Genomic DNA, 72089 nt, shown 5'->3' with positions numbered 1-72089 from the left:
TTACTGAGATTCTTGGACTATGGGTTTGTAATTTTAATAAACTTTGAAAAAATGTCAGCTCTCACTTTATTAATTTTTGTTGTTGTTGTTCCTCTTTCCCCACATCTGATAATTCCTATCTTTTGGAGACTCCAATTGCATCTATCTGAGGCCACTTGAAGTTGTCCCACAACCCACTCATACTGCCTTCATTATATTTAATTTGTGTGTTTTATTTTGTACACTGGTTCAATAATCTTTTTCTGTTGTATCTCATCTGCTATTAATCCCATCACATGTACTATTTATCTCACATGTTGTTTTCATCTCTAAAAGTTTAATTTGGTTCATATATATATATATATATATATTTCATGACTCTACTTAACTTTTTGAACACATAGAATGATGTTAAAATAACTGTTTCCATGTGCTTGTATGCTAATTCTAATATCTGTTTTATGTTAGGTTCACTTTTGAGTGATAAAATTTTGTCCTTATTGTGGGTAATTTTCTTCCTTATGCCTTATAATCTTTGATTGAATATAAAATGTTGTGAGTTTTACCTAGGTGAGCATTGAGTTTTTTTATGATAAATATATTTCTGAGCTTTGTTCTGGGATGCAGCTAGCTTTTGAGATAATGTTTTTAACACTTGCTAAGGAATGACTGGAGCAGTGCTAAGATACTACATATTTGAGGCAAGATTCTTCTGTGTACTCTACCAAATGCCCAATGACTCATGAGGTTTTCTAGGTCTAGTGGGAAAAGGTACAATTTTTGGCACCTTGTGAGCACCAAGCACTCTTCCCTTTAATCCTTTCGCATGGGGTCAGCCTTGGTTTCCTCACAGGCATGCACTGATTAATTGTGTGTTGAATACTCAAAGTGTCACTTCTGTGGACCTCTGGTGTTCTCTGTCTGTACCACTCTAACTTCTTTGATGTTCTGACCTTTAAATTATAACTGCCCAGAAAATTCCAATTTCCCTTGACTCTCAGGTCCATCTTTCCATCCTGGATCAAGATAAAGTACTCCTCCCTGCACCATGGACTGGAATCAAACACCACATGTTTTCACATATAAGTGGGAACTGAACAATGAGAACACATGGACGCGGGGAGGGGAACATCACACGCTGGGGTCTATCAGGGTAGGGCGGGGGATAGAGGGGAGAGCATCAGGAAAAATAGCTGATCCATGCTGGGCTTAATACCTAGGTGAGGGGTTGATAGGTGCAGCAAACCACCATCCACCATGGCACACACTTACCTATGTAACAAACCTGCACATCCTGCACATGCACCCTGGAACTTAAAAATAAGAAGAAGAAAAAAAAAAGATAGTAAAGAGGGAAGTTGTATGGCTGATTTAAAACAATAATAAGGAGGGAAGTTGTATGGCTGATTTTGTTTGATTCACATCTCTTAGGTCCTTCTTGCCCATATTCAGTGTCTCACAAACTGTTTTCTCATATATTTTGTCTTTGTTGTTATTCTGGGCAGCAGTGTAATTTATGTCCCTGTGACTCTCTCTCTTTCATAGTCAAAAGTTCATTCCTCCTAGTTTTAATCTCAATAGCTAAAGACTATTGACATCCATCTGCCCTTATAGCTTTTCAATAGGATGAAAGCAGAAGTAATATGTGCACTGCTGGGCTCTTACCCTTAAAAGGATGTACCTGGACTTCCTGGCCCCTTTCCCCAGTTTACTGATTGTGAAATGATGAGAACAGGAGGTTGAGAAGGGAACTACTCTACTAGCTTGCACTGCTTATCTTAAGACTGTCATCTGAGGAAAACTTTGTATTTTAATAAAGCACTGAATTCTTGCTGATTTGTGTGACTGAAGGTAAAGTGATAAGAATGCTTATAATGCAAATCTAAAATTGTGCTTCTCAAATTTGGCTGCACTTTGGATTCAACTGAGGAGTTTAAGAATCTATATTGAATCCACCTGGGTCTATATTTTGATTGAATTTCTATAGGGTAGGACCTCAGCATCATGATATCTAAAAACTACACAGGTGATTCAATCATGCAACAAAATTTGATAACTGCTTCTATAAAAATATTAAATTTAAGGAAAACATAAGAAGGTATGTTCACAAAGGAGACTGAGAAGAAATAGGAAGTGTGATAGGAGAAAATCAAGAAGAGTATAATGTTATGAACAATTTATGCACGTTATAGGCCCTAAAAACTAAATGCCTGTATAGCATTTCTGGATTTCATATGTATTCAGAATAACTGGGTTTGAGAATGTGTTTATTTGAGTAACCTAAAGCAACTTACTAGGTCAGAACCTCAATATCAATATCACCAACTATAAAATATAGATAATAATCCATTCCATTTCACTTCATCACTATAAGTATAATGAAATATGTGGCAGTACCTTACAAAAATAATTTCATACCATTCCGAAGTGAGATGTTTAAAGTTAAGTTATATTCCTTGCCTGACTTCCTACATCTTTAACTTTCATAGGAAGAAAATGGCCTACATTTAAGAAAAGTGACTCAGGAAACAAAAATTTAGGATGAATACAAATGACATAAAATTGTTTGAGTTTTCTGTCCTTCCCAGTCGTGTAACTTTGTAATCACTATCAATGTTACAAATGTTCTGTTAATCGTGTTTCTGATTAAACTGGCAGTAGAAAGGAAAGACAGTCTTGGCAGGAGCCTACATCCCTCTTTGGTTGTTGAACTTGCAACTAGGAACTCATAAAATTGTATGGGATAATGGTAAAAGGAACCATCATGGTTCACGTCTAGAAGAAGTTCAGACTGGATATTGATAAAAGTATATAATTTTCATTCCTTACAGAGACATTTTGCCAGCTTCAGCCTTGGAATGGAAGCACCAGGAGACACACTTACTGAATCTCTCTAAAGTTTAGATTGACAAAAAAGAAAAATACACCATGGGGAATAGCCCTGCCTAGAGAAAAGATTAAAAGGGTGACTTAACAAGTTATTTGCAACTCTAATTTCTTTGACTCCACTGGAATTAGAAGTAGTGAAGTGATTTTGGCGGTTCTGATTAGAACACTTACTGAGAGCAAGCAATTACATCCCAAGTGAATCAATAAATGGCTAACAGTTTAAAGGCAGTAAAGTAGGGGCTTGCATTGTCACTTAAATATTAGATACCATGGAAGAGAAGGCCATGCAACTACATAGGCTTTTTGGAGCATGCATCTAGATTCTCATGCCTTGACCTTCCAAACTGAACTTAAATCTTGAACTGAACTTAGAAGAACTCATACCAAGTTAAACCAAAGAATTCCATCATGGCTTATTCGGGAAAACATATCACACTTTTATAGGCTGATGAAAAAAGCTTCAGTTTAAAGAAAGTCTGGTTGCATACAGGACAGGAAATCTGCAAATGAGTTATAAAAGTAGCAAATGTATTTAGAGACTTTAAAAGATATGATTTAATTTTACATCAATTTAATATATAATAATCTTATGAGGTAGTTTATTATTGGAATGAATATTCTAATAGGGTTATTTCTTTGTTCACCACTCCATCAATAATGTGTTAGCAGGTGTATTTAGCAATAAATACTTTTTTGTGTGCTATGTGAGTGTAAATTAACTCTAGTTCTAACTTTCAAGAAACTCAAAGGCATAACTCAAAGTTATACTTTTCAAGAAGTTCAAAGAAAAAAATATATACATAATATTAAAATACAGATAGTAAGTGCTGTACAACACACAAATAGCTCATTAAAATTATATGGGTGAAAGATAATATTTTCAAACCATATACCTGGCAAATAATTCATATCTAGAGTATATACAGAATTCTCAGACTCAGCAGTAAAATTCAAACACTCAAATTAGAGAACAAGCAGAAGTCATGAACAGATATTTCAATGAAGAAGATATACTTACGGAAATGCAAATTAAAACCACTACATGGGAACACTACATACCTACCAGCATGGCTAATCCAAAATCTATAAGTAACTCAAACAAAATGGTAAGAAAACAAATAATCCATTTTAAAAAATGACAAAGAGCCTAAATAGACATCTCTCATGAGAAGACATACATATAGCTAACAAGCTTATTAAAAAATGCTCAACATCATTAATCACCAGAGAAATGCTAATTAAAGCCACAATGGATATTATCTCATACCTGTTAGAATGGTGATTATAAAAAGAAAATGACAGATAACAAGTGTTGGTAAGGATGTGGAGAAAAGGGAACCCTTGTACCCTGAAGGTGGGAATGTAAATTAGTAAACCTATTATGGAAAATTGGATGGAGGCTCCACAAAATGTTAAAAATAGAGCTACCATGTAAATCCAGCATTGGGCGTAAAGCGAAAGGAGATCAAATCAGTATGTGGAAGAGATATCTGTACTCCTGTGTATATTGTAGCATTGTTCACAACAGCCAAGATGTGGAATCTAAGTGTTCATCAATGGATGAATGAATAAAGCAAATGTGGTACAAATACACAATGGAATACTTTTCAGTCTTTTTTTTTTTTTTTCTCCGAGATGGAGTCTCACTCTGTCGCCCAGGCTGGAGAGCAGTGGCCAGATCTCAGCTCACTGCAAGCTCCGCCTCCCGGGTTTACGCCATTCTCCTGCCTCAGCCTCCCGAGTAGCTGGGACTACAGGCGCCCGCCACCTCGCCCGGCTATTTTTTTGTATTTTTTAGTATAGACGGGGTTTCACCGTGTTCGCCAGGGTGTTCGCCAGGATGGTCTCGATCTCCTGACCTCTTGATCCGCCCGTCTCGGCCTCCCAAAGTGCTGGGATTACAGGCTTCAGCCACCGCACCTGACTACTTTTCAGTCTTAAAAACAAAGAAATCCTGTTGTTTGTGTCAACATAGAAAGATAAATAACACATGATCTTACTTATATGTAGAATCTTAAAAAGTCAAACTCATAGATGCTAAGAGTAGAATATTGGTTACTAGGGGCAGAGGGTGAGAAGTAATGTTGCCAAAGGATGTTTCTATCTATGTAAATTCACTAAATAAAATTATAGAGATGGTGAACAGATTAGTGGTTGTCTGAAGTTAGGCATTGGTTGGTCAAACTGGGTGTGTAGATATAACAAGGTTGCATGAGGAAACCTTATGGTTAGTATGAAACAGTTCTGTATCTTCTTTGTGGTTATAGTTATATACACTAGCACATGTGATAAATTGCACAGAACTTAAAACATACCCATGCGTATACACATAAACAACCAAAGAAATGAGTGAGTACAAAACTGGTGGAATCTAAGAAAACCCTGTGGATTACACCAACTTCCTAGTTTTAATATTGTACTATAGTTTTCCAAGATGTTATCGCTGAATAGCAATGGGGAAAATTGGATGTCAGAAAACTGGAACTGTCCTCTACAGGTTTGTTTTTGTTGTTTTTTAGTTCCCGAGAACCTCTAACTATTTCAAAAGTAAAGGAACTAATCAATTAACTATATGGTTACTCAAAGTGAGGAAAGTGAGGTAAATTCATGGAAACAAAAGGGAAAGAGACTTTAAGAACAAGAAAGTTTGGCTTGTACAACTTGTTTAGAGGGCTCTACGTTCAAGATAGAAGGAACATAAAGAATGCATGTAGATACAAGTGTTTAAAATACAGAGGTTACATAGAGCAATTCTGTTGGAACCAGTTTAAGGTTAATGAAGTAGCAAGACATAAGTTTGGAACTTAGGTCAGACTTAGACATTGTAGATTGCTGATATCAGTAAGTAGGAGTCTGATATTAATAAGTACGCAGGTGATAGTGATGGAAAGTTTGTGAGATGGTAAGGGAAATGATTGAAGCTGTGATGAATTCACTCAAGATGAAGTAAACATAGAATTGTGTAAAGCCTATTTCAACAGCATAGATGAGAAATAATGATATTATACTGAATACAGAAATTTTGATGAAAATGAAATCTATCATGTATAAGAATTGATTGGTTATAGGGCACATTAAAAAGAGATTAAATTTGTGATTCTCAAGATGTGTCTATAAGCAGATGAAGCTATTGATGAGCCCAAAAGCTTCTTAGCACTAAAAATACAGTTTGCATTTGCTTTCCTAGAAATAGTTTTGCCAGGTCCATATTATTTTACTTTTTCTAGGGGTGGGCATTTACCGAACCAACATATGTAGATATAAATCATTATGATCTTGAAGGAAACAAAGTACCATCTTTTTATGTAAAAAAAGACAAAAAGGGAAATAAAAAATAAGTATATTTCTTTTAGCCTATGGTCCGTGACTATGTCACAGAAGAGTGTCTATTTACTCACCTTATATACAACTGTATTCTATTAGAAAGTGTATTAACTTTTCTTTGTTAATTTTCTGAAGATTTAACATATATTTTTTATATATATATGATGTTTAAGTATTAATTTGACTGTCTTTGAAATCAGTTTTAATATCAGCAAAATGGCCCAGCATGACAGCTCACGCCTGTAATTCCAGCACTTTGAGAGGCTAAGGCAGATCAGGAGTTTGAGACCATCCTGGCCAAAAAGTGAAACCCTATCTCTACTGAAAATACAAAAATTAGCTGGGTGTGGTGGGGTGTGTCTGTAATCCCAGCTACTCGGGATGCTGAGGTAGGAGAATCGCTTTAACACAGGAGGCGGAGGTTGCAGTGAGCTAAGATCAGCCACTGCCCTCCAGCCTGGACAACAGAGCAAGACTCCATCTCAGACAAAACAAAACAAAACAAACAAACAAACAAAAACAGCAAAACGGTGCATTCTAGAATTCCATTATGTTCCTTTGTTGAGGATGGAGGGAAAAGAGTAAGGCAGTTTTGAGAAGCAAATTTGTATGCCTTATTCATTTAAAGCTCTTCAGGTAAAGCAGATTACTTTCAAATGCTATTTAAAATATGGCTAGTAAACAGTTTTGAAGAACATTATATTAAAACTTTTCCCCATAGCTCGTATACAAGGCCCATACTCACACCCCGACCATTTCTTTCTTCTTCTTATCATGGATCAATATTGGATATAATCACTATGTTATATATATATATTCCACCTTTATTATTTTTAGAATAATCCATTAATTTTCCCAAAACTTTAGGGTCTACACACAGGCTTTTGCAGACCACTGATTAAAATCTATACACTATTTCTTAAAGCAACTACTTGAAAAGTAATTGCAAAAATCAAAGAAAAACATAATCCTTTGCCCCAACTGAAAGTACAGTTAAAATAAATAAAAATGCTTTCATGGAATCAATACTGTATATTAAGTATGTAGATAAAAGTCTGCCATATTTTTTCCATGAAAAGTTGGCCAGTTCTCATACATTAAAGCTACAGGTAAACAACTATGCCTCAGAAAAGTCACAAATACAATTATAGTTATTCCCTAGTTTATGACATATCATCACGTTCAGTGCATACGTTTTTCCTCTTTTTAAATTATTTCTTTTTATTCCCTACCACACTACCACAGTTTGTCTGTCCACCACCCTAGAAAGGGAAGAAAAAGAGGATCCCTTTCCCTGGTACTGACAGATTAATGAACATGCTTACACATGTTTCCTTGTAAGCCTATACCTGCACCTCAAAAATAATTGCTAGGTCAAGTCATGTGTATATGTAATTTAACAAAGAGCTTCCAGTTCCTCTTCGAAGCAAGTATACCAGTCTACCATGCAACTATCAGGACACTGTGTTGTACATCCACATGTCTCTTTTAATATGGACATTATCCACCATTTATTTATTTATTTATTTATTTATTTATTTATTTATTTGAGGTGGAGTCTCGCTCTGTTGCTTAGGCTGGAGTGCAGTGGCACTATCTCAGCTCACTGCAAGCTCCACTGCCCGGGTTCATGCCATTCTCCTGCCTCATCCTCCCAAGTAGCTGGGACTACAGGTGCCCACCACCACGCCTAGCCAAGTTTTTGTATTTTTAGTAGAGATAGGGTTTCACCCTATTAGCCAGGATGGTCTCTATCTCCTGACCTCGTGATCCTCCCGCCTCGGCCTCCTAAAGTGCAGCATTTCCTTTTTATGTCTGCTATAATGTGATAACTCATTGTTACTTGATTATTATGTCTCTATCCCATAATGAATTTGACTTTCTCTTTACATTTTCTTCTGCTTTTAGGTTTATGCCTGTGCATATTTATCGACATATTCCATTCCACTTTGCCAGTTTGTGTATTTTTCTTACACAAACTGATCTGTAGGAGTCCCTGCTCTCTTTTTATTTTCTCACCTCAACCCTCTAGGAACACATTTCACAAACAATAGTAAAAACTGTACACAACTGTACTGTACTACAGTTTGTGAAATGTGTCTCTAGAGGTTTGACAAGAGAAACAAAAAGAGAGCAAGAACTAATAAATAACTTATATTAATATCAATTTAGGTCTCTATTAAAACTTTTATTTCTGGTACCCAGAACTCAAATTCTATATTTTAATAGTTCATTAGGTGTATCTTATGAAAACTAAATTATGAGATCTAATGAAATTTGTTTTATTTCCCAAATAATAACTTATTGCTATGTGACAGTGGAAGAAAAATTCTAAGAAACAATGCAAGATGTTAAGCCATATAAAGATAAAGCTAGTTTGCAATCTAACATGATAAATAAATTAACATTTCCATAAAATTGAGCTACTATTCTTTTCTCTTCACATATTGTAATAGATATACAATGTAATAATACTTATAAATTTCACCAAAAATTTTTAAAACATTGAATATGTAAAATGAAGTTAAGATTCACTTATTAATAGTTTGCATTTAGACATTGTATTTATGTATTATTTATTGTCAATATATCTGGAATTTATACTTATAGAAACATAAAATTATAAATTGCACATCTATTTGGCACTGAATAGAAAGGTAATAGAGGTTTTAGGCTATAAATAACAGCTTCCATTTGATAAAGAAGATCCCTATAAACAAAGGATATTTTTGGCACATTGCACAGTTGATTTGAAACAACAAACCCTAATATATACAAGGATTTTGAACTTATGACTCAGATATTAAACATTTTTATACAGACTAATTAATGAGGGTGTTACAGACATTATTTGGACTCAACGATGTAATCTATACTTACAAGAACTTTGACTTTCTTCTCTTTGATTCTATAAGGAAAATAACTTCAAGGCTTTGGTTGCTGTAACTTTAGTAAGCTCAATTGCTATAGAAAATTGTATTTTTTTTAAACCTTGAGAACATAGCTAAAGATATTTCCTTATAACAAAAATTTATTTTACAAAGAATGCTAAAATTTTTCTAAAATATTATACTTAAAACATAGTGTAGGTTCTTGATGTTCCCCAATATACTCTCTACTAAGTATTGATCTTAAACTCTTAAATGTCTATATAACTTGCCTTTAACATGTAAATTCACAATCAACCTGTGATTGGTGTACTAGACTTTCCCACATCCAGAAGTGTGAGAAGTCAATTTCTATTGTTTACAAATTTTCCAGTCTGTGGTATTTTCTTACAGCAGCACCTACGCACCAAGATGTCACGTATCTCATGATTACTTCCATCAAAACTGTGATATTACTTTTTTTAATACCTAAAGAATAAAAGATATAAATGCCATCTATGTGGAAACTGAAACCCTTTAAAAGTTGTCAACTTCTCTTCTGCTTGTTTTTATTGTCTAATTGGTAATGCACTACAGAACCCTACACAGACCAAGTTAAACTTTATAATATTTTCCATCATGATGTTTATTATTAAATAAATGAACTTTGTGGGAGGGAGTAGTTATAAGATATTGGTTACCAATGTAACATTTACAAACAAGTTTAGAATGTTACCAAAAGAAATACATTCATGTTCAGGTGCAGTGGCTTACGCCTGTAATCCCAGCACTTTGGGAAGCCAAGGTGGGTGGATTACGAGGTCAGGAGTTCAAGCCCAGCCTGGCCAAGATTGTGAAACCCTGTCTCTATTAAAAATACAAAAATTAGCCGGGCACAGTGGCAGGTGCCTATAGTCCCAGCTACTTGGGAGGCTGAGGCAAGAGAATCACTTGAACTGGGAGGATGGAGGTGGCAGTGAGCCAAGATCTGGCCACTGCACTCCAGCCTAGGCAACAGAGTGAGATTCCCTCTCAAAAAATAAATAAATAAATAAATAAAAGGAAATACATTCATAAACATTTTATTGCATGCAAATTTAACAATATGCTTTTGAAGGCCTGGATTTCAATTGAGAATACATGTTGCTTCATCTATTTACTGGAAACAGTGATATATCAGACACATACTAAAAACCAGTTTATAGAATGCAATCTAGCCTTAAGAAGTTTTATATATGAAAATGTAAGGTTTGGTAGTAGAATTGAATGTAAAACAGCTGAGAAAATTAATTTAGAACATATGGATTGAACATAATTAAGAAGAAGAAAATAACAACAGACCTGGAAATGCAAGATATACAGAATAGCCTTGGATAAATGTGTGGATCTAGAAAAAAATGATGTTTAGGACATTTTTACACAGATTCTTCGATACTGTCTTCCACAAAACACGAAATGTATGGATAATGTCATTAAAATTAATAATCTATGATATTATCATGTAAAAATAACTAAAAGATTGAAATGACTATCCAGATATTTCAAATTTCCTCTACTCAAAAAAATCACATTATTTCTATTAGGAAGATTTTTTTCTGTTTTAGTAGTTGGGGATAATAACGTGAAATAATTATCTGTTGCTCTAAATTTGGTTACTCCTAAAGCAAATACTGAAACAAGGACTGGGTACAAGAAGTTTATCTATAATGTAATTTAAGGGTGTACAGTTAAAGAGTAGTAAATATGAGACAGGTAATGTAGAAAAGCCAGGAACATGTATTAATGAGTGGAACGTCCTTGTGAGAAACAGGGAAGAAACACACTGGGAGCCTAAGTGACTATCTGTAACATACCTCTGAATTGTCCTACAAAAGGATGGATGAGTATGTGGTGAGGTTTGCTCCAGGGACAGTTACTTCTTCACTCTTCTAGGCTTCAATAATCTCACGCAGTACCTGAGAAAGCCCCTGCCCAGATTTCTAGCAGAGAAGCTGAGCCATTCGAGCATTTGAATAGGAAGCCACCAATATACTGAAATGATCTGGCACAACTTCAGGTTATGCAAATGGACCAAAGGAATATCAGACAGGGCATCAACAGGATCTGCTGCAATTGATGATTTTGAATTTGCCTTTTAGATCTATGTAGTGTCACCAAGTGTCAGAAATACTCTATCTTGCTTCTTTATGTAAATAGTTTAATTTAATTATGTCATCTATAAAACCTGTGATAAATTGACTAAGTGTATGGATTTTTTTTTTCATCACTGTGTGGGCAAAAAGTCAAAAATAATCTGACCAGATATTACAACAGACCTGGAAATGCAAGGTATACAGAATAGTCTTGGATAAATTTGTGGATCCAGTAAATGCTGCTCTGTGAGACTGGGGTGCCAGAAACTTTTAAATGTTCTTACAAAAAAGCTAAAGAAAAAGTTGAATACAAGTAAATGTTTGTCCCTAATTCTTTTTGTGTTATAAGTGTCTAGCACATCATTTGCCAGAAATCATCTTTGTGTTAGAAAACCTTGACTCTTTTCACGAAGGAAGTAAAAAACTCAATGTTGAATATCTCAACTGAATTTTTTTAAGTTTAATTTAAAAATTCTTAGGGTTAAGTTTTATTATAATAGAATGGTCAGAATTATATTTAAAAAATAGAAATAGATGTAATATTTTGCACTAGAGTAAGAAGGCATATAGGAGTGAAATGTAAAACAGGTATACCTGTTATTCAGCTTGAACTTCAAAAACACTCATAAATACTTTATACTTAAAATGAGAGAATGTCTGTGTTGAGAAGATTGCCAGGTACCCTTTAAACTATGGAATTACTTGCTTTCTTCAAATTCAATAGGTAAAGCAGAATGCTCATCAAAGCAAGTAAGAAAATTCATGCACAATTTCTCAGTCATTCTAATGAAAATTCTGTGTTTAACTCCCCAAGCTCTCCATAAGTACATCTTTTAAGAAAATGCTTTAATCTATTTAATTGTTTTTGAAGTTTGATATTTCTTCTTTGAAAATGACTTTGCTACTAAGTTGTTTTTATTCATTCTGAAGAAGCAGAGCATAGCCATTCTATTCACATTTTAAGCAAATGTCTTTAAAGAAAAACATCCAGAAAAGCAAATACCATTATAGAATAACAATTAGAATGTTGAAGATCCAATAAAATATAATAAAGATGTTACTTGCAAATGTATGTTTGTGTATCGCTCAATACTAACATATTCATGTCACTACAAGCATCAAAATAGTATATTTTGTTTTCTTTCCTTTTGTAGAATTTTTGTGCTCTGGAGACTTAATGTCGTCTTTCCAAAAAAGGAAAAATTTAGATTTGACACACGTTAGTCTCACTCTTTTTGGCCCCAAAGCAGGAAAAATATTATGGATTTCTGCTTTATCATAAAATTTATAAAATTAAAATCTCTACACAGAATATCTTAAACGTAATTAATGATTTTGGCAAAAAGAGAAAGAAATTATCAAAGACATGCTATAACAAAACTCCCAAAAATAAAATGGCATGGGTTTCCACCATCGGTTACCAGCACAATGGTGGGAATAAAAATTATACCACAACATTAGAAAACTGAATGGCAGAATCTTATTAAGTCCACTCCTAGGTAATCCATCCACTCCTGGGTAACTATGCAATAGAAAGGGAAATATATGTCTGCACAAAGACATGTTTGTAAATGTTCATGGCAACTGTATTCAAAATGACAAATATCCCAAACCACCATGTGATATTGTGAAATATATATTTAGTGTTCTTTCCTGTTTCCTGGCATACAATTCCTAAAATCCTTGGAATCTCCAAGGTGCTGTCTTTTCGTATCCAAATGTTGACTGATAGATTCAGAATGGAGCTTCTCAGGAGAAAGACAAAGGTAGGATTAGAGGGTTACAACTCTCAGACGGGGCCTAAAGCCAAGTTGTTCACCAATGGCAAGTAGTTTAGTTAATCATGTCTACTTAATGAAGTCTCCATAAAAACCCAAGAGAGCAGGGTTCTGAGAAGCTCAGAATAGTTGAGTCAGTGGGAGTTCCTGGAGAGTGATGAGCCTGGTGGTGGGGAGAGGGGAAGATGGAAGCTCTATTCCCCTTCTCGGATGACTTTCCCTATGCATCGCTTCATCTGTTATCTTTTGTAATAAATCAGTAAATGTTAAGTGCAACCCCAAGTTCTGTGAACCACTCCAGCAAATTAGTCAAACCTGAAGAGAGGATCATGGGAATCTGAACATGAAGTTAGTAGTGAGAAGTTCCAGGGGCCTGGATTTGCAACTGGTGGAAAAGAGGAACAATTTGGTAAGACTGAGCCCTCAATGTGTTGTGTCTGGAGTCCAGATCCCAAGAGAATTCTTGGATCTTGGACAAGAAACAATTCAGGGTGAGTCCATAAAGTGAAGGCAAGTTTATTAGGAAAGTAAAGGAATAAAAGAATGGCTACTCCATAGACAGAGATGAACCAAGGACTGCTGGTTGCCCATTTTTATGGTTATTTCTTGATACTATGCTAAACAAGAGGTGGATTATTCATGCCTCTCATTTTTTTTACCAGATAGAGCTAAACATCAACTTCCTGACATTGCCATGGCATTTGTAAACTACCATTGCACTGGTGGGAGTGTAGCAGTGAGGACGACCAGAGGTCAGTCTCATTGCCATCTTGGTTTTGGCTGGCTTCTTTACTGCAACCTGTTTTTATCAGCAAGGTCTTTAGGACCTGTGTCTTGTGCCAACCTCCTATCTCATGTTGTGACTTAGAATGCCTTAACCGCCTGTGAATGCAGCCCTGTAGGTCTCAGCCTCATTTCACCCAGCTCCTATTCAAAATGGAGTTGCTCTGGTTCTAACGCCTCTAACAAATGTGCAGGATCTGACACTATCTCTGGGTAGACAATGTCACAATTGTATTGAAGGACACCTGTTCGTGCCCATTGCAGCACAGACTGCTTGCTTAGTGGTGGAGAGAACCACCACCCACATCTGGTCACAGAAGTCTTCTGTGTTGATTATTGTTGTGGTGGTGTGAGAGCAGAGAAAAAACATAGTCTAAGTGTTTTCTCCAAACACACCCAAAGATACATCAACTAAAATATATAAGCAAATCATGGTATCTTCATAAAATGTAATACTACTCATCAACAACAAGAAATAAAGTACTGACAAAACAACAGTACGGATGAATCTCAAAAGTAGTATGCTAAGTTAAAGAAAAAAGACACTAAAGACTGTGTGCTTATATGAAATTCTAGAGAAGTCTAAACTATGTAACAGGATGATTGAAATATTCTAGCTGTTGATTGCAGGGGTAGTTACATTAATTTACACATTTCCCTAATGTCATCAAGTATTTAATTAAAAGTAGAGAATTTTACTAAATATACATTTCACCTCAAAAAAGTGAATATGCACCAAGACATGTCACTGTGCAATCTTAGAATTCTAGGAACAAAGAGAAAATGCCAAAAAACTTCCGGAACGAAAAACAAAGTAAAAGGGAGCCATACAAGGCATTGCATAAACAAAAATTTAGAATGCTGTGCAGCAATACGTTTTCTACATTGAATTTAGTAACTGAATGATTTATCAATATAAATACAAACTATATGTGCTTCCTGGCTTGCAAAGGGCAAAAACAAACAACAACAACAACAAAGACCAAAAAAAGTTCCCGTTCACTAATTTCCAGAACGATACTGGTGAATGTACTGCAATAAAACAGATTGAGTACACAGGAAAGTACTTAAATGTGTAAAGCAAGGAAAAGCGGACTCAAATATTTAGAGATGGAAAGGGGATTTCCCAAGACGAGAAGGAAGGAATTCCAGTCAGGGAAATTACCACTTAAAGTGTTAGCCTGAGGCACCAGAGCAAGTGGTTTTGAAATACTGCCTAAACAGGAAACAACTGAAATTTTCTAGAAACTCAAGGAAGTTCTTTCCAGTTTCAGCTACAGCTGCAGGAATGCTGGTTTTATGGACACTACTGGTTTTTTCAAACAGACCCAAGCATCTGGCTACAACAACCTTCTCCAGTTAAAATCTTCACCTTTTCATCTGCCTTTTAAATCTTCAGCAGTGTCTCTCACCAGTTAACTCTAATTTAAAACTATAACAGTAAATATATGTTGAGAATTGTAGGTGCTACATTCTCTTCTAAACTGCAGAAGAAAATGTTGAAGGGTTGGTGGTGATGCCAAGTTCATAATGATCCAGCACTGATATCTTCCAGGAACAAATAATTAATATAAAAAAATTATGTTGTATGAAAACAGTTAAAAGATGTTTTAGAAAATTGATCCATTGAGCTTATAGAAAACAAAGCAAATGAAAACATTAATGATTAACTCTTAAAAAAGTAAAATTTTCCAAAGAAATAAGAAATATTAATCGTGTACTACAAGGCTTGGCCTAACTTTTATGTCGATGTATAATAAAAACATCGAATTATGAGAATCAAAAATTTATTTATAACTATATTTGAACAATGGGGAGGAAAATTATTATTTGTATGTTAGTTGGAGTAGGTGCAAGACAATACCCAAGTACTTATCTATTATCATAGATGCTAATAAATGATATGCAGCATTGGAACAAAAATAAATTCCACTGGCACAAGATTACAGCAATTGCCTTGCCACTTATTGATCAACAGTCAAGCCATCTGCAACAGGGTCTGGAACTCAGCCCCAAGAGGAGTCTTATTTACGTGCTTCATCTACTGCCTCTTTTGTCTATTCTTTTTGTGTTACCTTTGCTAATTCTTCATTACTCTAATCTCAAATTATAGCTATGAATTCACATATTAGTTTCTCTGTGATGTTCAAATTACTTATTGTGTTTTGACTCCCTATTAGTCTTAACCCATTCAAACTTTAAAATTACTTTCTTAAAACATCATAAATATACAATATGGAATGTCAGTTTTTAAACCAAAATAAAAGTTAGGTTTCCCCAAATATATGAATGGACCCCTTCTCCCTTTTGGAATTCAGGAAAAGCCAACCAGCATTAGTATCAACATAGACTTTAAATCTGATAAGAAATATTTGCAATCTGTTCTCTCTGAAGCTTGCTACCTGGAGGTCTCATCTGCATGATGAAACCTTGGCCTCCACTACCACTTATTATTACCCAGACATTTATTTCTATTGATAATAACTCTTTTAACCAATTGCCAATCAGACAATTTTTAAATCCACCTATGACGTGGAAGCCCCCTCCCTTTCTATTTGTTCCACCCTTTCAGATACAACCAATGTAAATCTTACATGTATTAATTGATGCATTGTGTCTCCCTAAAATGCATAAAAGCAAGCTGTTCTCTGACCACCTTGGACACATACCATCAAGACCTTCTGAAGCTGTGTGATGGGCACACCCTTAACCTTGGAAAAATAAACTTTTTAAATTGATTGAGACCTGTCTCAGGTAATTTTGGGTTTCCAAATTGGTAACCACAGAATTCTGAGTAGTGGTGTCCCTGACTTTTAACAAATTTCCTACTGGTACTTGGTACCAGCTTGAGTTATCCTTACAGCTCAAACCAATAGGACAATTTGCTGAGGTCTGGGAGCTCCCCCACCTCCAGAGAATTCGTGGTCTTTCCAAATTTGGTTGAGATGAGTGGTTTATTTTGCTGTACAACTCCTTTTCTGAAGTTTTACTTGCTACCAACAAGGAAGGCGAGTTTTTCTGCTTAAATGACAATGGAAAGCAAATAACTCCTTTCTGGAGTTTCAGCTAATTTCCAATAGGGAAGGTGATTTTGAGAGGTTTTCTACTTCTTGCTTCTAAGATGGTAAAGAGCAGTCTTGAGCCGGGGCCCCATTCCTAGGTAAGTAGCTGAATTGGGGATTTTTGTCTTAGAAATTGTCCTCAATGACTAAAAGTTAAAATTGACAACCAACTGGTCTTAATTTAGAGTGCTCATTAATCATATTGTTGGGTTTTTTGTTGTTGTTCCAGTCTTTCTCTCATCAAATTTGACCAACGTTACCTGACTTGATCTAATCCGAGTAAGAATTTTGAATTGTAGGGAACAAGACCTCTGAATTGGCTAAAATTCCTCACAGCTGCAACAACAACAGCAGTGGCAACAACAACAGCAGTGACAACAACGAAGACATGCATTTGGTTTTTGTGTTTGCTTCTTGTCTTAAAAACATTGTTCTGTTTCCTTTTCCTCCACTTTATTCCGCCTTCCCCTTTTGCCATCTTTGGTACCAAGGAAAATCTAGAGAAGGCTTCTAATGACTCAAACCCCTTAAAGAACACAGAACAAAGGCACTGCTCACTCCTTTTGGGGGTGTTCTTTTTAGTTTGTTAAGTTTCAAGAGTCAGGGACAGATTCCTCTTGGGTCTACAGCCCTGCTTTCTTGTATCACATTACCTGACCTCTTTGGTTTTTGGGTACCAGAGATCACCTTGTAATGTAAGATTTGACTTTGGCAAAAGATAGTTAGGGGTGGCTGAGGACAGTCTAGATAAAGTGGTCTTAGCTGTGGGTTCCCCCCTCCCCACTAAGAAGTTGTCATTTAGGATCTTAATTCCAATTTGGAGGTGCATTCTATAGGATTTCCTCCATCACTTTTTCTCTCCAAATTAAGCTTGTTTGGCTTGTATTTGCATTTGCGTGAGAAACTGAACTGTCATTTTTATAGTTAAATGAGAGACTGAGTTTCCTCAGCTCCAAAGAGGCAAGGCATTTTGCACTTCTCAGCCAAAAGGTGTCCCTGGGTGATCAAAGGCCAACTGGAAATGTCTGGGGGTTTGACACCCCATGATATACAGCAGTCCTACAGGGAGCCCTAAACAACATTAGTTTAAAAGGGATCAGTCAAGTAATGCATATAGGAGCTGGGTGCTCAATATTTTGAGGTTTTTTGAAAGTGCAATACCTCTATAGAGAATAACTGAGACGTGTAAGAGGACAGAAGCAACTCAATGGTGACACAATGTGGAGTCCCACCTACAACCAGCACATTTCAATCTACTATACTAAACCCTAGGTCCCAGCTGGAAAAATGAAGCAGAAGCAGAAGCAGAATCAGACACAGGAGAAGAAGCAGAGAAGAAGAAGAAGAAGAAGAAGAAAGAAGAAAGAAGAAGAAGAAGAAGAAGAAGGAGAAGGAGAAGGAGAAGGAGAAGGAGAAGGAGAAGGAGAAGGAGAAGGAGAAGGAGAAGGAGAAGGAGGAAGAAGAAGAAGAAGAAGAAGAAGAAGAAGAAGAAGAAGAAGAAGAAGAAGAAGAAGAAGAAGAAGAAGAAGAAGAAGAAGAGGAGGAGGAGGAGGAGGAAGAGGAAGAGGAAGAGGAAGAGACAAATAGTCTCAGAATGAGAAAAGTCAAAAGAGAATGGCTTCCTTTTGGGTACCCCGTTAGTTTTACGGCACCTATACTTGCAAGTGTTTGTGTAAAATGAGAAATTTCAAAGGCATGTCATGTTTTTCTAGTACTCCAGCTGGTCTATATATTATAATATTTGTGCACATTTAAAACTGATGGACAAATTACATCAAGAAAAAATTCAGAGCCCCAAAGTCTACCTGCAACTATAAAGTTCTTAAGTTCTCTATTGATTTCTTTTCTGCCTGCTTTACATCTGATGTTACTTTTCTATTGAGATAAAAACCAGTTTAGATACAACCTTTTCCCCCCCACCCCCAAACTGGTGTGTTTCTATGAATATCTCATAGCTATGGTTCTGAAGCAAAAGCTATAGGATCTCTGTTTGTATGAGTGTGTATGTGTGTTTTATGTGTACATACACATATTTTGTTATGTGTTTTTGGCCACTAGATACCAAATTGGCTTAAAGTTAAAGAGTACACATAAATAAGAAGCCCAAATGCTTTTCAAGTTCATGTGACTTAAGTAAAATCTTTAATAAATAAGGTGACTTTAAAAATATTGGTTAAGTAGTATTAGAAATGTCTTAAGAATTGTTAGCATTTTTATTTTCATTAATTAATCAAGTTATTTTATACTTACGGGTGCAGAATACTATTATAAGGTTTCAAAATTTGCCAAAACACTTATAAAATTATAATCCCATCCCAAAACAGAATGGTCTTTCCTTGTGTAATGTTTAATAAATAAAACATTTATTTTTTGGTTTAATGAAAACAGATAAATTCTGAGTTATGGGTAAAATACCTGTATTTTTAACCTTAAGGTTTTACTTAGGTGAACAACTGAAATTCGTAGGTTTAAACATGGTTAACAGAAAAATAATTTCAAATGATAATATTCAGAGTTTTATAAATAATCTAGGTAAACTATTAAATAACCAGGAAAAATGCTTGTACTAGAAAAAATGCTTGTAAACAAACTGGTCATATAATTTAGAATCTAAGTTTATATTAAATAATAGATATTTTTCTGCCAGGTTTATATCTGATGTTACTTTTAATTAATATTTTTAATTAGTTAAGTGGGCAATTACCAAATTAAAAATTATAGAAAAAAACATATTTAAAATATATTTTTATTAAAAGGTAAAATTTTGTCTAATCCAAAGGTTAAAGGTTATATATAAAACAAGATGAAATAAACCAAGAAATAAGAGAGATGTAAAGAAAGTTACAGATATGAAGAGATATTTTTGCTATGAAATCTTGAAAGCAATATCATATGAGAAAAAATCTTGCATGACGAATTTTTGTCCTAAAATGAAATGATTCATTGTCTGAAAAAGAGGGCTATTTGAGACAAACCAGAAAGTCCAAAAATGTTGTGAATGGTCTGTGTAAGTCATAATGATACTAATAAAAAAGGAAATTATAAAAATGTTATAAGATTAAGTTGACTATAATTAAAATTATAATTGTTTTTCCAAAAATTGAAATTTGATATAAAAAGGTTAAATATAAAACTAAAAAACCGATTAGAAGATTTTATTAAAAATATTGAGTTACTCTTATGGTGAGAAGTTTTTAATTTTTAAATTCTATAATGTTTCTTTTTGAAATTATTCAGATTAATATCTCAGAAACTGCAACCTGTTGCTTCAGTTCTTTCTCTCTTTTGCAAGGCCTGGGATGGTAACTCTCTCTTTCACCTTTTGTTGGTTCCTGTAACTTTTTAAATTAATTATCTAAAGTAAGGGAGAGAATTTTTGAAAATAAGCAAAAGAAAAATCTTTTGGATCTTCTCTTGTGGCATGTCTGCTATATCTATATGTTTGTATGTGTCATGTGGAAGTGATATTTCACTACGAAACTATATGAAAGTGCTCTAATCAATTCGTTTAAAGAAAAGAAAGTGCCTATCAGACTGATAGAAGCTAGTTCAGATCCCTTTTAGTTCACATGACCTTGGTAATCTTTGGTAAGCTTAATTTGGTAAATTTAATCTCAAAATTATCTCTAGTAGTTTAAAATTTAAAGTTATATTATGCTACATTACATAACTTCAGTTTTTTTCACTGGCACTTTGGATTATTAAGAGTTAAAATAATAGCCAATAAAAGGTGTTTTTGGTGAAGTTTGTAAAAACACAATGATGTGGTTTTTGCTAAGGAAAATGTAATTCTTTTTCCTAGTTTGGAGACTGTTTCAGAGTTGCTTTAAAATAAAGAAAAAGATCGTATAAATAAAACTAAATGAGTAAAGACAAAAATGAAAAGGCAGGTGACAGGAAAACTTGATTATTGAGTGGCCACGTGGTTACCCATCTTAAAGAGCTGCAGCTGGGTTGCATTCAATTACTAAAGGTAAAAGCTACAGTGGAATTTAGAGATGGATCATACTCAGTCTCAGGGAATTAGTTCACCGAACTAATTAATTACAGAAATGCAAATTAATAAGAAAAAAGCAAAATATTCAATCTCTTGGTTATTGTTATCTGTAACAGCTAACTGAAAGTAAAAGAGTGCCGGGTTTGGCCTTAAGGATGGGCCAAGCTTAGATGTGGGTCTGTCTCAGGTCAGGCCACCAGCCTGAAAGCTACACACAAAATGAAAAATTAAGCCAGGGCAATAAAACTTACCTCTTAGACCTGTGGTTACCAAGAAGTTAGTCAATGCAGGAGAATGGCAAGACCAAGCAACTATTAAAAAGAGTGTATAACGTAAAGGAATTGTTCCATTTTGTAGATTGGTATCATCAGTTTCCTGAGAAATCTTTGCTATAGTGAATTGTACAAATAACTACTTTAAGGACAGAATCTTTAATTTAAATGCTACAGAATGAAAGGGCTTGTTTAAGTTTACGCAAGGCCCATAGCTTACTATTAAACATTTGCTGATGAGTACATGTAAAACAAATGCACAGGAGGTTATTCCTGAGAAAACAACCTGCCCAGTGACCAGATAAATGCCACTGTAAGGTCTGTTTACCCTAAGAAGGAAACTGCCTAACTCTCCCTAAAAATGTCAAGTAGAGCACCCCAGATGAAGCAGTTAATATGCTTCATATTTGAAAGCCCGGTGGGACTGGCTTTATGATGACCCATCCTGTTCATTCTCTAACATTAAAAGGCCCCGCATCCATTTTCTGCATTTACCCCAAATTGGGGAAATTTAAGAAATATCAAAAGGCAAAGGTTATAATAAGAAGCTAATATTTCGTGAAGCAAGGCTAAGGCAAATTATGATAAAGATTGACAAAAGAGACTGAGTTCCTTGGCTCAACCCATGGCTGGGGACCCAGATCCTCTTTCAAGGGAAAAGGTAAAATAGACTGTGGGTAGGAAAAAAAAAAAAAAAAAGGTTCTGGGACCAAAGCATAAAAATGTATAAATTACTAGAGTTATAAAATTTGAGATGTTTAAACAGATTTCATAAAAGGTAGTTGTGACTCCTTTACATAAATGGCTATGAAAATAGATATTGTATCTGACGGGGGAAGGTTTCCCTATCTAGTACCATAAAACCGAAGGCATGTAAGTCTATTCTATGAGACGTGTTCATTGGACTGTGGAGAAAAAGTTAAATATTGAATTTGAACTCAATTGAACATAGACACAAACAATGGTCACCAAGTCCCGGAACAGGTTGTGTGAACCCCTTGAGGTGTTTCTCCAGTGCTATCTCAGAGAAATCTCTATTTCGATCTATTCCTATATGTTAGTTATTGAAAAACAATAGACAATCGGGAAAACAAATTGACATTTTTGTGTTTGTTGAGCCCAGTCATAAGGGCCCTCGTGACCGGGCCTCATGCCAAATAACTTGTTACAAAAAGAGCTAGGGTCCCGGACTGCGCTGAAGTCATGAGACTTCTCCTCCTCTGTGGATGGACAAGTAGCTGACTCTGGAGCCCAGGCTGTTGCTATCCATTCTGGTGGTGAATCCTCCATAGTCTAGTGAGTGTAAAAATCTTTTCCCTTCTCCCCTTCCTATTCAATTTGCTTATTATGTCAGTCTGCTTATTATATTATTTGCTTATTATATCATTTGCTTATTACATCTGCATTGCCATTTACATGAGATAAAGTTTGTTTACTCTTAAAGGTATTGTGTGTATGTCTTTTCTTCTCCCCTCATGCGTTTCCCGCACAGAACATGGACATGCTAAACACATAGGAACTAATAAGATTGCCTGAGCCCACAGAATATAGGGCAAAAGCTGGAGTGCTGGTCAGGAAAAATCCTCCACTTCATAGTCCTTTGTGGAACATTTATTGGAGCTTATGACAAAAGACTGTAAGCACTTCCCAATGACAACTACTGGACTAGAGAATTTCCACCTGAGGGGTATTTACCACCTTGCTATGAAATGTTAACTGAAGCTACCCCTATGCTAATGGAAGTAATGGTGCCCCAAAGAGTTCTATAATAAAATAAAAATGGTTTAAATAGAATCTTACTACCTAGAGATGGCAGAAGGAAATTCTCATAAGCAGAGAGCCTCCATTTTCCCTAGAAGTAACTTTATGTAAGGAGCTGCTAGATTCTACAGTACCTAATAAACAGCTCTCATCTAAGAAGAGCTACTTAGCATGTGAATAGCAGTTCCAAGGTGAACAAACAACATCTTGTTTGGAACTGTGCTGCTCCAAGGAAAATTCTAGAAAATCTTTTTCTTTTCTGTTTTTGTACAGTTTAGAGCAATTGGATGAAGCATGTTTTTGTGAGCAAATTTACCTTTCTCTCTGAATTCTCCAAAATTCAGAAACTGTGAGTATTCTGATTTTATGAAAATATAGTTATTTCTATAAGTTTAGTAAGAGTCTTTTCTTTTAAAACAGGACAATTTGAGACACTGGTTATTTTACCAAAGTTTGACTAGAATAACATATTTTTACGTAAAGTTTCAGAAAGCCAACTTAAAAGGAGCCTATATGGCAATCAATTCTTGCTGCAATCTATGCAAATAATCACCCAAAGTACAATAAGCCTAAAACTTATTTTGCACATGAATTAGTCTTACTATAATATCTCTTCAATGGGAAAGGAGGGCTAGAGAGAGGAAGAAATTGTTTCAAAGTAAAACTATAACACTTTTTACTATATTTCAGCCCTGACTTTTGTTTTTGAGTGCAGATTGAATCATGAAAGATGTAAATTTGCCTCATTTGGCATTCCACTGGGCCTGATCTGTTTTTCACTGCAAATGCCCTGCTGTTTAAGGCTACAGAAGCCCCCTCCCTCTAGGCCCAGAGACTATCATGGAAGAGGTTGTCACATAAGATTGTAAGGGCTGGTTTTGAGGTATAGAAGTAGATCAAGGTCAGACACTCCAAATCAAAGATGGGTACAAATACGCCTAAATGGCTAGTAAAACAAAGGACTTTGTTTTCTGAGCTATTATGTGGCACCTTTTCATCCACCTCAACCATAAGGAATCTCCTGCTTCCCACAGAATTAAGAGAAAATAATTACTAGGAGGATGATGATACTTTGTGACCAAGCCTCCTTAGTATAATACTCCCAGTTATGAGTTGTGCAGATAAATATATATATTTAAAATTTATTTTTCAGAACAATGTTATGCTTTATATAGTGAATTGTTATATGTCTGTAACTAAAAACAAGATTGCAGTAGCTCAACACACAGAAGTTAAATATAAGCCTTTGGCTTTTTGATTGTTGGTTCTTTAAAACAACAAAAAAATTAAGAGATAATGAATGCCTTGTTCATGTTCATTCCTATCTGGCCTAGAATATTTAATTGACTATAAGTCTCTTGACTCTAAGTCCCTTTGCCACAGAGTGTCCCACTAAGGGACAGGATGGACCTGGGGCAGACAATCCTGTAGCCCTGGCAATGCTATGAAACAAAATAAACATTTGGTGGACATTGATGCTATCTCCGGCAAACCTTGGCCAGAAGGGGGAGAATGTAAACCAAAATAAAATTCTAAGGTCCCCCAATCATATGAATGGCTTTATTACATGTGAATCCTTATCCTTGGCAAAAGAAACTTTCTAAATTGATTGATACCTGCCTCAAATACTTTTGGGTTCACAGTTTGAATAAAAATTTTTTTAAAAAATTCAAGTGACATAATGTCTTTCTGAAATCCAAATGCTTAAACAAGAATAAACAGAATTTTAAAGGATATTGGTAATTGTATCTCAAAAATATTTGAGAAACATGTTATGTTGGGAAAAAAGAGAACCTTAAAATAATATCTGCTTGTTGTAATACTGTGTTTAATATTTCATAATGAGGCATAAACACTTACCATTACCTTTACTAAGTACAGGGAGTAATAATAATAATAAAAATAAAATTTTCAGGGTCCTTTTATAAAAAATTGACTACTATATCAGATATTATGATATGAAGGCATTCCTTTATAGCTTATAAAAAAGTTTTGAAAAGTATAACCAATATGTAATTAAGGTTTCTTTGAAGTTATCTTATTGCAACAAAATTTTCTATTGCACTCCTTATTTGAAACTTTTACTACTTAAAATATTTTACTACTTAAAGCTTGATATTCTTCCCTGGTGTATTCAAGAACTCATCCAGTTGATTGAATTAGTTAATTGTTTTTCTTCTTCTTCTTTTTTTTTTTTTTGCAATTTAAATGCTTGTCTCACTTTCACGGGTTATTACACTTCATAAGGAAGAGAATAAAAATTAGAAGACAATAAAAACAAATATTTTCAACTTCAGAATTTTATTTATGACTATATCATTTTATACGAATTTGTAACTACTTAAGTTTTTGTAGAATTGTAAACATGAATTGCAATAGCTTGTACATGATTAACACACTAATTGAAATAAGAAAAATGTTGCTAAAATCTGCTTTTAAATTTTTTAAGTAGTGAAGATTCCATGTAAAATATTTGTATATATGTAATAATATTATTTGGAGCAGATAATGTTGGTTTATGCCTCAAAGCATATTTGATGTTTTATCTGATTTATTTGGTTAAGATTAATTAATCATTTAATTAAAAATTTAGAAGCTCTATTTATAAACTTGCTGTGCAAGTATATTAAGATGGTTTACATACAGGTAATAAAACAGAATTAAGCCGCTAAAACCGTCTAATACTACAGTTGGTTAAAGAGGTCAAAAAAGATAAATGTGCTTTTTTAAAAAATTCATTTATTTATTTGAGATAAGGTCCCACTCTGTCACCTAGGCTAGACTGCAGGAGTGTGAACATAGCTCACTGCAATCTAGAACTTCTGGGCTCAACTGATTCTCCCACCTCAGTCTTCTAAGTGGCTGGGACTATAAGTACATGTCACCATGCCTGCTAATTTTTAATTTTTTTGTATAGATGGTGTCTTGCTTTCTTGTCAGGGCTGGTCTTGAACTCCTAGGCTTAAGTGATCCTTCAGCCTTGGCCTCCCAAAGTGCTGGAATTAGAGATGTGAGCCACTATGCCCATCTAGCTTGGTCAATTTAATATCAATTAATGACAAACAAAACAAAGCACACAGCACAACTCAACTCATTTTTCTATTTGTCTGGTGCTCATTCTTCTATGCAATAAAGGACCAGTGGGTATAATGTGCTAATATGGAAAATAAAATAATTTTAAAAAATAATTAATATCTTCGAAGCCAAGAAAAGACAAAAAAAGAAGAAAAGAACCTTGAGAACAAAAGAAAATGAAGAGCAAAATGATAGATTCAACCTCAACATTATAGAAAAGTAAGTTAATTGTAAATGTGCTACAAGCTCCAAATAAAAGAGAGCCATTGATAGAATTAATACAGAACCAAAGTCAATCTATATGCTGACTTCAAGAAAGCAATTTTACTTGTAAACAGGTCAAAAGTTAAAAGATAGTTTCATTGTGTTTTGTTTTTCAAGTTAAGAAGTAGAAAAGACCATACCTTGACATTGTTATCTATAAAAATATTATGTGCCTATATTAATATTAAAAAGAGACTTCAAAACAATTTATATCCCTGGGACAAAGAGGGATGTTTTTTAATGATAAAGAGACTAGTTCACCAAGATGACATAATAATCTCAAATGTATACATGCTTAATAACAGAACTTTGAAATATATGAAGCAAAAATCAAAATAATTGAAAGCAGAAATAGATAAAGTCACACTATAAGATTGAGATTTCAACACACATATGCTATTCATTTATATAACATTTATAGGGAAAACAAATATGAATATAGAAGGTTTACATTGTTAACCAGTTTTTTCTAAATTACATTTATAGAACATTCTACTTCAAAACAGAAGAGCACGCATTCTTTCCAGATGAAAATGGAATATTCATTAAGATGTGTGTATGATTTAATTGGTTTAAAAGGAATAAAATAATCTGGCTTTGTTATTCCTATGGAATATAGTCAGAAATAAGAAAAACAGACATCTATAAAATTCCTAACATTAGAAACTTGAAACCACATTTTTAGGAGTGACTTCCACTTTTGGGAAGATGGAGGAGAAATACTTTTTCCTATTCCTCTCACTAATCATAGCTAAAACCTTGTACATTATATATAAAATAAGTGTAAAAAGATCTATATAGGTATAAAGAAGACAGCAGACCAGCAAGGGACCTCAGGAATAAAAAACAACACAATGATTGATTCCTGGGTTTGGTTTTTGTTTCATGTATACTAGACTTGGAGCTGAAAAAGCTGTCTGCTTGAAAATGCCAATGGGCACAGACAAAATTCTCCAGAAAATGACTGTTTTCTCTAGTCAAAGGATTAGGAGAAAAGCAGCCTAGCTAGAGAGAAAACTTTTACCTAATAACCACTCTACTCCAGGCAAACACCAAGAAACAAATCAAGAAAACAACATCAACAAAAATGGTGGCCCCATTCCAAATTGAGTCAGCAAAGACTGAATTAGAAATCTTGATTTTCACAATCACAAATCTGTTAAAAAATAACTGCTGTCTTGATGGTAGAGAAAGTCAAATAGGAAACCAATACATCACCATCAGCCTGTAACAAGTACTCTGTCCAGCAATGTCAGTGAAAACCACATGAAGAACATGGACTTTCACCCCACTCATCAGCAATGTAGTGCCCCTCCTCCTCGATGCCTAGGTGGCATCAGAGAAAGCTTACTGGAGAATCAGGGATTTCACCATTACCCAGTGATAACAAACCCACTCTCACCATCATGTCAGTAGATTTCATGTGAGACACCAACACATCAGCACTCACCTAGTGCATCAAAAGACCACTCCCCTTGGGTTTCAATGAAGGATGAGTAAGGAACCCGGACTTGTATTTATAACCAGCTGCTTTTCTTTTTCGGCTGGAGCAGTGTCACAGAAAGCCAGTTAAAACAGAAAGTTTAAAGAAAATTTAGTGTCTCACAAAATAACACAAAAATGTCTAGTCTTCAATAATAAATCACTTATCATACCAAGAAGTAGGAAGATACCAGACTTGATTTAAAAGGTGAGCAATAGATGCCAACAATGAGATGACAGAGATGTTCATATCATCTAAAAATATTTTAAACAGTTATAATAATTATGCTTCAGTAAGCAATTGCAAACAAATGTCCTTAAAAAACAAAAGGATATGTCAACAAAGAGTTGAAACATCTTAGCAGAGAAATAGAACATATCAACAGGAGCCAAATTGAATTTTAGAATTAAAACATTCAATTACCAAAATATAAAGTTCAGTGAATGGGTAGAATAGAGGGGAGAAAAAAAAAAAAAAAAGAATGAGAGGCTGCAGGCAGAAATTAAACAATCTGCAAAACTGAGAAAATTACACACAAATTCTCCAGCAACGTGTGAAAATATAGCCATGTATCACTTAACAAAGAGGATATATTCTGAGAAATACATCCTCGGGTGATTTTGTCATTGTGCAAACATCATAGAGTATATTTACACACATCTCAGTGGTATAACCTACTATACTACAAAGCCTATTGCTCCTGGGCTAAACTGGTACAACACGTAATACTGTAGGCAACTGTAACAAAACGGTAAGTCTTTGTTTATCTAAACTTATCTAAACATAGAAATGGTACAGTTAAATCATGCTATTATGATCTTATGGGACTGCCATAACATATATGACCCATCATTGACCAAAATATCATTACGTAGCAAACTATCATATAGTGAAATATCTACATTTTCTGTCATCAAAGCACTGGAATAAGACAAAAGACTGGGGTAAAAAATTACCTGAAGTAATAATAGGGGAATGCTTTCCCAAATTTGGCAAAAAACATAAAAGATACAAATTCAAGAAGTTGAATGAACACCAAACAAAATAAGACTAAATAAATCGATGTCACTAAGATATATCTTCATTATACTTTTGAAAGTATAGGAAAAAAAAAAAAAACCTATTATAATGACAGAAATTTTTCTTCACAAACAATGGAGGCCAGGAAAGCTCAGAATCCTATAAACAGTGAAAATAGCCTTCAAGAATGAAAGGAAAATCAAGATGATCTCACAGGAGTGAGAATTAAGATAATTTGTTGCCAGTAAATCTATTGTAAGGGTGAGTAGGGGCAGAATAAGTGGGAATTCTTAATTGGTATAAAAAATATAGTTAGAAGGAATAAGATCTAGTGTTTAGTAGCACAACAGAATGACTATAGTTAATAAGAACTTACAGTATATTTCAAAATAACTAAACAAGTGAAACTGTTAATATTAACATATATCTAGTAAGAGTAAGAAACTGAAATGTTTCTAACAACAAAAAAAAGTCCTTTAAGTAATGGATATCCCAATTACCATGATTTGATTATTACACATTGTATGCTTGGATCAAAATTTCACTTTTACCCCATAAATATGTACAGCTGTTACGTATCTATAAAAATTGAAAATTAAAAAATAAATAAAAGGGAAAAAATTCTTTAAAAATAAAGCAAAAAATGAAGAAATAAATGAAAAAAAATCAGCTAATATGAAACACTCTTCTTCTCTTGAGTTATCTAAATTATTATTGACATTGAGTCAAAAATTATATCACTGATTTATTTTGTTCTTATTATATGTAGAGGAAGTATTTAAGACAGTTATAGCAGGGAGCAGTAACAATGTAAACAGAGGTAAGATTTCTATATTTCACTTGAACTGATAAAAATGATAACACTAGTATACCATGATAAATTATGTGTGTGTGTGTATATATATATATATATAAATAAATATAAATACTTGGCACAACCACCAACAAAGCTTATAAAAAAAAAGGAAATAGATACATACATAAAAACACACACAGAGAGAAATGCAAGTCAAAAACAAACTACTCATTATAAAAGCAGAAAAAATAAAAAAAAATTAAAAAAGAGATAAACTAAAATAAAAATAAAATGATAGGCTTTAAACCTAACATCAATATTTATATTAAATGGAAATAATCTGAATTGTCCAATAAAAATATTGGCAGAGTGGATTAAATAACATGACTATTATTTTTGGTCAACAAGAAATTCACTTCAAGTATAATGTTATAGGCAAGTTGACAGTAAAAGGATGGATAAAGACAAATCATGAAAATGTGAATCATATTAACTTGAAAACAGCCTGAATAAAAGATTAGATAAAGTAGACTTCAGAGCAAAGACAATTACTAGAGACAGAGAGGGACATTATATAATTATAGAAAGGGCAATCTACCAAAAAGACATAGCAATTTTAAAGCTCATGCACTGAACACCAGAGCCATAAAATATGTGAAGTGAAAACTGAAAAAACTGAAGAAGAAATAGACAAGTCCACAATAAAGATCAGAGACTTCAACACCCTTCTCTGAAGAATTAGTAGAGCAACTAAACAGAATTTCAGTAAAACTCAGCAACACCATCAACCACCAAGATATAATCAACATTTCTAGAACATGCCAAGCAACAACAGGAGAATACACATTAATTTTAAATGCCCACAGAACATAACCAAAGAAAGAAATGTTCTGGAACATTAAAAAAAAATTCAAAAATGTAAAACCCTAGAAACCATACAGAGTATGTTCTCTAATCACAAAGGTATCAAACTAAAAATCAATAACAAAAAGATAACAGAAAAATATTCAAACCCTTGAAAATTATCTAGACACTTGTGAATAATCTATGGGTCAAAAGAGTCTCAAAGGAATTTGTGAAAATATATTGAAATAAAAAAATGGAATAGACAACCTACCAAAATTTGTAGGAGACAGCTAAATCGGTTTTTAGAAAGAAATGTAAAGCTATAAATAAAGACTTTCAAAAAAATTAAAAGAATCAAATAAATCATCTACTCTCCCACTTAAAGAACATATATAAAAAGCTGTAAAATGAATGCAAAGTAAGCATAAGAAAGAAAATAATAAGACTATAAGTGAATAAAATAAAAAATAAAAACATAAATATTGGAAAACAATCGAGTTTATTCTTTGGCAAAATTAATAATATTAACATGTATCTAGTAAGAGTAAGGAAAAAAGAATAACCAAATTATTAGTATAAATATCAGGAATAAAAATAGGATACAATTATAAATCCTATAGATTAAAAAAGGCAAAAAAGAATACTATATACAACTCTAAAACACATATATTTGACAACTTAGACAACCTGGACCAAGTCTTGAAAATATTTTCACAACTCATCCAAGATGAAATAGGTAATTCGAATAATCTTATAGCTATTAAGCAAGTGGATTTTTAAATTATAAACCTCCTGAAAAAGAAAGTTATATGCCCAAATGGTTTTCATCAAGAATTATATCAAACTTTTGAAGTATTAATATGAGTTTACAAACTCTTTCAGATAAGTAAAGAGGAAGCAACAATCTTTAATTTATTTTATAAGACTACTATTGTGCTGATATCTGATATCAAAAAAAGAAAGCACAAAAATTATGGAGTCTATCACTTGTGAATATAAACACAAAATCATTTTTTAAATGTTAGCAAGTCTAATTTAGTAATAGCAGTCATACACCATGACCAATAAAGGTTACACTAGGAACATATGACTAGTTCAAGGGTCACAAATTAATTAATTCCACTACACATTATTTTAGCCTAGAAGATGAAAATCACTTGATTATTACAATCTATGCAGAAAAAAATGTGAAACATATCAACATCATTTATTATAAAATCTCTCAGGAAAACAGGAATAGAGAGGTATCCTCCTTCAGCTTGGTAAAGATAATCTACAAAAAACCCTACATCTAACATTATACTTAATGGTAAAAGACTAATCGATAAGTCAATACTTGCAGCATAATCAGAAAAGAACAAAGTTGACTGAAGACATAGGAGCCATGGTCTCTGCATAGTTTTGGGGTCCTCTTTAACTCTGTAATATAAAAACACTGTAAGTCACTGCCTATATTTTGAGTACATAAGAGGGATTAAGCAGGACTCGTAGGGACTGAACATTTTACTTAAAGAGACTCTTAAGTGTCATCCAAAAGAGACTGTTTTCATTAATTGTGGTAGGGAGTTGTATTAGTGTCCTATTACTGCTGTTACAGTTACCTAAAATATAGTAGCTTAAAATTGCATAATTTGGGGAGGAGAGAAGTCCAGGATGAGTCTGGCTGGGCTAAAGAGTCTGAAGGCTCTAGAGGAGAATCTCTCTCTGTGTTTCAAGCTTCCTGATGCCACCTTCATTTGTTTGCTCCTGGCTCTTTGTTCCATTTTCAAAGCCAACAGTGTAACATCTTGAAGTCTCTCTCTCTCTCTCTCAGAGGTTGGCTCTCCTGCCTCTGTCTTATAAGCATCCTTGTGATTACATTAGTTCCATTAAATAATACAGGATAATCCCTCCATCTCAAGATGTTTAATTTAATCATACCTGCATCTGTAAAGTCCCTCTTGACATATTCACAGGTTCTCAGCATGAAACATGAGCAACTTTGAGGGAAGAACCTTATAAGGGTTCCCACAAGTGTTGAAGTTGGAACAAATTAAATATATACAAAATACAATTTCTTATTAAAAATAGGCAAAAATGAGACAAATCTTATAAAATAGAGAAACTACATGTTGGTCTATTCTCATGCTCCTAATAAAGATGTACCCAAGACTGGGTAATTTATAAAGAAAAAGATGCTTAATGGACTCACAGTACCATATGACTGGGGAGGCCTCACAATTATGAAAGAAGCAAATGAGGAGCAGTAATGTCTTACATGGCAACAGGCAGAAGAGAAGTGCAGTGCAAAAGAGGGAAAATTCTCCTTATAAAACTATCAGATCTCATGAGAACTAACTCACTATCATGAGAACAGCATAGGAAAGACCTACCCCCATGACTCAATTCCCTCCAACCAGATTCCTCCCAATTCAAGATGAGACTTTTGGGTGGGGACAGAGCCAAACCATATCATTCTACCCCTGGCCTCTCCCAAATCTCATTTCCTCACATTTCAAAACCAAATAAGCCTTCTAAACAGTCCAAAGTCTTAACTTACTTCAGTATTAACTCAAAAGTCCACAGTCAAAATTCTCATCTGAGACAAAGCAAATCCCTTCCACCTATGAGCATATAAAATCAAAAGCAAGTTATTTCCCAGATACGATGGGGGTACAGGCATTGGGTAAATATCCGATGAAAGAAACAAAGGGGCTATAGGCCCCATGCAAGTCTGAAATTCAATAGGGCAGTCATTAAACTTTAAAGTTCCAAAATAATCTCCTTTTTACTCCATGTCTCACATTCGGTTCATGCTAAAGCAAAAGGTGTGCTCCCACAGCATGGGAAGTTCCGGTCCTGTGGCTTTTCCAGGCACGTGGAGCAAGCTGTGAATGGATCTACCATCTGGGGTCTAGGGGACAGTGGCCCTCTTCTCACAGCTCTACTAGGCAGTGCTCCAGTGGGGACTCTGTGTGGTGGCTCAAACTCCACATTTCCCTTCTGAACTGCCCTAGCAGAGGTTGTTTATGAGGGCCCCACCCCTGCAGCAAACTTCTGCTTGGACACCCAGGCATTTCCATACATCCTCTGAAATCTAGATGCAGGTTCCAAAACCTCAATTCTTGACTTCTGTGCACCCACAGGCCCGACATCACATGTAAGCTGTCAAGGCTTGGAGTTTGCATCCTCTGAAGGAACAAACTGAGCTGTGTGATGGCCCCTTTTAGTCACAACTGGAGCTGAAACAGCTGGGATGCAGAACACCATGTTTGGAGACTACACAGAGCAGTGAAGGGGACTCTGGGCCCGGCCCACAAAACCATTTTTTCCTCTTAGGCCTCAGGCCTGTGATGTCAGGGGCTGCCATGAAGGTCTCTGACATGCCCTGGAGACATTTTCCCCATTGCTTTGGAAATTAGCATCTGGCTCCTTGTTACTTACATGAATTTCTGCAGCTGGCTTGCATATCTTTGCAGAAAAATAGTTTTTTATTTTCTACTGAATCACGCTGCAAATTTTTCAAACTTTTATGCTCTGTCACCTCTTGAATGCTTTGCTGCTTATAAATTTCTTCTACAAGATACCCCAAATCATCTCTCTCAAGTTCAAAGTTCCACAGATCTCCAGGGCAGGGGCAAAATGCCACCAGTTTCTTTGTATAGCAACAGTGACCTTTACTCTAGTTCTCAACAAGTTCTTCATCTCCATCTGAGACCATTTCAGCCTGGATTTTATTGTCCATATCACTATCAGCCTTTTGGTCAAAGCCAATCAAGAAGTCTCTCAGAAGTTCCAAACTTTCCCACATTTCCCTATCTTCTTCTGAGTCCTCCAAACTGTTCCAACCTCTGACTGTGACACAGTCCCAAAGTCATTTTCACATTTTTGGGTATCTATACAATAGCACTCCACTCCCAGTAACAATTTATTGTATTACTAATTCTCACACTGCTAATAAAGACATACCCAAGACAGCATAATTTACAAAGGAAAGAGGTTTAATTCACTCACAGTTCCACATGGCTGGGGAGGCCTCACAATTATGGCAATAGGCAAATGAGGAGCAGAGTCGTGTCTTAAATGACAGCATGCAATAGAGAATTCCAGTGCAAAAGGGGGAAAAGCCACTTATAAAACCATCAGATCTTGTGAAAATTAACTCACTATCATGACAATAGCACATGAAAGACCCATTCCCATGATTCAATTCCATCCCAGCAGGTTTCTCCTATGACACATGGGAATTATGGGAGCTACAATTCAAGGTGAGACTTGGGTGGGGACACATCCAAATCATATCAACCAACATGTGTGAATTCATAAATTTTCTCATGACATTATGAAGGTATAAAATACAGCAATAGCAACAACAGAAACCCATAAAAACATCTACTGAACTTTGCACAGCATCCCTAGCTTATAGATTGTTACTAAAATGTGAAAATCACACACACACACACACACACACACACCCCCCTCAGGAGCATAAAGTTTAGTTCGTATGTTGTTTAGGGTTGAAATTATGTTTCAGACAAATTTGCTAAACACAACAAATTTGTGGAATCATGAGGCCATCAGTATTCGTTCGATTTATTAATGTTTGTTCTACAAGTGTGAGTGAGGAACCCACTTTGCTAAAAATTGGTTAGATAATACAAGGATATACAAATGAATAAGTCATATTTCTGATATGTATAGTGTAGTCATATAAAAAATACAACTTCTCAAGTAAATATGCAATCTGTTAAAAATAGTTTCATGCAACAAAAGAAGCTACAATTTCAATCAAAGGAATGATTACTTCAAAGAGTAGTGATTGGCCAGATTATACAAGATGATATACATACAGATTCTGTGATCATGGCAAGGGATATGTCAGAGATTTACTAAAACCCCAGGTCCCTTTTACATTTTCTAATGGTGATTATTTGTTCATAGTATTGCAAAATAGATACATTATGAATAAATTTTTATTCCTAGCATCATTTGCTAATGTCTCTTGTAAAAAATTCCAAGCAACTATTTCTTTCATAAACAAAGCAAACTTTATTATTGAATATCTATTTAACAGCCATATGCTTTACAGAAACAGATGGTTATTTTTATATTAATTTAAAATAAATACATAAATTAGAGAACTCAAGTCTAATATGTTTGCTGGCCTGTTCTTTCAAATATTCAGCTGTTCTACACGTACGTTTCTGAAGTATTAATTTAGTTGTCTATTCAATCTGTTGTACTCTTTTTTCCCCACTGTAAAAATATCCATATTGAAGTTTCAACATGTAATGCTCAAAATACACACCTTTTTATATTCTCTTGCAGCAAAGTTTGATCACGAGATAAAATTCTAGCCAATAATATGTAAGAGGAATTTGATAAAAGGCTTTGGTGAGAGTTTTAGTATCTTCCTGATTTAAAAAAAAGTCTCATAAATTTCTTTGGTTTTTATTCCTTCTTCTGTGTACCTGGAATACAGTCTGTTACATGAAGGAGCATCTTGTAAGTATAAGGAAACAATAAATCTATTTTATGTTAAAGCCATTGATATTTGGGCTTTTTGTTATTTGCAACTAATGTATTTATGATGCAAGCACTTTTTTGTTGTGTTTTACATTGGTAACTTTTGCATATTAAAAAATGCAATAACCTTTACATTAATTAGCACCCAGAAAAGAAATATTCATGTATAAATCTAACAAACTGTGTTCAAGATTTATATGAAGTACAAAACTCTGATGAAAGAAATTAAAGAAGAGCTAAAAACTTGGAGAGACATTTCATGTTCATAAACAGGAAGATTCAATACTGTAAAGATATTATTCTTTCCAACTTAATCTACAGGTTCAATATAATCTCCAATATAAAATCCCAACAAGTTATCTTATGGATAATGACAAATTGATTTTAATATTGATATGAATAGGCAAAAGATGCAGAATAGCAAACACAATATTAAAGAAAAAGAATAACGTTGGAGGACTGATACTACCCCGTTTTGAGACTTTCTATAAAGCTAGGGTAATCAATTCAGGGTTGTATTGACAAAGAAATACACAAATAGGTCAATGGAAAATAATAGAGAGTGAAGGAATAAACCCATATAAATATAGCCAATTGATCTTTCACAAAGGACAAAGGCAACACGATGCAGGAAAGATATGAGGGAAATTTTAAAAATATGTAGAAAACTGGAATTTAAAGATAAAAATTAAAGATAAAAACTTTTAACATTAACTCCACCAAGTTCAACACAATTATGTAAGAGATGGTGCCAATTATTGAGTCAATCCCTAAAGAACTGAGAGTCTTGGGAATTTAATGATGTCAATGCTTTTTTTACATAATCAACTGAAGAAAATTGGCCACCCTTTTTAGATTTTTTTAACATCAGGAAGAAAAAGAAATCAAAAGAAACCAAACTAAAACTGCGAGGGGGATGCCTAATGATTTCCCATTGAAACTCTTGCAAAATTGCTCTTGTTTGAGAGGCATGAGCAGGAACCTTGTCATGGTGGAGAAAAGACTCTAGTGAAGCTTTCTCAGGTGTTTTCCGCTAAAGCTGAGGCTAACTTTCTCAAAACACTCTTATAATAAGCAGATGTTATCATTATTTGGCCCTCCAGAAAGTCAACAATCGAAATTCCTTTGAGCATCCTTAAAAAACTGTTGCCATAATATTTGCTCTTGACTGATCTGCTTTTATTTTGACTAGTCTACTTCCACATATTGGTACCATTGCTTTGATTCTTCTTTGTCTTCAAGATCATGCTGTTAAAGCCGTGTTCCATCTTTTGTTACAATTCTTCAAAGAAATGTTTCATGATATTGACTCCACTTGTCTAAAATTTCAATTGAAAGCTCTACTCTTATCTGTAGCTCATCTCTGTGCAATGGTTTTGGCACCCATAAAGTTGAAAGTTTGCTCACCTTTGATTTTACAATCAGAATTTTGTAGACTGGACCAACTGACGTATCCAGGTTGTTACCTATTTGTGCTGTTAATTTTTGGTGCTCTTCAATTAAGGCACAAATAAGTTTTTTGTTGTTGTTGTTATTGTTTTTTTCTTTTCTCATAAACTGATGTGGATGGTCTGCTCTTTTGAGCTTTCAGCTTCAACATTATCTCATCCCTTCTTAACATCAGTTATAATTTGTAAACTGCCGATTTATTTTGGATATTGTCCCCATAGGCTTTTGGTCAATTATTTCTCTATGTTTCTGCTCAAGCCTTACCATAAATTTGATGCTTGTTCTTGCTTCATTTTATCAGAATTCATGTTGCTCTGATAGGTGTTATTTTCAAACTGGTGTGATATTCTTCTTAGTACCTCAAACTAGGTCCTGTTTAGACATGTTACAACAAGACAATGCAAGTTTATTTTTGTGAGAAAAGTTGAAATTCATGGAAAATTTAGAAAATTTTTGTGAACTGTTTGAAGATCCTTTGTAGTCTTTTCAGCAAACAGTCCTTGTACACTTGCACATCCACATTCAAAAAGATGACTCTAGACACAGATCATTCCATTCACAAAAATTAACTGAAAATGAATTACAGACCTAAATGTTAAATTGAAAAACCATAAAACACTTAGAGATTACATAAGGAAAAATAGATGACCTTTGATTTGGTGATGACATTTTAGATACAACACCAAAGGCATGATTGATGAAAGAAAAAATTAATAAAATAGATGTTATTCAAATTAAAAATGTCTGTCCTGAAAAAGACACTGTCAAGAGAATGAAAACACAAGCATGAGAGAAGATATTTTCAGGACACACATTTGATTAAAAAAAAAAAACCTATTAGGTAAAATATTCAAAGAACCCTTAAAACTCAACAATAAAAAGACACTAGAGTTTTAAATCAGTGAAAGACCTAAACAGAACCTCACCAGAGAAAACATACAGATGGCAAATAAGCACATGAAAACATGTTTCACATTATATGTCATCAGGAAAATGAAAATTAAAACAATAATAAAAAACTACTACATACATATTAGAATTGGCCACAGTCTAAAACATTGACAACATCAAATGCTGACAAGGATGTGGAGCAATAGGAAATCTCATTTATTGCTACTGAAAATGCAAATTGTGCAGTTTCTTTGGAACAAAATTTGGCAGTTTCTTGCAAAACTAAACATACTCCTTTCATACTATTCAGTAATCACATTTCTTGGTATTCACCCAAAGGAGTTAAAAACTTATGTCTATAAAAACTTGCACACACATGTTTATAGCAACTTTATTCATAACTGTCAAAAACTTGGAAGCCATCAAGATGTTTTTCAGTATATGAATAGATAAATAAACTGTGTTAAAACAATAGAATATCATTCACTCTTAAAAAGAAAGAGCTATAAAGCTACAAAAAGACATGGAGGACCCTTAAACATATATTATTAAGTGAAAGAGGTCAATTTAGAAAGACTGTATACTGTATAATTTCAACTATATGACATGTAGGAAAGGCAAAACCGTGGAAATAGTGAGATCAGTGGTTGACAGGAGTTGCAAGAGGGAAGGATAAACAGAACACAAAATTTTGGGGGCAATAAATTTACTCAAGATGATAATAAAATGGTAGATACATGTCATCATACATTTTTTGTATTTTTTTTATTCCTTCTTATACTACAAGGTATTTTGGCTTCTCTTTTTGAATACCTTTCAACATTTTTTAATACAAAAAAATACATAGTAATGAGTTATTTAATAACATGGTAGAAAAAATATGGTCAATAGATCCTCAATATGTTTTAAAATTAAAAATGTGAATTAAGTGTTATGATTCTAAAGTCCTTATGAATAGAGTGATAGAAGAACTGATAATGTGTAGACATAAGAACAAAAAACCCTATCAGTTTCTAAAACTGCATATCACAACAAAAAGTGTTAGTTGTTCAGTAAGACACACATGAATCTGAGATCTTATTAAATATCAAAATGTACTAATAATTTCAGGACCATGGTATAGGGACAAGAGTGACTTTATTAAATGCTAATCTGCCATATAACATCTGACTAACCCCAGTTCAGGAATGCCGCCAAAATGTCTAGTTGATGTATTATTGCTCCTATGTAAGAACACCTATTCACAGCAAGTTTCCTCCAAAACAACCCTTATAGTCCCGGAAATTATAGGCTGAAATGTCTGCAACGACTTACACATTCCTCCAGCGTACATAGGCTTTTTCCCCAAGGTATAAGCCGTGGGTCTGAGAGTTCACAGTGTAAAAATCTACCTGTGTTGTGGTTGCCCAAGGCCACTATTCTTTCTGCAAGTTCCCTTAATAAATCACTCAAAACCAACAAACTGGATTTGTCTGCCTCCTTCTGCAGCTTCTTTGCTCCTTTGGCACTTGGAGGCCACTTTGCATATACGGCCCTTTTACAGAACTCTTGGGTAATTGCGAAGCCTAGAAGAGGCATGGAGAAATCCAGGACTGTTCTTGAGTCCTAAGTTTTTATTTTACAGTGTGTCAGACACAGATTTAACATATAGGTCTCACCTATGCTAGAAGGGTATAACTTACACAAAAGGGAGCTATGCAAGTCATGAAATATTTTTATGTTATGATCTGAAAATTATCTGGTCTATAAGACATTTTCTAAGGGAATGATATTCTAGGTGAATTTACAATAAGCAACATAGACCAACCAGGTACATAGGCTGAATCATGTTCTCCCAAAATTCATATGTCAAAGCTGTAATCCCCAGTATCCCAGAATGTATCTGTATTTGAAGACAGGGCCTTTAAAGAGATAATTAAGTTAAAAAGAGACTGTTAAAGTGGACCTTCATTCAATTGGATTTGTGTACTCATAAGAGGAAATTTTGACATACAAAGAGACACCAGTGATGCGCCTACACAGAGGAAAAACCATGTGAACACACAGCATGAAAGTGGACATCCACAAGCCAAGGAGAGAGACACCAGAGAAAATCAACCCTGTTGGTACCTCAATATTGTAATTCTTCCCCCTAGAACTGTGAAAAAATAAATTTCTATTGTTGAAGCCACTCAGTCTATGGTATTCTGTTGTGGTAGTTCTGGCAAACTCATAGAGTTGGCCACAATATTTCAAAGATAAGGACTCACCCACTAGAAAATATCAACATATGTTTTGTAGAAGTCTTGACATTCATATGTTTAAAAGATGGTTTGACGGGAAAGTCTTTCATCCTGTCCCATTCCTAAAGAAGAGGTGGAAAAAACAGATCACAGGCCTGCTGTTAACTCTTTCCTTTCATAAGCTATGATGCAGAAAATCGACTTGGTATACAACCAAAGACCTTATTTCCTAGGTAAGTATAAGGGAATATATTCAAGTATGGTATTACAGTGAGATTTGTTGTGGCAAGTTGTACATCAGCAGGCAAGTGTGCAGTTTGCTTTGATGAGCATGCACCATGAAACCCTGGCCAGCTGTTAAAAGACTAGATATGAAAACAACAACATGGACGAATCTCTAAAATCAAATATCCAATAGTTTTATTATGCAACTTAAAATTGAAGCACTGAATATAAATGCCTACTTTAAAAAAAAGTATACCAAAATTTTTCCCATGTTAAATATTATAAAATGTCTTTCTATGTGGTATAAGGGAGAGGAAAATAGGAATAAAGAATACAGAATAAAGTAAATAACATTTTTCAAGAGTTTTGTGACACAGATCAGTGACGATGATGTGCCATTAACTACAGTTTTATGAATTCAACACACGGTACCCAAATTCCACATTTTAATAATGAATTAATAATAAATCATATTTTAACAATAAAATTCAAATGGAGAATTCTGAGCTAAAAACTTTAAATAAATTTATGACAGTCACAAATATAAACACATAAAGACAAGCAAGCCAAACAATATATAAGAAAAGAAGATGCAGTTCATTTTAGAAAGATAATTACAGAAAATCAATAAACCCAAGGAAATAATACTAAAGACTTCATAGCTGCTATCATAAATTTTAAACATGCCTTTTGTGGTTGAAGATCTCATAAGAATGGAAAGGAAAAGAGGAACAAGAAGGAAATTCCCTGAAATATCAAATCACAAGAATTTGGCGAGGTACTGATAACAGAAATAAGACAAGTCAGAGGTGACACTGAATTAAAAGGAAGAAAAGTGTTAAAGGTTATATCAGCAAAAAGAAGAGTGAGCAAATATTCCAGTTGTCTTTTCATTTCTATATTCATTACTTACCTTGTCCACAAGGTTTTACACATTATGAGGGCAGATTCCTTGTGTGTCTCATTCACCTCACTGCTCAAGCATCTACCCCAGTGTTGAACTGTGCCTGAAACATAATGTTTATTTAATAACTAAAGAGTATATTTAGGATGGACAGCCATAGAAAGAGGACCATTTTATCAACTAGCATGAAAATCTCCTGGAGGCAGGTACAACTATGGAATGCTAGAAAAGCTACAGAATCTTTCTAAACTTTGTTTAACTTAGTCTTTTAAATGTGATCTGAGGCACTATGGAAAGAATCTTACAGACAGGTTGACCCTTGCTCCTCATCCTCTCTGGTTAGCAAAATGTGTTGTCTCTATTCTTGTGTTTTCCTCATGTGAAATAATAACACCAATAAAACTAGACAGACTCTTAACATGCATAACTGTATATAGTATATTCAGATTACAAGACTTTTTAATTATAAATTTTCTATTGAAACACTCTAAACAGAAGTGCAGGTGATAGGTGACGTATACATATATATAAAGGCAGTCCTTCCAGTTACTTGGAATTTAGTTTCCTTCGCAAGTGGAGTGTTCCTCATTGTCTATTTAAAACTGACAAAGACATTTGTCTTTACTCATGTGGAGATGCCTGATAACTTATTTCTAACTATCATACGCTCCACAGTCATGACATTTTAAGACAATAGATCAAATCTATCGTGGATTTTTTTTTTTTCAATTTCCTTTTGATTGCTGCTGGGAGGAAAATAGAGAGATAGTCGAGAATAGCATTAACTTGCAAAGTAAAATAAATTATTTCGAGATAACTATTCCATGTTAGAATACAAAATGGCCTCCTAGTTACAATAACAAATTCAGCAGTGCATGGTTGTAATTCTTTAGCCTTACTAGTTTTGCTACCATGGTTTGTTTTCTCTGGTATACTCCAGATGATTTAAATAGTGAGACTGATACAGAAACCTCCGCAATGCATGTATTAAATGCATACACATACGAATTATAAGAGCTTGTTAACTGGTTACAGACTGTACACTAAGGACAGAGTTCTTTAATTTGAATCTGGACATTACTATTTGCTCACTCTGTAACCATGAACATGATCATTCATCCATCCGTGCCTCACTTTTTTCAGTTGAAAATATTAATAAAATATATAGAGAGAATATAGAGAGTATATAGAGATTCCATACATATTTTATATGTGTATATATGTATACATACATATATGTATACACACACATGTATATATGTGCGTGTATATATACACATATATGTTGTATATGTATACACACATATATACACATACATATATAGATTTATGGAATATTTATATACACATACATATAGATATATACAGATTCCATACATCTATATATATGCATAAATATTCACACACATATCTATTTATCTATAAAGCAAGAATTAGAATATGTAAAATCATTTGATGAGTGTCTAGTACAGATTAAGAATTAAGAATCAAATGAATGTTACCTGATATCATATGGGTATATACATATATTTAAATATTTGTATATACATTTATGTATCACACACACATATATAATATAATTTTATATCATACAACTTTGAATTTGCCAAAATGAAGCAGAAGCCCCAAGTTAAATTTCACTAAGATTACAAATGTAGCATATCCTTCGATTTAACTTCACACTTCAGCTTCTTTAAAATTTTTATTTCCAAGAAAGTGTACAAATACCTGCATATGACAAGCAAATAAAATATTTACATAAAAGATGGCTATAGCCACAGTGAGAAAATGCTTCAGGCTCCATATGCCTTACAACTAAAGTGACTGTATAACTTATCATCCAAACCACGAGAGTTTAAGAATAAAATGTGTGTGTTTTTAATAATCACTCCAGGATACCAAGTGGGAATTGAGATTTTTTCCAAGGAAACCAGGAAGATTTGTCACCCTACTCAAAACCCTAGAAAATGCAGTAAATAAGAACATATTTTACATGTTCCAAGGACAAACGCATGAGGAAAGTGGTGTCACCTTTTCTTTGTGGTGAAATAAATAGTATCATCTATGCTCTCTGCAAAGCTCAGGTTGAATTTGTAACTCAGGTAGAACCGTTGATTTTGTATTTTAGGGTTTTTTTGTTTGTTTGTTTGTTTGTTTGTTTGTTTTTTAATACAGAATGCGCTGTACCTCATAGTTAAAAACAATTGTTCTAAGCTTCCACATGCTGCTAAGATACAGCTACCGGGATTTAGTGCGAGTCACGTTGTTTGAGGCGTTAGTTCAGCTGTCTGTTGAATCCCCTGAAACTGATGCTCAGTCTATATTAATGTCTCAGTCCCAAGAAACCTCAGCCTATTCTCTCCTATAATTAATCTTGCAGGTAGTGCCTTGACATTATTGGTTCACCAGCAGAGCAGAACTGCCTCAGCCATCAATAATAATTCAACGCATTAGAATGAGGCCTACGCATGGGCCACGGAGGTAGCCAAATATGCAGGATCTCCTGCATTCCTCTCCAGTTGAAGGGAAACCGCAATTGAAACTAGTTGTTTTGGTGGCTGGATAATTTGTAATAGAGGGGTCTCGGTGTTACTAATTGTTTTGCTTTATGCTTTTCTCCAAATGTAGCCACGGCTTGGCACGAGGGGAGTGATTGTCTGTTTACTGAATCTTAATATTGAGGCTGTTACAAATTGTCTTTCACAGATGGTGGGAGCTTTTCAGATGGAGAGAGGCAAGGAATTTATTACTCAATATTTCTGTATTACTGATTGGGACGTGAGGAGCATAGACAATCTGTCCTACTGCAGGGTTTGCTGCATGGTTTTTTTTTTTTTTTTTTTGCCTCTGTAAAATTATGGCTGGCTCTAGACGTTTTTCTCATTTTGTATAGATAGCAGCTGTGTAATTTCCAGCAGAATGTTTGCTTTGATCTCCCTTCCTTTAATTGAAATCCGCAATTATGAGATTTGTTTCTTTTATGTTTGTGAGTTTATTGGTTTAATCTACAAAATGTGCTGTCTTGCTGTCTTACACAGTTAAAGGCTACAGCACAGTTGGGACTTAAATGACAAACATTGGAGGGAGGGGCTTCTGTTTTTTGTTTTTTATTTTTTTGGTTGGCTATAAAAAGAATCCAATATATAGTCTTCCACTCAGATAGCAGGCTCTATGACAACTTAGTCATTCTGTATAATTTAAAGCTGTGTCTCTTGCATATATATAATATATATATTATATATGATTAGGCTCATTTCTAAAAATAAATAATATGTGTGTGTGCACATATGTATATGTGTGTTCATATACACACATACTGTATGTGGGTGTTCATAGAATGGAAAGGGAAAATGCCTGCGTAGAAGCATTTCTTTGATTATAGTAACTAGTAACATTTACATAATGCTAGCTTTATCAGCACATTTTAGGGGAGAGAGAGTGAAAGGATTATAAAGTAGATAGATACAAGAACAGCAATGCACGGTTTCAGACATAGTTCACAACAAATAATTTTGAGAGTTACATGTCAATATGCTCTACCAGGTAAATTAACCACAAAGTTCCTAAATGGTAAAGTTCCAGATGTTTGAAATATTTTAATAAAAAATAGAAGAAAAAGAAGAGATTAAGTGGAGAAGAATGAGATTTTGTTTCCAAATTTACAATTCTCTTACTGATAGTCTGTCATAAACTGTTACTACATATTTTAAAACAATTTTTGCTAATACTTTATGCATTCATTTTATTTTCTTTCTGGCACAGTATAGTGCATTTTCGTGTGGAATGCTAGGCTGTGTCTATATAAAGGAAATTCTATATTAACTGGTATTAGGCCAATTAATTTATAACTGAATTAATCTTTTTATGTAGCATCCTTACTCCAACTAATTGGTTTAGTCTAACAATTTTGGTAGCTATTATATAGGTATTTCTCTTAAATGGTCAAGAATAATTAATTCACATTGACAAGGGATTTTTCACAAAATTCTTTCATGTGTTAATGGTTGTTTTTAGGCAAATAAACCAAATGATCATACGGATATTTAAAAATACTTTAGAACTGCACATGTTAACTGAGTATGTCTCCAATTCACCTTGTGGTCTCCTGATTATGACGTGGTCAGGTCTATAGTCATACAACTGTGATATATATATATATCAAGATACATAGCCCATGGATTCCAGGAAGAAAAATTCACTTAAAAATAAGCCTTTTAATGGACTATTTCTAAATCCTGATAGCCACCATTGGAAAAATGTCATGGTATTTCCTGCTTTTGCTTAATAATTAAAATCTAATTAAATGTCCACTCATCTAGGAATTTCTTAATAAGAAAAACTGTAGTTAATTATAGATATTTGTATTTTAAGTATGGGAAAAAACAAAAACAATGGCGCTAATGGACCTAAAGTAACTTGCTCAATAAATTACATCTAGAACACTAAGGAAAGAAACAGAATTCAAATCCATACCTTTCTATGAAACCCTGTTTAATATGGATATACCTGGTTTTTTTAAGGATACGTAATGACTTAAGATACTAACTCCACATTCTGCGATAAGAGATGAAGATCCAGGAAATGTATGGACACATATAGCCTAAAGAATATTGTTAGAAAAAAATAGTGGGATCTGGAAGCAAAAAGGAAACATAGAAAAGGAAACAGGAAGGTGAAGAAAGTTGAAGATAAACTTTCTTTTTCACAACGTTTTTATGGGCAAGTTCAGCCCATAAATCAAAAATTACTTTTATGGATGAAATGTTAGTTTTCTTTAAGTCAAGATCATCTTTTTCATTTCCTACATGCAGGTTGAATCTCATTTATGAAGTGAGATGTCAAATAACAACAAAAAAATGCATTAATTTGCATAAAGATGCTTGTAAGAGAACATTGCTCCACACTTTGCTTTATTCACATCATTAGAGGAAATATTTTATTCCTCTAGTTGTTTCTGGCCATGGCTCAAGGAAAAAAAACTTCCACTCATTCCTTCAGACAGTACAGTTAACAAGAGGATAACTTTTTTTTTTTCATTATCATCTGTGTCCTTCTCCCTCAGGAAGCAGAGAGTTATCAGATCGGTGAGAGAGAGGAAATAAAGGTCTGAACCTGTGTCTCAAGTCACTACCTCTTTTGGGAGCACTCTGTTCTCAATTTATTTTAATTCTGTTTCACAATTTAATGAGTTTACTAAAGCAGGGTTCACTATTACCCTGTGGAGATCCTTAATGATACATGGATATGTTTAATTCTGGGAATAAAGTAGTTAAACTGACTAGTGATTATGCCACATTGTTAGCGTCATCTTTGTCAATAAGAAAGCTGTTCATATTTATGGTATCTGTATCTATTTCTTCAGAAGTGTGACTATTATTCATATATCCCCAATACACACAAAAGATATAGTTTTATCTAAATTTTTAATCGGTTACTTATTTTTCTAGGTTACTAGCTAGAGACATCCTGGTTGTTTCCAATTTGTTATAAATTGGAAATCTGATGCTAAACAAGTAGTGTTATGAGAAGCCTTCTTATTCATAACTTGACATGTTTTTGTTAGTATATTCTAGATTAAATTTTGAGATTATGGTGGGGTCAAATCATACAAACACTTTAAATTTTGCTCCATATTACCACATTCCTGTGCAAAAGTGACACCAATTTACAATGCCATATTGTATAGATGTGTTTCATGGTACCCTAAAACAATTACAATGTTAATAACAAAGATAAGTAATCACAGAGCACTATGCCAGATATAATACTAATTTTTAAAAGTTTGAATACAATGACAACTAACAAAATATGACTAGGAGACTCAAAGTGAGCACATGTTGTTGGTAAAATGATGTTAACAGACTTCCTTAATGTAGGGTTGCCACAAACAAAAGTAAAAAGTATTTACTTGTGGACAACCTTGCCAAACATTGACTCTATAAAATGGTTTAAAATTATTTACATTACAGATACTTTTCTTTTCTTTGCTATTTCTAATTATGTTATTTTGTAAACTGTTATTTTAGCCACATATGTATTTTTTGGCTCTGAATTTCTCATTTCATGTTAATTTTGTGTGTCTGTCCTTGATGGATTCTTTGAATTTTTGTTTTAATTGCATCCTTCTGTATAATTATTCTTGGACACTGTGTCATTTTTAAAACTTGCATTTCATAGGATGGATTCCTAATACTTTGTTTGCATGTTCTTTTATGCTATTTTTTTCCTTGTCTTATTACTAAAAAGTGATTTTATACTTGCCATGACTTTCAGGTTTCCCAGCTTAAGATGGACACTTCTTACACTTTGATGTAGCATGGGCGAATTTGTCTCTACTTTTTCACATCAAGCTACAATTTAAGGGTTGAGTTTTGAAATATGCCCACTTTTTCCCTAGCCTGAGTATGTGGACAACAAGCAGATGAGCTCAACTGGTGTGCAATTTAGGTGAAAGTCCTGGACTCTTTCTCTCACCTAAAATTTTATTAAACGTCTAACCCCATAGCTTGCTCTCTTTCCAGGAGGCAGTTTTACTGCCTCCAGGGAAATATGCTTGCTTTCAAATCTCTTCCTTAACTCAGCACGGAGCCACCAAGGCTTTGCTGGTATCAGTGAGCTATCTCATGTATCTTCATCCTCCATTTCACCAGTCTTTTCCTGGCACTTTCTCCCTCTATTCCTCACTCTAAGACTGAGTGTGGAATCAATATTTGGCTGTAAAGGAGTATATGGTGTCTTATCTTGTGTACTGAAACAATGTATTTACTCAAAGTTTTATGGATTTTCTTTTTTCTCTACATTATGCCAAGACATAAATTTGAGAGTGTTTATGATGGTGCCTCTTTTCCCCTCTGCTTTCTTTTCAAGTTACAGACATCAAAACAATAAGCCTTAACCATTTTCCTGTTTTTAAAAGAAATAGTTAATTTTTGTGGGAATTATTAGGTGTCTCCCAGGCTACCCATGTAAACCCTCATTTTACCTGTTTTTAAATTGAGTTATTCATGAGATGCTTTCTGTGTTTTAGGAAACAAAAATAAATGTTATATTGTCTCTCAAATGTCATATGGTCTCTAAAATATCATATGGTCTCACATCCCCACCCCCAACTATTTTCAAAATGGCCTGAGTTTGGGAATGAAGGCCTTATTTGGACATGGATATGATTGTAGGCATTCTCCTTTATATTCCTTTATAACTTACGGTTATGCATCTAGTAGCAGCTGTTAAGGTCACTCCAAAACTGACATTCTCTCCCCATCTCTGCTTCCCACTAAAATCCATCTGGTAATGGAACTGTACATACCTTCAAGTATTTTGAAAACAAACCAAAAAATTACAAGCAAAAACAAAATAAACAAAAGACAGATATCTGAATCAGACAGAATTAGTTTTGGATCTCAGACTGTCATCAGTTAGTCGTTTAAAATGGAGCAGGTTACTTAACAACTCTGAGAAATATTTTCTCAAAACACTGAAGTATAATAGGCATTTTACAGACATTTTGTGATAAGCAATTGAGGTATGTGTGCATGTGTGGGCTTGTGTATAAAATAAACTCACTTGACTGGCCTATATAACTGTCTTTTTTTCACTCAGGATGAATGATGGGTGACTTTTTTACTCAAGCTACATCGTATTCTATTCAGATTAATCTAATTTCTAATTTGAAATAATTAAAATATGTGATATACTTTGACAAATATCGAGGTAATAAACAGTTGAACAAGGGCACATTTTTTCTGTATTTTCTATAAAGCCAATTCATTTTCCTCTACTATATTTTATTTTATATAAACATTATTTTAATTTTATACACACACTATGCAATCTAAAAAGTACAATTGCCTGTGATGTCCATATACTTAACCTTTCTTAAGAGACACATTCGTTTAATTTATTTTTATAATCTAGTTGATAACTAGATTATAAGATATAATCTTTTAGATAACTAGGGGTGAATTTTGCTCCAATTCTCCTATACGAAAATATTTATCATTTTTAAAAAGGCAATTCTCTCAGCCTAGACAAAATAGAACTCATCTTTACAAAAGATACAAAAAAAAAAATTAGTTGGATGTGGTGGCATGTGCCTGTGGTCCCAGCTACTCAGAGGCTGAATGGAGAAGAGAACATCACTTGCGCCCAGATGGGTTGAGGCTCCAGTGAGCCAAATTCTTGCCACTGCACTCCAGCCTGGGTGACAGTGAGATCTGTAGAAAGATGAGATGCTCTCCCAAGTAAGTAATAGATCTTTGGGTTGCAGATATTGACAGAAAATTGGCATATTCTGGGACCTCAAGCATTTGATACCCAAGAAATATAATTTTAAGTTATGCTCCCTAATGTCTCTGTGGATATTGCCATGAGGAGCTAACTTTTTATATCAGATGTTAAGACTTTATTATTGTATTATACCAAGGTGATGTTATTGCTATATTTTCTTTTATTGATTTCACACTATAGTTATATGTTTGCACCCATCAAGAATAAATATGGAAAATTTGAATTTTCATTATGTGATTTTTCTCCTTACTATTTCAATTCAGTTTAATTTACTTGAAATTGCTTTAGAGTGCAAACTAAAAAACATTTCATACTGTACTTTTGGTTGGCTGTGCTCATTTTATTTTTCAACAATTTTCAAAAATGTTTAAGAGTGGTACCATAAAAAATTAACAGGAAAAATAATAATGGCCTCATTATATTAACACAAAATTATGGCTGAATTTGGTGAGCATATGAAATTTAGGCTTTTTTCTGAAAAGATAATATACAGCTTATTCTACCAATAGTTTTGTTTTTAACACGAAAAAGGGAAACTATATCTTACAAAGGACCAAAGAATATTGATCTGGAAAATCTAGATGTAGATGACAATAAGGCATTTTATGTGCTTAGTTTAGATTTTCCTCATCTTAATCGCATATGGTTATTTAACACATCACACACAAAAATTTTGAGTGTCATTTACTTTTGAAATAATTTAAACCATTTACATTTATCGTTATGAGGCTAACTTTGGTTTTAATTATCTTATTTATTTATTTATTATACTTTAAGTTCTGGGGTACATGTGCAGAATGTGCAGTTTTGCTACATAGTATACACATTAGGTATTTCTACTACATAGGCATACACTTGCCATGGTGGTTTGCTGCACCCATCAACCCATCACCTACATTAGGTATTTCTCCTAATGCTATCCCTCCCCTAGACCCCCACACCTGACAGGCCTCGGTATGTGATGTTCCCCTCCCTATGTCCATGTGTTCTCATTGTTCAACTCCAACTTATGAGTGAGAACATGTGGTGTTTGGTTTTCTGTTCTTGTGTTAGTTTGCTAATGCTTTCTTACTGTGTTCTTCCTTTTACTGTGCACATTTTAATGTTTCTGGTATATTTTCCACTTATTTTATTATCTCTTTTTTAAAAAATAGCATATGAAAAAATAGCATATGAAAAAATGTGATTTTTCACAAAGAATTTCATACTATTTTCTTCATGTTTTTCTCTAATTCCTTATTATTCTATTATATTTCAGAGTCTATTACCGTAATTTTTATATAACATGGTTTATATTTTATAAATCATACGTTACATCATATTTCTACATTATTTTTCTCCTTTCAAAAAGGAAGACCAGGTGTGGAAACTTATGCTGTAATCCCCGTACTTTGAGAGGCCAAGGTGGGAGAATGGCTTGAGGCCAGTGGTTCAATACCAGCCTGGGCAACATAGCAAGATCTTGTCTCTACAATAAAATAATTTTTAAAAATTGGCTTTGCATAGTGTCATGCACATAGTGTCAATAATACATGCAGGCAAGTAGTATTCCTAGTCACTTGGGGGACTGATGCAGGAGGATCACTTGAGCCCATAAGTTTGAGGCTCTAAGAGTTACGATCATACCACAACACTGCAGCCTGGGTGACAGAGGGAGACCTTTTAGGGAGACCTAAAAAAAATAAAAATAAAGCACTAAAATCCATTTCACCTTTCCATTTATTTACCTAGGAGCAAAGAAACTTGTATTTATTTACCACTGGTGCTTTTCCAGTAGGACCACTTTTAAATTTATTTTACTTTGTTCATTCTGGTTTCTGTTACAGAGTCATAAATTTTAATTCTTCAATAAAAATTGTTATACTATCTTGAAATTATTTCTGATGTAAGTCAACATCACTTTTTTATTTGCTTTTATGTTGTTCCTGTGTTTTCTGCTCCAAGTTGAGGCCACATACTTTATATAACATTTAATTATTGAAAAGTTTGGTAAAATAATATATTTGTGATAAAACATTTTCACAATATTTTTTCTGGGTAATAAAAATATGTCTAATATTGTCACAAAATTTTAGAAATCATATATATATACATATATATACATATATATAATGTGGGCATTTATTTTTGTGGTTAATGTCATTTTAGTATTTCTGTTATCATTTTCTGAAATTAAAAATATGATACCATACTGAGCATATTTTATAATAGATAGGGTTAAGGGTTACTATATTTTCCCTTTTGTCCATATGGAATATTAATACAGTCATATTGCAGGCATATTATGAGTTTGCTCCAAGACCACTGAAGTCAATGTTGTAATGAAGTGAGTCACACAGTATTTTTGGTTTCTCAGTTCAATAAATGTTACATTTACCCGATAATGTAGTCTATTAAGTGTGCAATAACATTTTATCTTAAAAATGTATATAATTTAAAACTACTTTATTGCTTAAAAAAAATGCTACTAATCACCAGAGCCTTCAATGAGTCATAATCTTTTTTGTTGGTGGCAGATCTTGCCTTGTTCATGACTGCTGACTGATTAGGGTGATGATTGTTAAATTTTGGGTGGCTGTGGCAATTTTTTTAAACAACAATGCAGTTTGCTGCATTGATTGCCTCTTTTTTTTGTGAGAGATTTTTGCGTAGTTTATGATGCTGTTTGATTACATTTTCATCCACAATCGAACTTTCAAAATTGGAGTCAATCTTCTCAAACCCTGCTACAGCTTTATTAACTAGGTTTATGGCATGTTCTAAACCTTTTGTTCTCATTTAGACAATGTTTATAACATCTTCACTAGGAATAGATTTCATTTCAAGATACCACGTTTTTTGTTCATTCAAAATAACTCCTTATTCATTTAAATTTCATAAGAGTGCACTAATTTAGTCATATCTTCAGATGCCATTTAATTATCGTTCTCTTTTTATTTTTACCATGTTTGCAGTTACTTTCTCTGCTGAAGTCTTGAACCCCTCAATGTCATCCATGAAGGTTGGAGTCGACTTCTTCTAAACTCCCATTTATGTTAATATCCTGTCCTCCACCAATTAATCTTGAATGCTCTCAATGACATCTAAAAATCATTAATCCTTTTCAGAAGGATTTCAATTTTCTTTTCCCACATCTATCAGATAAATTAAAATCTATGGCAACTATAGCCTTGCAGGACATATTTCTTAAATAAAACAAGACTTGAAATTTATCCTTTATCCATGGCTACAGTTATAAGACTTGAAGTTGAAAATTACTCCCTGATCCATGAACTGCAGATCAGTGTTCTGTTAGCAGGCATGAAAACAACATTAATCTGTACTTTCACATCAGAGCTCTTAGATGACCAGGTGCACTAATGGTCATGTCAATGAGCAGTAATATTTTTAAAGAAATCTTTTTTCCTGAACAGTAGGTCTCAATAGAGAGCATAAAATATTCAGTAAACCATGTTGCAAATAGATGTACTGTCATCCAGGCTTGTTGTTTCATTTATGGAGCATAGGTAGAGAAGATTTATTGTAATTCTTAAGGGCCTTAGGAACTTCAGAACGGTTAATGAGCATTGGCTTTAAAGTCAATAAAGCTGCATTATTCCCTAAACAAAGAGTCAGACTGTCCTTTGAATCTCTGAAGCCAGGCATGGACTTCTACTTCCAAGCTATGAAAGTTCTAGACGGCAGTTTCTTCCAGTATGAGAATGTTTTATCTACATGGAAAATCTGTTGGTTAGTGTAGCCGCTGTTATCATGATATTAGTAAGATACTGTGAATAACTTGCTGCAGCTTTACATCAGCACCCGCTATGTCACCTTGCACCTTTATGTTATGGAGATCACTTCTTTGATTAAGCCTCAGGAATGTATCTCTGCTAACCTCCGATTTTTCTTCTGCAGCTACTTCACCTCTCTCAGCCTTCATAAAGTTACACTTAAGGCTTTGCTCTAGACTAGGCATTGGCTTAATGGAATGTTGTGACTGATTGATCCTCTATCCAGACCACTAAAATTTTCCCCATAACAGCAATAAGGATGTTTCACATTCTTATCACTTATCACTTAACTGGAATATCACATTTAATTTCCTTCATGAGCTATTTTCTTGCATTCACAACTTAGTTAAATGTTTGGAACAAGTGGCCTAGCTTTTGGCTTATCTCATCTTTCAACATGCCTTCCTCACTAAGCTCAATCATTTCCAGCTTTTGATTTAAACTGAGACATGCAACTCTTTCTTTTACTCGAACCCTTAGATGCCATTGTGGAATAATTAAATTGCCTGAATTTAAATATTGCCGTGTCTCTGGAAATACAGAATCATGAGGAAATGAAGAGAGACAGAAAAAAAGGCCGATTGAAGAGCAATCAGAGCAGACAAAACATTTATGAAGTTTGCCGTATCGTACAGACATGTTTCATGGTGCCCTAAAACAATTACAATATTAATAACAAAGATAAGTAATCAAGACCACCCTGCCAGATATAATACTAATTAAAAAGTTTGAAATATTATGAAAATTAACGAAATGTGACTAGGAGACTCAAAGTGAGCACACGCTGTTGGTAAAATGCTGCTAAAAGTCTTGCTTAATGTAGGGTTGCCACAATTATCAATTTAAAAAGTGCTGTTTGCAAAGTACAGTAAAATGAGATATGCCTGTATATAAATATCCACATATTCTCATTTAAATATTTGTCTCATAGTTTCTTTCCAGTTCCTGCATGGTGCCATGTGCAAAGTAGTTGTTCCTTAAATAATTTCGAATAAATGATCTAATGACCTATGAGAAGTCATTAGATAATTTTAGTTAATGAAGATATAGAAGTCAATAAATAATAAATAATCCATTCTTAAATAATTTTGAATAAATTATTTAATGACCTATGAGGAGTATGGGGTACAAAATTCACAGTAAAGAAAGATATAGCAAGTAGGTCAGGAAGATATAGCAAGTAGGTCAGATCACAAGATATAAGGTAAAACAACTCAAAGATAATAAATGGAACTCCTTTTAATAATAGGTTAGCTAAGGGAGTGATATAATCAAATTAATGTTTTATGTAAATTATCCTGTTCAAACTGACAGTACTGGAGAAGGGTGATCATTGGGAGGTGAGGATAATTTACGTAAAAACTGATGCAGGGTCAGACATAAGAGATTTTACAACTATTTAGACTATAGAATTGTTAGTACTTGCCAACTTTGTGTGTGTGAATTTATGTGTGTGTGCAAGGGATGAGGGAGAGAAGGAAACAAAGATACTATTCGACTTTCATGATATGGCTATTCACTAGCACTGGGAATTTGAAAAGCATCTTCTCATAGTTTTATTGATACTTGCCTGACAACCGAAATAAGTGGGGTATATGTAGAATTCAAATGCACATGATACACTACCAATAAGGTTTTCCATGTTTTTAACACAGCATGTATCAGTATATTATTTGACATCATAGATAAATTGTATTACTGCTAGGCACTTGTATGTTGGAGTTATTCACCATTCATTGTTGCTTACTGGGAGTTCTGTCCTTCAAATCAATATTGATAGCTTTTACAAAAATAAAGCAAGTATAATAAATTAGGCTTGGCCAAATTATCAAAATGTCTTCAAGATATTGGCAAGAGGTAGATTTGTAAACTATCTTTTAAAAATTTGTCTGAGCATTTATTTATTTACTTCTGAGTCTTTATAAATATGTTGTCGGAACCTTGAAAAAGTTATCTCATGAAATATTAGCCACAAATTAAAACCACTTTGTCATTAGATATTTTTAATACCTAAGTGATTTAACATTGTTCCTTCTATATATTCCTTCAATATATCATAATCTATGGTATTCTATTCATTTGAATACCAACTTGATTATTTCTTCTGTTCTTTGTTATAAACTCTTGACTATTTTATTTTCACTGAATAATTAGTTTATTTCGGCACATGAGAACATAATTATTTTGCATGGCATATTTATCTTATTGGGCTTAGAATTGCTGGTTCAGAGGTTTGTCAGATACACTTTACATGACAAAATTCATGGAAATGCTTTTCTATTTTGTGGCTTTCATTATTTTCTAATTGGGTCAATTTGGACAAGTCTCTTAAGCTCTCATACTTCATTCCTCTTACCAAAAGCAAATAAACAAAAGACAAGAAATAAAGCTAAAGAAATAATTATCTCTAAAGCTAAAATTCAAAGGGCATCATTATACTATGTATTTTATACTTTTTATATCTACAAATATCAATGTTCATATTTTCAATCTGTCGTTTTCTAAGAAACACGAGTCCAATTATTACTGACTTAATTGGTTTAGATATTATCTCATATGTTTGAAAGGAAATACATAGAAAAAAAGTGCATTTATTGTTCTGTGAATATATGAAATATAACAGTAGAAATTAATGAGATAATGCCTATCTGACTTATTCCAACTTTTTAACTAGGTCAAATAATGAAATATCTAAGCTGTACAATCTATGAAAAATGTCTCATTTTCTTTCCTGTTTTGACTCCCTTATTTTGTTTCATATGTTTTTAGCAAGTGATTATTGAAATATGACAGGATACTTAAGAAATAATAAAGCAACTATATTTAAAACAAATACAATAGCTTTCTTTAGCTCATAGCTGTGTGATGAGAAACTCGGGAAAATTTTATATTTTAAAAATTATTTTTCCCTAGTAGTTGATATTTATAAGTTAAATGCTACCTAAGCATACTATGATTTGTAGAAATTTAAGTCATTATTCTCAAACAATGGATTTTACTGACTCAAAGTGTCTTTTAAAATATTTCAATTAAGTATTTAAATATTTAAAATATATAACTCCAAATATATTTTGAAAGGCAAAATATCTGGTAATGGGCAAAGTAAAACACACATGTCATAATGCATATCAAAAGATTACTAAGGTGTCACCATCTAATTAATTACATCAATTAAACAAACATTTATTGAGTGACTACTATTTTCCAGGTACTATGACTTAAAAAATAGAATAAAATGTTAATATCCTGAGCTAATTAGTCAATTAATCAACAATAGAATGGAAAAAAATTATGAATTATATTTCTGATAAGGGTCTAGTATCTAGAATATATATTTTTAAATCTCTTACATTTCCACAACAGCAACCAAAAACTCAACCTAAAAATGAACAAAGGACATGAAAGATATTTTCTAAGGAAGATATGCAAATGGACAATAAACACATAGATGCTCAACATCATAGACATTAGGTAAATGCAAATAAAATCCATAATGAGACACCACCTCCTACTTGTAGGAACAAGTAGGCTATAAATGATACAAAACTAAACAGAAAATAATCAGAACACAGTTCAAAATTAAACTTTTGATATATGTAAGACAATGCAGAATCCACATTTTTTTTCTGGTCTACACGTTAAACATTTAGCAGAGCTGACCATATATTTGGCCATAAAAAAGCTTCAACAAGATTTTTAAATTTTAAATCATAAAGGCAATTATTTGACTACAATAAAATTAAACTAGAATATAAAAAGAAACAGAAAAATAAAAAAAAAAAACAATCCTCCAGATATTTGAGATGTAAGTAGCAACATTTGACATAATCCATGGATCAAAATAAAAAAAAATACAAATTAGAAAAATTGAGCTGAGACTGGGCGCGGTGGCTCACACCTGTAATCCCAGCACTTTGGGAGACCGAGGCAGTCAGATCACCAGGTCAGGAGATCGAGACCATCCTGGCTAACACAGTGAAACCCCATCTCTACTAAAAATACAAAAATTAGCCAGGCGTGGTAGCGGGCGCCTGTAGTTCCAGCTACTCTGGAGGCTGAGGCAGGAGAAAGGCGTGAACCCGGAAGGCAGAGCTTGCAGTGAGCTGAGATCGCCCCTCTGCACTCCAACCTGGGCGACAGAGTAAGACTCTCTCTTAAAAAAAAAAAAGAAAGAAAGAAAAATTGGGCTGGGTAGTTATACAAATAAAGCATAATAAATGATGTCATGCAGATAAAGGCGTTCAGAAGATAAATTTATACCCTTTCCTATGTGTATCAGAAAAAATTTGCTGAAAATCAATTATGTATTCATCCTTAGGAGTTAAGATTGCATCTAGAGGAAACAGGCAGAAGATAGTAATGGAATTGTAACAGAAATTGATAAAACTGTCAAGCAAATCATTATCAAAAAAGTGAATAAAACAAATGTGTAAAAGAGAAAATAGATAACAAATTTGGATTTGAAAAATTAATGCGATCTCTAGAAAGACTCATCTAGAAAGAGAAAGGGTGAGAGAGAAGATTCAAAGGAGGATTTCTTTAATGCAAAAAAAGTATCGTGGCTTCCAGAGACGTCAAACAAATAATACTATTATTAATCTATTTATTATACAATAGATTATATGATATATAATGATAATTATAGATTATATGATATATAATGGTAATTACATGTTATTAATATATTTGTCATGAGTTCAGTTCAGCTGGGAGAGTTAGAGCTAAGCTCTAACTCAGGTGACTGAAATAGCTCATTACAGCAGTAAGCCTAAAGGGCACATGTACCCCATAAATTTATACAAATAAAATTTAAAGAATAAATGTACAGCTTATGTTGTAATTGCTTTTGGTGTTTTAGTCATGAAGTCTTTGCCTATGTCTATGTCCTGAATGGTACTGCCTAGGTTTTCTTCTAGGGTATGTATGGTTTTGGGTTTACATTTAAGTCTTTAATCCATCTTGAGTTAATTTTTGTATTAAGGTGTAAGGAAGGGGTCCAGGTTCTGTTTTCTGCATATGGCTAGCCAGTTTTCCCAGCACCATTTATTAAATAGGAAATTCTCTCCCCAGTGATTGTTTTTTTCTCAGGTTTGTGGAAGATCAGATGGTTGTAAATGTGTGTGTTATTTCTGAGGCCTCTGTTCTGTTCCATTGGGCTATATATCTGTTTTGGTACCAGTACCAAAAGCCAAAATTGACAAATGGGATAAATGAAAGAGCTTCTGTACATCAAAAGAAACTATCATCAGAGTGAACAGGTAACCTACACCATGGGAGAAAATTTTTGCAATCTACCCATCTGACAAAGGTCTAATATCCAGAATCTACAAGGAACTTAAAAAAATTTACAAGAAAAAACAAACAATCCTATCAAAAAGTGGGCAAAGGACATGAACAGACACTTCTCAAAAGAAGACATTTATGGGGTCAACATAAGAAAAAAACTCATCATCACTGGTCATTAGAGAAATGCAAATCAAATCACAATGAGATACTGTCTCACACCAGTTAGAATGGTGATTATTAAAAAGTCAGGAAACAACAGATGCTGACAAGACTGCGGAGAAACTGGAATGCTTTTACGCTCTTGGTGGGAGTGTAAATTAGTTCAACCATTGTGGAAGACAGTGTGGCAATTCCTCAAGGATCTAGAACCAGAAATACCATCTGACCCAGCAATGCCATTACTAGATATATACCCAAAGGATTATAAATCATTCTACTATAAAAACAAATGAATGCATATGTTTATTGCAGCACTATTCACAATAGCAAAGACTTGGAACCAACCCAAATGCCCATCAATGACAGACTGAATAAAGAAAATGTGGCACATATATACCACAGAATACTATGCAGCCATAAAAAAGGACGGATTCATGTCCTTCGCAGGGACATGGACTAACACAGGAACAAAAAACCAAACACTGCATGTTCTCACTCATAAGTAGGAGTTGAACTCGAGAACACATGGACACAGGGAGGGGAATATCACACACTGGGGCCTGTCAGGAGGTGGGGAGCAAGGGAGGGAGAGCACTAGGACAAATACCTAATGCATGAGAGGCTTAACACATAGATGACGGGTTCATAGGTGCAGCACACCAGCATGGAACATGTATACCTATGTAACAAACCTGCATGTTCTGCACATGTACCCCAGAACTTAAAGTAAAATTTAAAAAATATAAAAATATAAAAAATAAATGTACAACTTAAAAAATAAACAAAAATAATACAAAAAAAAAAAAACCACTACAACAAAGCAATAAGCCAAAAGTGAATGGGTTAAGCCCTTTATCACTTATTGCGGTGGTATAAGCAACACCCTAAATCCAGTGAAAGCTCCAACTTCCCCATTTCCATCTTCCCACATGAAATGATGCATACTCCAGGGTAGGGTGGATGAGAGCAGATGTGGAGTTTGTCTCACTGTGGGGAGATCTTCAAGAAAAAATCTCTAGCACTATTATGGACTATGGCAGGTACGTTGGAGTGCAGGGGGCAATAGGAGTGAAAAAACTACTGGAGATTGCATCAGTGAGAAAAAGCGCCTTTTACGTTTTCCTCTCCTCCTACTATCAGGAGGCCTGCTCAGAAGAGCCTGAGAAATACCTCAGATAAAGAGCCCTAGGTATCAGAGCACCACCAGACCGGGAAGGTAAATATGTGAAAGACCATGATCGGCCAGGGTGCTGATATCTTGACTGTAGCTTCCTTTAGAGGTTGCAGTGCACTAGCTGCACCAGTTGTGGTGTGGGAAGGGCAGCTTTCCTAGCTTTACCTGCCTTTCATTTAAAACCTCTGAAATTATCTATGGTGAGGTCTGAGAGATCACTCATAGGTTTGTCACCGGGAACTGGACTCGACATTGAGCAATTTACTGCCCATATATTTTGGAAGACAAAAGCAAATTCCTAGAAAGTAGAATTTTCAAAGTTGACACAAATAGTATAGTTAAGCAGTTCTGTATTTGTAAAAGAAATTGAATTCATATTTTTAAATATTTCAAAAAAGTAATCTATAGGTCTAGGTTGACTTTATCAGCAATTTCTTCCAAATAGTTAAAGAAAAAATAAAACTATTCAAATAAAATTGTTAGAATAACAATAAGATAAGAAATAAATCTCATCTTAAAAAAAAATCAGGTCATTATTATTTTAATAACAAAACCAGACTAGGATACAGTCAGTGAAACAGATAAATTCTAAGTCGACTTCTATCAAGAATACAGAAAAATAAAATCCCAAACAAAATATTAGTAAGTCAAATCCAGTAACACATGAAAATCAAGACCAAATACACTTAATCTAGGATTTTAGAATGGTTTAACAATAGAAATTAAATGTCTGTAATTTACCATATTAAAAGTATAAGAAAGGAAAGTTTTATGTACTCAAATTCAGGAAAATACAGTAATTTTCAAAGTTATATGTCTATTCATTGCAGAAGCTAGTAATCAGAAATAAAAATTTCTTATTCAATAAACAGCACCTAGAAATCTCTGCAAAAATCATACTCAATTTTGAAATATTGGAAGTTTCTCCTGTGATTAGGAATGAGAAAAAGATGCTTGTTTATCACCACATCAATTAACACTGTACTCACAGTGCAATAAGGAGAAGGAAGACAGAAGGAAAAAGACAGAAGGAAGAAAAATAGAAAGAAGAAAAAAAGATTGTCATTATATTCACGTGATGCAACTGTCCTTTGACAATAAGTCTTAAGATAGATACAAACTTTTTTTAGTAAATAAAATGAGTGATCAAGTGATTATTATATGAGATAGACACAATTAGAAATTGAATACAGCTAATCTAGAAATGACAAGATCAAAATGCAAGTGAGTTTTTACATGAAAGAGGAAGAGAAATAGTGTGGAGGCATCAGTGGAGGCCCTAAGCAAATCTGAAATAATTGCTATCCAGAAGAATTATCAAAATCCACTTTAATATTTTGGATTCACTGGGAAGCTTCGGTAAGGAAATATGGCATATAAAACAAATCATGATAGTCAGAATTCAGTTAGGCCCTCTTCATTTCACAAAATTTGAATCCAACATAAGGAATGAGGGAATTACTTACTTTAAACATCAAACTTCCATGTTAATCATTTTAAATGTCAAGGGGTTTTTTAATTTTAATTTTTGTTTCAATTAGCTACATACTGTCTGGCCATTTTGAAAAGCATATTGTATAAAATTTATTCCTTTCTTCATAATGAATTATACATATTAAGGCTTTGACATCTCTAGAATACACAGGTAGCCTCAACATTTGGACATTTTTATCAAGATATTCTGTAATTTAATTTTGATATGTTCATTAATTACACGTTTATTTAATATTAGAATTCTATTATGAATTTACCTCAGTGAAGCTTGACTCCACCATACCATAATCCTATACCTAAAATCAATTCCAAGTGGATCACTGATACAAATATACAAGAAATATAGATCCCCAGTGCTTCCAAAAAATACTAAGAGAATACATTCCTGAATTGTGGTACAGAAAATTTTGTTAAAAAGGATGTATAAAACATAATTCTTAAAGTAAATGAATTAATATACTAGACTGCTTTTAAATTAGAAACTTTTCCTCAAAAAATTATTAGGGACAATAAATATGGAAGCAATGGATTGGGAAAATATATTTGTAATGTATGTAACTGAAGGATCACTTCATCAAGTCAGCAAAATCTCTCTGAATTTCAACCACGTTTATACCTGAAGCCAAATTGTACACATTTTTAAAGTTTTGGAAGAGCTCTTAATTTAACTTAAGTACTTCAGGTGTCCTGAAAGTAGATCAAAACTAAGGGTGCAGATTAAACTGTATAATGAGCAGTTAACTCAATAACTTTTAATGACCATAAAAAATGGATATGTCTGAGACTAAAACACAATCTCATCCAGGGTCATAAAAGTCTATTTTATGTGGCATAAATCTCATGGGAGCTGTGAAGTACATATCTTCTCTCCCAGCCTAAACCTTGTGGCTTTTCTGATTGCCCTTTATAACGGGTGACGTTAATATCTCTTGTCTATTTTATAAGAAATATAAAAAGAAAGATTGTAAACTCACATTTGCTAATATATAAATGTTTACTCAATCCTTTTTATTTAAAAAATCCATTCAATTAAAAAAATCTTCTCCAAATTCTTTGTGTTCTTTACGAAACTAATCTTATGTTTTATAATGCATTTCCGGTCAAAAATTCCAGTTTAATCCCACCATGTTTATGTAATCAAAAATTAATCAATCTCACTAACAATATGGGGAGTGAGAAATTCACACAACAATCTAGATTTTTTTAAAGCCTGAACACTTCTGTACATAAACAATCTAGGCAATTAAGGGAAAAATAACAGGATTTGTTTTACTCTAGGTAATGTCTTTGATTTCTTACTTTAATTTGAATGTATAGGCGCTGCTTAAAAATTAAGCTAGAAAAAAATATATGAACCTCTGACATTCAAAAATCGCAGTGAGAATTTTTTATCAACTTTTTTCTTATGTTAGTAAAATGCAAACATCCCATTAACTATAGACTTAGGAGAATTCTCTAACAGTTTCAAAATACATATCCTAGACTGGGAGAGAAAGCGGTTTTTTAGCTATTTTTCCCATAAAATCTTTTTAACTGCTGTTTGTTATAGCTACTATTTATGATAATGCTGTTGTATGCATTATTACAACCCTGTATTTTCAGTAAAATGTCCAATAAATGTATCTTTAAAATACATTATTCTCTATCTGCTTGAGATAAAATGTTGCTGTCATTTTACTGAATAGCACAGCACATAAACATGGCAATAATAAATGTTTTAAAGTTTTTAAAGCACTGAATGGTTGGAAATTAATCTGCATCATCATAACCACTTTTATAACAACATTTTTAATGAGCCAGATTCATCTACTCTATTTTGATGGCAAAGTGGATTATTTCTTAAAGAGAAGAAATAGCAAAGAGCAATATAAACTTGCCCTGTGCTTTAAAAGCCTGAAAAAAGAGAATGAAACTTTCAATTTAGTATGGAATATAACTCTTCATCTACCTTGGTTTTTTTCCGAGATCACAGATACATCATTTAACCTAGAACTAGAAGTGCTAAATGGAAAAAGAGAATCATTCTAAAATTAATGTTACAAGACAAGATGGTATTTGTTCCAGTGAATTTAAAGCAATTCCCTTAATCAGCATATGTCCTGATTTTACTGCTGCAAAGATGAGACGGAACAACCTAGAATTCCTAAGAAGTAATATTGCCTATTATTACACAGAAATTTTGGGATAAGAAATATGGTCCAAACTAAAATATTCTAGAATACTTCAAATATAGTCACTTTTTATGGGTAAAGTGCTACACAGTTATTTTCAGTACTTTTCCTATTTGTAAGTATATTTTTACTTTCTGGATACATAATATGATTTCTACATGCTTTTTTAATGAAAGAACTTCATGAACCTTTGATGATATGACAAAGGCAATGGATATATCCCAAAACTTATCATTTTATAACATTTTCAAAGAGTTTATACAGACCTGTAATTTACTAGACTTCCTAGGGATTTATGGGTCCTATTAAGAAATTTCTTTCTACAGATTTATTAGTACTATATGTAGTGATTACTAGTTTTTTCCTAAATATTCCAGTTTTCTTTTTCTGTGTACTTAGTAGGGGATTGATTACATGTCCATATTCCTTTGAAATCCACACAATCAAAAGAAATTAAAAAAAAATGCTGGATTTAATGCCATTCGTGCAAGGGCAAGTAGTTTCAAACATCAACAGATATTTAGGAAACGGGTAGCAGTAAAACAGGTAAGGTTTTACTAATATTTCTTTATTGAAATTAAAGCTACAACAAATTAAAAGTATCATCTTTCTCAGCAGTCTATAATAAAAACTAACTCTAAAGGAATAGTATGCCAATAATAAACTGTAGTATACAGTTTGTATCAAATAGCTAAATCCTTAGGTTAGCACTTTCCCAGAAAGTGCTATTTGATACAAATAGCTAAATCCTTAGGTTAGCACTTTATTCTGGGAAAGTAAATTTGGTATGTATAAGTGGTTATCAAGAAACTATTAAAATATTTGCAGTGTACTTTAGAAAATGGCCAGGGAAGTATATAACCAAGTAGAGAAAAACTTCCATCCTAAGTAATAAAATAATATGTTAATATTTATTAGAAAGGAACATCTCATGACTCTAGATTGGATGTAGAATTAAAGCATTAGAGAAGGGTTATTCAAAGTCCCATCATATTGATTTCTTTCTCAAGCCTCAATTCCTTACCTATGCTTCTTAACATTACCAGCAATATTCAACTCAACATTAATTATTGCTCCATACTCTGTGTAATTCACATGTGTGTATTGTTCCCTAATGCTTTTTCCAAACCCTTTTTTTTTTACCCATTACATGGGCTCATATATCCAAGTCATACCATATTTAACCCTTCTTGGTCTATTATTATATACTGATTACTTGGTCATTCTCTTTTTTAAAGGAGACTTTGGAATATGACTGAAACACTTTTTTCAGGCCAAGTTGTGTCATCATCATAGGTGATGCTATAACAAAGATGATAAATCCACTCCCCTTGTCTCTAAATTCTTTCATTTCACAGCTATAAAAATAAGCAACTCTGCTGTTTTCACATACTGATCCTCCTATGCATGTCCTGAGCCCATAATCACAGAACTATTCTAGCTGTTAGGCATTAAAGTCAAACACTCTCTTCCTGGACCACAACTTCCTCATTTTCCAGTTCTCAGTTACATTGACTTGGTCTTTGACCTCATTACATTCATGAACGCTTTGAATCCTCTATTTTATACTACGTACATTTATCTCTTATCTTTACATAGTTGCCTCTATAACTTTAGAGTTCATGACCACTTCAATAACTCTCCTGACAGCACCTTCAAAATTACTTCTTCTATTTTTTACCTGGTATGATTTCAACTCCTGATTATTTCTACTGAACAACACTTCTATTCCATGGGGAGTCTAAGAGAAAAATAAATACAGATTCTCTTAAACTTGTGATAGGGTTAGGTCCCAATAATCTCATCATAAGTAAAAATTCCTAAGTTGAAAATGCAATTGATACCCCAAAACCCACCGTAAAGTTAAAAAACATAAATTGAATCATTGTAAATCCAGATGCGCCTCAACTTATAATGGAATTACCTCCTGAGAAACACATCCTAAAAGCAAAACAAACAAAAAGAAAGTCATAAACCAAACCACTGTAAGTCAGAGACTGTACAGCTATGCCAAAAAAAAAAAAAAGAATGTTGGTAGTCTCTTAAAACAGTGTGAAAGGCTGGGTATGGTAGCTCACGCGTGTAATTCCAGCACTTTGAGAGGCTGAGACAGGCAGATCCTTTGAGGCCAGGCGATCAAGACCAGCCTGGGCAACATGGTGAAAGGCTGCCTTTATTAAAAATATGAGAATTAGCGGGTTGTGGTGGTGCATACCTGTAGTCCCAGCTACTTGGGAGGCGGAAACAGGAGAATCGCTTGAGCCCAGGAGGCAGAGGTTGCACCAGGTAGACGGAAGTTGCAGTGAGCTGACATCAAACCACTGCAGTCCAGCCTGGGCGACAGAGAGAGACCCAAAAATGAAAACATAAACAAAACTAAAAACTGTAAAGGTACTATGTCCTCCTTTAAACTCTGTTTTTCTTTTTTTCTTTTTCTTTTTTTTTTGGCTCTCTGAATAGCTATCCCTCACTTGGCTTTTGCTGCAGTTAAACATTGAATTGTGTTCCCCCAAAATAGTATGTGGCAGTCCTAACTCCCAGTAACTCACAATGTGATCTTATTTAAAAAATAGAGTTGTTATAAATGTAATTAGTTAAGATGAGGTCATATTGGATATAGAGTAAGTCTTTACTCCAATATGACCTGTGATTTTATAAGAGAAGGGAGATGTCCAGAGAGAAGATGGCTATGCCACAACAGATAGAGACTGAAGTGAAGTACCTACAAGCCAAGGAGTACGAAGGGTTTCCAACAAGCACCAGAGGGATAAGAGGCAGAGAAGTATCTGCCCCTTCTCTGCCTGACAGGTTTCAGAGGGATCATGGCTCTGGTGACACCTTAATTTCAGACTTCTAGACTCCAGAACTGTGAGACAATATATTTTTGTTATTTTGAACTACCCAGTTGGGCACTTTATTACTGAAGACCTTGGGAACAAGTACACCTGCTCATCACAAGATTTTCTGCGTAGACTATTCCAGCATCTGCTACTAGAGATAATTTTATTTCTTTATTTCCAATTGTTATGCCTTGCATTTCCTTGTATGTCTTGTAGTACTGGCTAGAACCTCCAGTATTATGTTGAATAGCAAGGCAAAAATAGCTCTATTTGCCTTGTTCCCAATTTCATAAGAAAAACATTCAATTTCTTTCCATTAAATATGACTTTAGATATAGATGGGGATTTGGAGTAGATTGTTTTTATCAACCTGAGGAAATTACTATTACCTTTTTTCTGGTAGTTCTTATCATTAATGGGTGTTGAATATTTTCATTTTCTTCTGCATCAATTATCATATGATTTATTTTTCTTTAGCCTGATAAAAAGAGAGATTACATTGTTTGATTTTCAAATATTGAAGCAGCCTTTTATCTTTGGAATAAATCCAAGTTGGTCATGGTACTTAGATATTGTTGAATTCTATCTGCTAATATTTTATTAAGAATTTTGTCATCAATATTCATGAGAAATATTGGTATATAATTTTCTCCTCTAGAGATTTCATTATCTAGTTTTGGTATCAGGGTTATTCTGCTCCATATAATGAGATAGAAATTACTCTTCTATTTTCTGTAAAATACTTTTTTTTAACTGGTATTAATTTTTCTTTAAACATTTGGTAGAATTCTCCAGTGAGACTACCTGGGCCTGGAGATTTCTTTTACCTCAAGTTTACCATTACAAATTCAGTTCACTTAATAGTTATAGGACTATTCAAATATTCTGTTTCACATGGAGTTTTGCCAGTTTTCACTGCGTAAGGAATTAGTCCAATTCTTCCAAACGGTCAAATTAATCTATACAGATTTGTTCATAATTACTCATTCTGATATTTGCATCAACTGTAGTGACATCTCTTGTTTTCTTACTGATATTAGTAATTTATATCTTCTCTGTGTTTCCTTGTCCAAATTACTAGAGATTTATTTTAATAATCTTTTGAAATAACCTGATTTTTGTTTTAATGACTTTCTCTATTTTTATATTTTAATCTTGCTGATTTGTGCTTCTTTCTTTACAATTTCCTTTCTTCTTCTTCCCTTAGATTTATTTTGTTCTTTTTATAATTTCTTGATGTTGAAACTTAGATTATTGATCTAAAACCTTTTCTCCTTTTATAAGCATCCAGTTTATAACCTCACTATCAGGATAACTTTAGTTGTGTTCTACATATTTTTATATGCTATGTTTTCAGTTTTATTTAGATATATATGAATTGTTTGTGTTTATATTCCCTTTGATTATATATCTATACCTGTAATGTATCCATCTATCTATCTATCTATAAAATTTCTTTGGACTTTGACTGTGACCCTTGGATTATTTAGAGATGCACTAGTTGCTTTCCAAATGTTTGAAAACATTCCTAGTGTTTCTCTGTTACTGATTCTAGTCTAATTCCATTATGGTTAAATAACACTTTTTATATCTTATATTCAAATTCTTTATAAGTTATTTAATGGCCCAGGATATAGTCTCTCAGTGCATATGTTCCATGAGGACTTGAGAAAAATTGTGTATTCTTATGTTGTTGGAAGGTGCATTTTGTAAATCTCAATTAGATGCTATCAGTTCATGGTGTTGAGTTATTCTAGCATCTTGCTGATTTGTCAGTCACCAAAATTGTAGATTTGTCTGTTTCTTCTCTCAGTTTTATCAATGTTGCTTCACATATTTTGGAGTTAATTGTTTCGTGCATGTAGTTTTAGGATTGCTGTGTCTTCTTGGTGGATTTACCCCTTTAACATTACGTACTGACAACTATCTATCCCATAAATAACTTTGCTCTGGTATCTTCCTTGTCTATTAATACTAATGTGCTCATGCCTAATTTCCTTTGATTGATGTTTTCATACTGTATCTTTTTTGTTGTTCTTTAACTTTTAGCCTTCCTACATGTTATGAGTTGAATTCTGTCCACTCCAAAATACATTGATGTCTTAACCTCTAGTACACAAATTGTGATCCTATTTATAAATAAGGACATCGTTGGTGTAATTAGTTAAGATGAGATCATACTGAAGAATGACGGATCCCTAATCCAATATGACTTGTGTCTTTGTAAGAAGAGAGAAATTTGGACAGAGACACTTGAGGGGAGAATGTCATGAAACTAAAGAATAAGAATTTGAAGTGCTGTTGCTGCAAGTCAAAGAACACCAACAATTGGCAAATACCACAGGAAGCTAGTAGAGGAAAATATGCATTCTTTCCTAAATATGCATGGACCTACCTACATCTTGAATGTTGATTTCGTCATTGCAGAACCATGAGAGAACAACTGTCAGTTGTTTTCAGCTACCCAGTTTGTGGTACTTTGCTCTGGCATCCCTATAGAGCTAATGCACAACATCATATAGTTGGGTCATTTTGTTTTATCCACTGCACTAATCTCTATCTTTTAAATAATGTATTTAGATCATTTATATTTAGTGTATTTATTGATAAGTTTATATATAAGTTTACCTTTTTTTTGTTTATTCTCTATTTTTATTTCTGTTTTCTTTTTTCTGCCTTCCTATGGCTTTGTGGAATTTTTTTAAATTTCTATTTTTGTTTGTCTATAGTGTTTTTGAACTTATCTCTATGTATAACATTTTTAGTAGCTGCTCTAGTTAATATATATAGTTATATAATATATATTTATATATTAAATATAACTTGCCAGCGCAGCATCTACCAGTGCAAATAAAGTATAGAAAACCTAAACATTTTATGTCATTTTGTACTTCTTTATTTATAATACAATTCCTTAAATACTTACTCTATATTCATTGATAATTACATGACACAGCACTAAAATTTTTGTTTCAACTATCAAACATAATTTTAAAAACTACAGAAGATAAATCTGTTATATTTACCTATATTTTTGTTTCTTCTGTTATTTCTTCTTTGTCAATGTTACTTTTTGTTTGTTTGTTTGTTTGTTTGTTTGTTTGTTTTTGAGGCACAGTCTCATTCTGTCACCCAGGCTGGAGTGCAATGGCATGATCTCAGCTCACTGCAACCTCTGCCTCCAAGGTTCAAGCGATTCTCCCGCCTCAGACTCCTGAGTAGCTGGGATTACAGATCTCTGCCACCAAACCAGGCTATTTTTTTGTAGTTTTAGTAGAGATAGGGCTTCATCATGTTAGCCAGGGTGCTCTCAAACTCCTGACCTCAGGTTATCCACCCACCTCAGTCTCCCAAACTTCTGGGATTACAGACATGAGCCATGATGCCTGACCACAGGGTTCATTCTATTTTATTTCTGTTCTGATTTAAAATGCACTTTGGCTAGTTTTTAGGGTACATATGTAATGAAAAAGTTTATTGATTTTCATTTATATATGAAGGATAACTTTTGCTGGATAAATAATTGTGAGTAGCTAGTTTTCTTTTTGTTGTTTTGTTTTGTTTTGGCACTAGAAAAATGTTGTGGACCTTTCTTCTTGTCTCTGGAATTTTTGATTAAAAAAAAAAACCCTGCCATTCCAAATGTTTTCCCTTATTAGTAATACATTGTTTTTCCCTGTCTGCTTTCCAAACATTCTTAATTTTAGTTTTCAGAAGTTTGACTGTGATGTAGCTTGGCATCGGTTTTATTTTTAATTTATTCTCTTTGTACTTACTCAGTTTTTGAAACTGAAGGTTAATATGTTTCTCCAAATATGGGAATTTGATAGCCATTATTTTTAAAAAAAATTTTTCAGCCCCACCCTCTTTTAGCTTTATTTCTAGCTTTCCAAAGACACACATGTTTGAAGTTTTCTTTATAGCTCTACATATGCCAAAGGTTCTGTTCATTTCTTATTTTGTCTATGTCTAAATTTGATCAATTACTATTATTGTATCTTTGAGTTCAGTGATGTTTTCTCTGCAGATCTAGAAGACCTAGCTAGAGCAATCAGGCAAGATAAAGAAATAACGGGCATCTAAATTGGGAAGGAAGAAATCAAATTACTCTTGTGTGCAGATGATATGATTTTATATTAGTAAAACCTAAAGACCCCAACAACAATAACAAAAAACTAGTCGAACGGATAAACTAATTTGGTAAAGTTTCAGGACCCAAAATCAACATACAAAACTCAGCAACACTTCCATATGATAATAGTGAACAATCTGAAAAAGAATTTTAAAAAGTAATTCCATTTACGATACCCACACATAAGTTAGAATTAACTTAATCAAAGAAGTGAAAAATACCTACAATAAAAACTATGAAATTGAAGAAGACAAAAAAATGGAAATATATTCCATGTTCATGGACAGGAAGAATGAATATAGTTAAAATGTCCACACTTCCCGAAGAAATCTACATATTCAGTGCTACCTCTCTCAGGTTATCAATTACATTCTCCACTGAAATGTGAAAAACAATGCTAAAATTTATATGGAACCAAAAAAGACCCCAAATTGCCAAAGTTATCCTGAACAAAGAAGGTCAAAACTAGAGAAATCACATTAATTGACTTCAAATTACACTACAGAGCTGCAGTTACCAAAAAAAGAATATTACTGGCATAAAAACAGACACATACACCACTGGAACAGAATAGAGAACCAAGAAAGAAATCCACACACCTACAGTGAATTAATTAAAACAAAGTTACCAAAAAGATACACTGGGGAAAAGGTAGTCTCTTCAATAAATAGGGCTGAGAAAACTGGATATCCATAGGCAGAATAATGAAACTAGACCACTCTCTCTTGCCATACACAAAACTCAAGCTAAAGACATAAATTTAAGACCTCATACTATGCAACAGAAAGAAATCATTGGGGAAGCTTTCCAGGATTTTAGACTGGGCAAAAATGTCTTAAGTATTACTACACAAGCACAGGCAATCAAAGCAAAATAAACAAATTTGATCACATCAAGTTAAAAAGCTTCTGCACAACAAATAAAATCCACAAAGTGAAAAGACAACCCACAGAATGGGAGAAAATATTTATAAACTACCCCCTGACAAGGGATTAATAACCAGAATATACAACAGGCTTAAAACCTCTATAGGAAAAAAAAACCATAATAATCAAATAAAAAATTGGGCAAAAGCTTTGAGTAGACATTTCTTGAAAAAATATTAAAAAATGGAAAACAGGCATATGAAAAGGTACTCCAAATCATTGATCATCGGAGAAATGCAAATCAAAACTACAATGAGATATCATCTCACCCCAGTTAAAATGACTTTATCCAAAAGACAGGCAATGACAAATGCTAAGGAGGAT

General features: G+C 33.6%; 2 long non-coding RNA genes across 2 annotated transcripts; one reads left to right on the top strand and one right to left on the bottom strand.

Annotated features, from left to right (window-relative positions):
• Positions 1–22289: 22289 nt before the first annotated feature.
• LOC126959399 (uncharacterized) lies at positions 22290–49250 on the top strand. The gene is made up of 5 exons (XR_007727529.1): positions 22290–22379; positions 23118–23193; positions 29456–29506; positions 43905–44005; positions 46045–49250. It is a non-coding gene; the product is annotated as an uncharacterized LOC126959399 (long non-coding RNA).
• LOC126959398 (uncharacterized) lies at positions 31360–41617 on the bottom strand. The gene is made up of 3 exons (XR_007727528.1): positions 41534–41617; positions 40423–40517; positions 31360–31747 (listed from the first exon to the last, which is right to left on the bottom strand). It is a non-coding gene; the product is annotated as an uncharacterized LOC126959398 (long non-coding RNA).
• Positions 49251–72089: the final 22839 nt, after the last annotated feature.

This window comes from Macaca thibetana, chromosome 7, assembly GCF_024542745.1.
Source record: "Macaca thibetana thibetana isolate TM-01 chromosome 7, ASM2454274v1, whole genome shotgun sequence".
In the NCBI taxonomy this organism is placed as follows: Eukaryota; Metazoa; Chordata; class Mammalia; order Primates; family Cercopithecidae; genus Macaca; species Macaca thibetana.
This window is presented reverse-complemented; position numbering and strand designations above follow the sequence as displayed.